This window comes from Vitis riparia, chromosome 13 (genome assembly GCF_004353265.1).
Source record: "Vitis riparia cultivar Riparia Gloire de Montpellier isolate 1030 chromosome 13, EGFV_Vit.rip_1.0, whole genome shotgun sequence".
In the NCBI taxonomy this organism is placed as follows: Eukaryota; Viridiplantae; Streptophyta; class Magnoliopsida; order Vitales; family Vitaceae; genus Vitis; species Vitis riparia.
The window spans coordinates 4,406,036-4,478,124 of NC_048443.1; the positions used below are offsets into that span (position 1 = coordinate 4,406,036).

A 72,089-nucleotide genomic window follows, 5' to 3' on the forward strand; every position below is an offset into this window, starting at 1 on the left:
CCCGAACCCACTAAAATTTATGTCTTTTCTCACTCATGTTAGCACCAATTTATTGGATTGTTTCGAAGTGCTAAAAGAAAAATTATATTTGCATCTACCAAACTTTCTATATATCCATTAGAATTATGATTTTTCAAGGATAAACTTTCTATATATCCATTAGGATTATAGGTTTTTTAAAGATAAAAGTACTTATATGTGAAAATATTGAAATTCTTTTACAAGTTAATTCAGATCCTTGTCCCACTTCTTCTTTCATTTCTTTTTTCTTAATCTTTTCATAACTCTAATATTTTTTTTTCTAAAAATTATAATTTTAGAATAATTAAAAAAATAATAATCATCTCCAATAATATTAGAAATGAAGATATACAATTTTTACCATTTTTTTTATAAATTTAAGAGCTTAAAAAATGAGAGAATCATAAAAAAGGATTTCGAATTTTAAGGATGGATGCTTTTTGAAGCTTTTAATATTAGACACTATATCTTCACATAACTCTTAAGGTGTCTAACAATACTATACATCCAAATATGTCTTAAACTTTTATGTAAAAAATAATTAAAAGCCCATTTGGTAATGCTTCTTAAAAGTGTTTCTAGTCCTAAAAATATTTAAAAGTATTTTTAAGGTAAAATATATATATAGGTATTTGACAATATTTTTTTTAAAAAAAAAAAAAAACTTTTAAAAGTTTAGAAAAATACTTGAAGCGGTTTTTAGAGAAGCACTTAGAAAGTGATTTTTTTAAAAATCACTTTAAAACATTATAAATATTCCTAAATACCCTCAGGTGTTTTCTAATACCCTCCAATTCCCTTTCACTTTTCTCTTCCTCCTTCCCTCTCCATCCGATGGAGACTCTGCAGTCAATGGCTTTTGTCACTCTCGTTCATCATCGTTGAACTCTGCTCCGAAGTACTCTCCGTTCTAGATGGGCAAGTTTTATAAAGTGAATAATGTGTACATTGCAAATATATATTGAAAATTAATGCTTTTAGGCATTCCTACCTCACAAAAGGAAAGAAACTCCCATATGCTTATAATGGACATTATGTGGGCATCATAAAAGGTATAATTTTAACCATATTTTGTAACCTAACTCTCCACTCCACATAGGAATACAACGGGGTAAGAATTAATATTTGACTCTTTTAATTTTAAACAAATACAATTTAAGAAAACTTTTGAATCTTAAGTAGCTATCACCCATCATTTTGTAATAAAAATTCATTATTTTTAATTTAATATATAATCAAATAGTTTGTTTCATTTTTTAGTTAAAAAAATTGTTATATTATGATTGATGTTTATTTATTTATCCATTTAAATATATATATTTTCCAAAATTTTCTTGTAATTATAAAAATGATTATTTTTAGTTTTTTTAACAATATAAATGTTTATACATTCTTTTACAATGAAAAGTTTTGGATTTATTATAATATTTACTTTTTGTAATTAAATTATATGTCCTTTTTGATAATTTATTAATACTAAAATATTTTTATACTTATGCAACATATTGTCAAAAACATTATTAAAATCATTTTTTCATAATCTCATAAGATAGTTTTTCATAGAAATATTATAGAGAAAACATTTTCAATAAAAACACTTCACCTAAAAGTACTATCAAACGGGTTCAAAAGTTTATTTGATAGTGTTTTTACTCAAAATTTTTTTACTAAAAATGTTATTTTTTCTAGAAGTTTTTTTTAAGAGAATCATTTATCAAATGTTTCTTTAAAAAACACTATCAATTATTTTTTAATACTATAAATGGCTTTTAAAAGTGTTTCTTAAATTTTATCAAAAATTTATTTTTCTTCAAAAATACTTTTTAGGTTGAAAGTGTTTGTCGAAAACACTATCAAATGGAGTCTAAGAATGCATCTGTGAGTGATTTTAGAAAACATTTTTAGTATTTTTAATACTTAAATGACAAAAAATTTCAAGAATTAGAAAGATTAAAAACGTTTCCTAAAATCACTACTAAACGGGCTCTAAATGCTAATTAACTTTTTTTCCTTTGTGTGTGTGTGTGTGTGTGTGTGTGTGTGTGTGTAGGATGATGTATATACGTAAGGACTTGATCACACAATACATACATCATAATTTGACCCCCATAGAAGAGGCACAATTAGGACGGTACGTGGACTTAGAAAATAAGAGAAATAAATAAGTAGTGAGGTTTGAACTTATAACCTTTGATAAAATAATATACTTTGATTGAAGAGAATTGAAATAGCATAGGATCACATGTTAACATTTAAGCATGCATTTAATAGCAAAAATTCATCCAATTACCTTGGTTCATGCCATGGGAAGCCATTTCTTCTCCCTCTGATATCCAATAAGCTGCTTTTCGGGTGCGTGATGGTCTGAGAATGAGGGATCAATGAGTTCTTCCCTTGCCTCCCAAAATTCAGTCCAAAGTGCAAGTGTGTGTGTGTTTGCCGGGAGTGCTCTCCAAAATGCACACACATCTCTCTCTCTCTCTCTCTCTCTCTCTCTCTCTCTCTCTCTCTATATATATATATATATATATATATATATATATATATATATATATATATATATTCATATATATATTACACATTACACACTTTATTTGGACGACTTGACTTAATGGACCAGTCAAGTGAATTAGGGTGAGCCCATAAAAAATCAAGCAACAATATGTGTCCAGTCCCATTATGGACCACAGTGCAAAAAATAAATTAACACTGATTTATGATATTATCAAATTGATTATGTAAGTCCACACATAAAAATTCCAACATTGATATCATATTAAATTTGTCAATTAAAGCTTTGTTAGGTACAAGGATTAAAATATCGAAAAATACAGAAATATTGATGGTTGAATTTGACGAAAATATCATATCAAAATTTGAATGAAAAATATCAATAGAATAGAAGTAAATCAAAACTTATAGAAATATCGATAAAACTACAAGAAATGATAAAACAATGAAAGTTATTTTTTAAAGACCATATTACCAATATTGAACTTTGGATAATGATATATAATACTTGAAAACATATTTAATATTAAATAAATTATTTATCTAGTTTATACATATTTAAAGACATAAAAGAAATTATGACATCTAACATTATTTTTATTTAAAAATATTTATCATTTTATTCATAAATTTATGCTTCATTTATATTTGATAATTATAATGAGATAGAAAAAAAATTATTAAAAGGATTTTTCAAATTTTATATTTTAAATAATCAATTTATTCAAATATAATTTAAAAACAAAATAATTAAAATTAGTTTATTTACTAAATTAAACTTATTATAATTTAATTTTAATTTTAGTTACCTTATTGGTAGTTGAAACAACATTATATATAGAATTTTGGGTCAAGTCAGCCTTTGATCCAAATAAAATATTAGCTTAATTTGAGCTTCTTTTGAAACTATTGTTCAAATTTGTAATTTTGGTTTTGTTTTTTTGTTTTTTGTTTTTTAATTTCCATGAAACTGTAATTTGAAAGTAAGGTTTCAATATAAATTTATGGACACAATTTTAATACTAAAACCATATTTTGAAACCTTATTTTCGAAATGTGATTTTAAATTTATACTGAAACCACAGTTTTAAAATGTAGTTTCAATTTTTTTTTATTTAATAAAAGATAAAGGATGAAAGAGAAAGAGGTCATTTTGAACAAAAGTTTCAAATGAGGGTCAAAATGCATATTTGTTTGGCCAATGGGGTTGTTTTTAACCCAAACTCTCATATATATAAACATACACAAGTTGTGTGTACTTTTTTCGCCACTTCTAGGCATTACTAATACAATCTATCATTTACTTATCTATACATATATAATCTATACATACTCAAGGATGAAAATATCAATAAATATAGATATATTGATACTTGAATCTTACAGATATATTGAAAATTATATCAATGGATATTTTGACAAAAAATATCAATGAACTGAAAATTGTTCAAAATTCATAAAAATGCTTGGAAAAAGTTCAAAAAAAATGATAAAATAAATAAGAATACACACGTTAAAGTTATTTTGTAAGTGTAATTGATATAGGTATGTATTATTATTATTTTTAATTAACTTATTTATTTATTATTGTTTTATTGCTTTCTATTTGTGTATATCAATTGGGGAATTGGTGGAACTCCTACATAAAAATCACTTTTCAAAAACCTTCTTTTGATCAACTTATTCAATTTATTGCACACTTGAAAATAAAATTTGATTTGACCTATTTATGATGTTTTAAATTTTTTTTTTAGTGATTGTATGATATTTTAGACATTTTGAATATGAATTTAGAACTTTGCTTGAATTAAAAAGCAATTCTAAAATAGAAGATATAAATGAGTCTTTTAGGGATTCTGTTTTCACCCGATTTTGGACATTCAAAATATTTTTGTAAAAATAAATTATTAGGTGACCTTGTAAATTTTATTTGATATTCTTACTTGATTCTAGACTTATTGAAATTGACTTTACACACATAAAATATTGAAAATAGTTTCCCTAATCAAAAGATATATTTTTTTTCCTTGTTGCATTCATTGTACTTCCCTAATTTTGAACAGAAGAGTTGTTTGATTGTTTTTAAATTGATTTGTGTGCCTTCTAATCACCTTGTCTTTATTTTTATTGTAAAGTAGACATTCTAAACATGTTGCGTGATTTTTTTTGTATGATTTGTGGCACTTCTATGTTAGTTAAAAAAAATCAGTTTATGCATACTATTGAATTTTGTCCTGGTCTAGACCTTTAGAGATGTTTTTGTAAACTGGAATCAATCAAAGCTTTACTAAATTTCTTGGCCTTTTGGTTGATAATCTAGACATATAGAAGAGGCCTCCAAATTTTTTTGTAATTAAAATCCACTTCTAGATATTTTTTTAGGATTTATTCTTTAAAGGTTCTTGTTGTGATTACATGTTGGGATTTTTATACAATGTTTAACTTACCTTTTAACTTGGAGTTAATTGATATGTCTTTACTTGATCTTGGCTTTGGTATTGTAATATAGACATAATGAGGATGTCATATGATTCCTCCCATGTTGAAATGATGTCTTGAGATATTTGTTTAGGATTTTTCAAGTGAGTGAAACTGCTCTACCCATTTACTGCATGTTTTTGTCTTAGTTACTTTGATACTTATGGCTACCTAAAGTATTAGTTTAAATTTAATAATGAGCTTATATGTATGTCTTAAGTGATAGATGATATTCCTTTGGAATCTTGCCGTTTTTTAGCTGTACAAATGTTATATATATTAGTGTTTTTTATCATAGTTATTTATTATCATGAATTGTTCTAACCCTATTTCATCACGTGTAAGCACACCGTAAGTTATGCATACTATCCATGTATGTCTCTCACGCCTTTTATCCCTATAATTATGCAAATATGCAAACTTTGAGTGTGCAAATTCAGATATATGTTGTTGGTTTGTATGCTTTGTTTGTTACTTGATTATTTGAACGGGATGAAATGCATGTTGTGTGCTATATTTGTTAAACTAACTTCAATATTTTTATGAAAGCACTTTGGGATGTGGCTCAGGTACGCCAATCCCTTCTTCCTACATGAGCGTTTCTTGTGGTATGATTGTTTGGTTATGAATATTATGTTGTTTACTCTTAAGCTTGATCACCTTTGCTTCCTTTGCACAATCAATCAATCAATTAATTGTCATACTTCCCTGAACCTAGCCAATAGAGACCTTTTTAGGGCTTAGAGGGGTGTTACCTTTTAAGGTATCTTTCCAATAGGTAACTTGATCCCTGGACCTAGACTTGAGTTTTTCAAATACACGTTTTTTCAAAAGTTTAAGGAGTCATTTTTTTTAGGGTTTTAGTTTCTTATTTTATTTTCCCTTAAATAAAATAACAAAATAAGTGGCGAATTCAGTTTTTTATAAATTACAATTTTTCACCCAACACAAACGAGTCTTGCCGATTGAGTGGGGACGCATGTGAAAAATATGGGTCCACAGTATGGTTAATGATGAAAATATCAGTTAATGTAGATATATCAATATTTGGATTTTAAGGATACAAAATATGAATTTTGGAAGTGCACACTTAGAATTAGGATAATAAATATTTGGTTTCATTCAATGAGAACAATTTATACATATTATATGGCAATAGTACTTTAGTACCAAAATGAATATCACCATGGTTTCATCGCATTATTAGACAAAGGGATCCCATTTTGTTGAAAGGATTGATAGTATTGATTGTGAGTTTGAAGATGTCATGCATAAATTTCTGATATTAATAATAATATGTATAACTTGAAAATATATTTAATATTAAAACTATAATCTATTTAATTCAAATCTATTTAATGATGTAAAATAAATTATGATACATGTATGTTTTTTTTAATATTTATATTATTTATATTTAATTATCATATAAATGATATAAAAAAAAAGACTTACTAAGAAAATTATAATGATGGTTGGTAATCAATTAAATTAAATTTAAAATAAAATAATTAGAATTAATTTGCATATTAAAATATTTTTTTAATATTAAAATTATAATCTATTTAATATAGTAATGTTTGTCTATATACAACAAAGTGCAAAGTTGGCCCAACGATTGCCAAGGGTTCAATTTGAACTTTTTAACTTGGGTTCGAGTTGGCCAAGTAAGATGGCAAGAGGAGCTTGAAAATATCGATAGAGCAAACCCCATTGAAACTTTAATCCTTGCTTAGATCATGATGGTCAATACTATATATTAAGCTAGGCTACAAAGTTACAATGCCATATTTGGCATTTCATCACATAATGAAACTTTATTGTTCCACATGAATTTGATTCATAAAATTTTCCATTTAAAAAAAGTTCAGGATCACTTTAGTCAATCATAAAGTCATAGATGTTCTTTATCAACCATGGGAACTCAGGTGGAGTCGTTGATTAAAAGTTTGACATTGCTTGCTTCTTGCTAAATGTTCTAAGAGACTCCCAACATAATCAGCCCAGGTTAAGGTCATGTAAATTGAGTTCAGATTGGGACTTTTGTTGTTCCACTTTCTAGTTGTGTAAGAATGGCCTAGTGTCCAAGCCGCCCAGAATAACTTCTTCAAGGGACTTCCATTTGTGGTACTTTCGAAGTTAAACGTAATCATTATTTAAATTATACCTAAAACACACTAGTGATTACTCAGAAAAATTATCATTCGATATTTGTGTATATATGTGTAGGCCAAAGGAAACCGCCAAATATAATTGTCATACAACATTAGGCATGGCTTAACTGCATACCAACCAAAGTTTTCTCCAGCAACACCCCGTGGCTGGCGATCCAGCCTGTTCCTAATTCTTTTTTTTTTTTTTTTTTTTTTTTTAAGGCTTTCAATGAGATTCTACAGGTAAAAACATTTCGCTATAAATAGACTTTTAATTTAGACCCCAAGATGAAAATCACCGGTTCAAGTAACCATTGAAGCTGATCATTAGAAGAAACTTGGTGACTACTCAACTTCAATAAGCTCCAATGGCTTCTAAGCGGTTTGTTGGCGCCATAGCATTCTTAGCATTTGTTCTTCCAACTGTGGCCATGGCAACAGAGTTTACTGTTGGAGATGACCAAGGATGGACCATCAATTTCGACTATGAAGCCTGGGCCAAGGACAAAGTATTTCAAGTTGGAGATGAACTATGTAATGTAGTTCAAGCCTTAAGCTAAGCTAGGAATTCATGTTCCTTTTATCACTTCCTTTGATTCAAGCTGCTAAAATTATTATGGTCGATTATTATACATGCAGTCTTCAAATACACGGCGGGACGACACAATGTCTTCAAAGTGAATGGTACGGCCTTCACGAACTGCACTATGCCACCAGCAAATGAAGCTCTTACCACTGGAATGATGTAATTACACTGGCCATCCCTGGAAGGAAGTGGTACATTTGTGGTGTAAACGACCATTGCGCCAACTATGGACAGAAGCTTGCCATCACTATATTGGAAGCGTCGGCATCTCCTGCACCGGCCCCCTCCATCCCCACAGCACCAGCATCCAGCTTTGCTCATGGGATCTCTGGGTCCAGGTAGCATCTTCAGATGGCAGCCATGGTTGCTGTTGCATTCCTAGCTGTTTGACCTGTTTTTACTCCAGAAGAACCTTAGATCACCTAGTCTTAAGAAATTTATTATGTTTTATGGTTTTTTTATTCAATTATTTTTGGTATGAGTGAAAGAAAATGGTATGTTGGAAATATGAAAGATGGAAGAGAGAAATGAAGATGAATCTATTGTGAAATGAATTTAGTCACAATCTCACATTTTATAATGCTATTATTCTATTCTAATTTCAAACTTCAAATATATATGCTTACTTGAGTTTCAAATTTTGTGTCTTTAACTTGAACTTGCCGGTATACAGTTCAAATTTGTGTCTTGAACTAGTAATCTTTAGAGCAGAATTACCAACCTAAACTAATACATTAGTATTACTAATTAGAATAAATTACAAAAACCACTCATGTAATTCACTCTTACCTTAATTTTGTCTCTGAATTTTTTTTTTCCAGGTAATGTCAACCTTAAAATATGCTCAAATGTCAAATAAGTTTTTCTATTAATTTTTTTTTAAATAATGGATGGAGAAACCCCTATGACAAGTAGTATACAAATTAAACATATCCAAACATATCATATACAAACTCACGTTAATGTTTATATGCTTGTCACATGGGTTTCTTCATCCATTTTTCTTTCTTTTTTTTTTTTTATGAAAAATATTAAGGAAAGAGCTTATTTGATATTTAAGCATAGTTTAAGAGTGATTTTCATTACAAAACAAAATTTAGGGGTTAAATTGAGAGATGGGTGAAAGTATAAGGCTGGTTTTATAATTTACTATAATAATTACTCAAGATTGCTATTTTATAAGACTTTATATCGTTGTGTTCTAAGTAATTGTGAGTGGTATTCAAGATTGCAAGTGCCTAGTTTTTCCTAATCTTTTGCAGTGTCTTGTATATTTGTGTGTAGGAATGAAGTCAGAGGGAAAGCGTGTGTTGAAAAGTATTGTTTAAAGCACAAAATGATCCACATATGAAGATTTACTCACCTCACTTGGCAAGTTTAGGCAGCAAATGGACCACATTCAACGTAGCAAACTCACCTAAACTACACCTAGGGTAGAGTAGGGGTGGGGTAAAGTACCCCAACACCTATTATGTTTCCTTAGAATTTCTCAAAACTTATATTTTTTTCTTCGAATAATTTTCAACAATAAATAAAATCATATAAATACAAGTCACATGCAAATGCTTCAATACTCTCCAACACAAATTTATAAAAACAAATTCTTTCTTCATATATTTCTAATTACTTGATATCTTTATCAAATTGAGCATAAAATTATTTAAGAATGTCCAAAAGATAATTACACCAATTTCAACTCATATTTCATCCATTCAACATACATGCTCCAATAATATATGATATCAATAATTGGAAATAAATCAAAAAGTAGAATGAGAGAATGAGAGACAATGACACCAGATTTTAGGTGGAAAATCTCTTAAGAAATAAAAGTCCATGGGTATACAAGTGATCGAAAATATCCACTATGAAGAACAAAAACTGAATAATACAAAGTTTTATTTAACTCAAGCCACCAATCATTTCCGAACCACTTAATTAATACCTTTCTATTTTAACTTCACACCTTCTTTCGAAGTACACTTGAAGTCCACACCAAACTCAATATTGATATCTTCTTGAATCCACACAAGAAGAAAATGAGTTTTTGGAAGTATTAAGTAGTATATTTGAATGTCCTATTTATTTATTCTCGATAAATAACAAGTATGAAGCCAAATTTCAATTCCTGAATTCTAATTTCATATCAGCCTAAAATTTTGAATTTTCATAGTTTATCATAGATTTGAACTTTATTAGCCAAAGGACATCTTTAAATCCACAAATTGGGTGGAAAATATGTTCTTCTTACCGTTCTCAAGCTATGATTATTTATTTATTTTAAATATTATTAAAATATGACCGTTTGCAAAATATTAAGACCTTTTCAATAAAAATTATCACTTGAAACCCATCTCTTAAAAAAAATGAATTTACTTTAAATTACTAAGCATGTGACCATTGATCTTGTATTTTTGTTCTACATAAAAAATAAAAAATAAAATCTTTTTTATACAAAACTCATAACATGGATTTCATCAGGCATAAAATTATTGTAGTTTTAGAAATGCTTTTTTTTTTTTTTACTTTTTTTTTTATCAGAGAACATATTTTAAAAAATAAAAACCACGGTACTTGTGCAGAATGATCTTTCAAGTTAAATGATTTACTGTGAAGCAAGCAAAGCAATGCACGACCAGAATTTCTAAGTGCCTGCCTGTGTCTTGTCTATCACTTTTTTTTATTGAAACATATGCTAATAAATTTGCATGTAGACATTACAAATATACTGGTGTTTGACTCTTGTTCTTAATTTCCTGATGTAGGTAGAGATGCCGAGGAGGCATACATTCAAACTACTCCACTAGTCTCAAATATGTATTGAAACAGCATTATCAAAATCCGATTTCCTTTTTTTTAAAAGAACAATAAAAAGTAAAGGATGAAAGAGAAAGAGAAAGAGATTATTTTGAACAAAAGTTTAAAAAGAAAAGCTAAAATGCAAATTAGTTTGGTGAAAAAGGTTGTTTATAACCCCAAAATGGTTGAAAAATTGGTGATGAAATCATTGGACTTTCTTGCCTTGTCGTATTTGTATTGAAGGAATTTGATACCCGATGTTTCAAGGCATTACATTGAAACTTTAATCCTTGGTTAGATCATGATGTCCAATACTATATACTAAGCTAGGGTACAAAGTTACAATGTCATATTTAGCATTTCATCACATAATGAAGCTTTAAAATATTGTTCCACATGAATTTGATTCATAAAATTTTCCATTTAAAAAAAGTCATAGATGCTCATTATCAACCATGGAAACTCAGGTGGGGTTGTTGATTAAAAGTTCAATATTGCTAGCTTGCTAAATGTTCTAAGAGACTCTTAATATAATCAGCCCAGGTTAAGGTCACGTAAATTGAGTTTGAATTGGGACTTTTGTTGTTTCACTTTCTAGTTGTGTAAGTATGGCCTAGTGTCCAAGCCGGCCAAAATAACTTCTTCAAAAGACTTCCATTTGTACTACTTTCAAAGTTAATCACTATTTAATTCATACCTAAAACACACTAGTGATTGCTCAAAGAAATTATGATTCAATATTTGTGTATATATGTCTAGGCCAAAGGAAACCATCAAAAGAAATATGTTTATATAATTGTCATACAACATTAGGCATGTGGTGTAAATGACCATTGCGCCAACTATGGACAGAAGCTTCTCATCACTGTATTGGAAGAGTCGGCGTCTCCTGCACCGGCCCCCTCCAATCCCACAACACCAGCACCCAACTCTGCTCATGGGATCTCTGGGTCCGGTTATCAGTTCTGATGGCAGCCATGGTTGCTCTTGCCTTCCTAGCTGTTTGATGATTTGTTTTTATTCCAGGAGTACCTTTGATCATCTAGTTTTCAAGAATTTTCTTCTGGTTTATGGTTTTTTTATTCAATTATTTTTTATATGATTGAAAGAAAATGGTATCTTCGAAATATGAAAGATGGAAAAGAGAAATGAGGATGAATACTTGTTGTGACAGTCTTACAATTTTATTTTTTTTGAATTTTATTGATGTTTTCATACCTTGCTGTTTTATTTTTATTTAATCAATATAATATAAAGTTAATGTCGCAGTATGAAGAAATAATGTGAGCCTATATATAGAAGCCTTTAGATTATTGAAGATGATGAGTTATACTTTCAAAGACCACTCAAAGAATGGGAGGATATTTTTAATTTGCTTTCCACTTATAGAGACTTATGCTTTGTTTGGATTATGAAAATAATTAGGAAAGAATTTTTTTTAAAAAAAAAAAAAAGAAGGAAATCTCACATTCTCTTATTAGGTTTAATGTAAGAAAATCAGAAGGAAAATCAAATTCAATAAAATTTATTTGGTTTCAAATCCTTCACTATCAGATGAACTTCCTCCCTTAGTTTGGTGTGATAACAAAAGTGCAGCTGCCCTAGCTGCCAATCCGATCTTCCATGCCCGCTCAAAACACATTGATATAGATCTTCATTTTATTCTTGATAAAGTTCTTCATAAAACCCTTAATACGTATATTCCGTCATCTGGTCAGGTCGCCGATATCTTCACCAAGCATCTTCCAAGCTTACAGTTCTCCACCTTTTATATCAAACTCTCCATTGTCCCATGCCCTATAACTGAACAACATAACATTACTAGGAGTAGTAACTGAACCTCAAGACTTGCAACAACAAGAACAGACTACCAGAAGCAGCAACCGCACCTCAAGACCTGCAACAATATGAACAGACTATTGTTAATGATTAGTTAGACTGTTATCAAGAACTGCTAAAGCAACAACTACAGTTAGAAGGATTTGTGTATATATATATATATATATATGTAGTAGGCTTCAGAACAAAGTAATCAATAATAAATATCCATATGATTGTTTTTTTTCTAAAACAAAAAAATCATTCCCTGGTAACTCGTAACCTACTATGAATAGTGGCAATGATTGTCGAGGGTGGCCCTAGAGGTGGAAGGAGGAGTCTCTCTTTGTTATCTTATTCTTCTTCTTGCAAATCCCTTTCTTATCCATGAACTCCTTTAAGTTCCCACTTTTTACAAACTCTTTTATATGTCGTTTTGGACTTCAATACTTGTCGGTCTGATTCCCTCGATCCTCATCGTAGTCGCAATACTTATGAGGGTTTGGATGGTCAAAATCCTTTCAGTCACTTAATCTCTTAGAGGATGTGTTAGTAGGACACTTTCTACAGCATATAGTTGGTTTGGAACGATTTTCTAGATGAAGGTTAATATTTTCTCTACATCGCTTCTTCTCTTCTCTTTCAATTTGAGAGACATCTTTCCTATTACTTCCCGACTAGTTACGAATTTGACCAAATGATGCTTCAATAAGGAGGGCACCATATGAGGTAGCTTTCTTTATCACTGAGACTTCAGGTCTTCTCTGGCATGGCCTGTTTCCTTGCTTTAGCAAATAATCCCTATATGGTTGTCCGTGTTGAATTAGAGAGTGAGTTAATGAGGTTTGAACCCTTTGGAAGTCCTTTGAAAGCCATCATCACTGCTTGCATGGTGCATCACCAAACTTGAGATATTTCAATGTTAAATCACTGCAAATATGCATGCCTGTATTAACTCTCCTACACCTTTTGCTTCCAACCCCTTTTCCTATCAAATAGAGTGAATATAGTATGCTATAAACACAACTTCCAAAGCTCAAGATTAATTCGAACAAGCGTTGATGGAACCAAAATAATGTTGGTACCTTCAGACATAAGGGAAAGACTTTGCATAATAAGTGGTTATGTACCATCATTTGGCATAAATGCATTAGATACTTGTGGGGATCACTAGTATTGCTAAACATGTTGAACTTCGAGAGAACAAACTCATTGTCGTAGCCTCCTCATGGAGAATGTAATGAGTAAATGGTGTTAAGACAATCTCTCACAAGACATGAAGACGATGAGCTCTACATTACTTTCTTGTGCCAATAGTGGAGTCTTATTTGGTCCACCCCAATTGCCTATTAAGGCCTTCCTCTAAGACAACAAGGTCATGCTTTTTAGTATGCCATGTGTCACTTGATTTGAACGACCCACATGTATATAGCTATGCTTCTACTAAAGATGGTATAGTTGCTAATACATCAGGCTGACATACAAACGTGATAGGAAAATCCTTAAAAGCTTTTGCATTACATGCCTCCTTAAATTTCTTTTAAATTTTTTAGGACGTTGAAACTAATTAAAGTAGTATTGCTTCCAATTTTGCATTTGACGTGCCGTTACATAATTAATTTCCATTCAAATTTTCTGTAACATGCGTGATCTAACCATGACATGTTTTTAAGAATAAAACGCATATCTGAGTCATGGATCATAAAGTGGTAGAGATTGCTTCATGAACAACTTAGATTAATTAAAAGGTCGTACAAATTGGGTTTGGTTTGGCATTTTTGTGGTCCCACTTTTTCTATTTGCCTTTTTCCAGCCTAGTCTCCAAGCCGGCAAGAGTCACCCTCTTAAGGGAGTTCCATTTGTACTTCTAAAGTTAACAATTAGCCATTGTTTAATAATTTATGCCAAAATCATGACTCCAGTTCAAAAAAATTATCGTTCTTTATTTGATAGTATGTTTGGACAAAGGAAATCGCTTAAAGAAGAAAATTCTTTGTTTTGTAACTATTGTCCAACATTAGCCATGGCATAACTTCGTTCTAACCAGAGTTTCACCTGGCAACACGCTGTGGCCTGCGGACCCAGCCCGTTTCTCATGGTTGTTGAGGCTTTCGATGAAACTCCGAGCTAAAAAAGTTGCTATAAATAGACCCTTTAGACCCTTAAATGGACATCAGTGCAAGTCGGAGAAACACATTGAAGCTGGTATAAAGAAACTTTACCACTAATCAACTTCAATCAGCTCTAATGGCTTCTAAACATTTAGCTGCCCTTGCAATCTTCGCAATTGTTCTTCCTGCTGTGGCCATGGCAACTGAGTTTACTGTTGGAGATGATCAAGGTTGGACCATTAATTTCGACTATGTAGCCTGGGCCAAGGACAAAGTCTTTCATGTTGGCGATAAACTAGGTAATGTAGCTCAAACTCTCACTTTCTTTTCCCTTTATGACTTCTTTTAATTCAAGCCTTTAAAGATATTGTCGTCAATTCTCATACATGCAGTCTTCAAATACACGGACTGGCCACCCCTGGAAGGAAGTGGTATATTTGTGATGTGAACGACCATTGTGCCAACTATGGACAGAAGCTTGCCATCACAGTGCTGGAAGCGTGGGTGTCTCCTGCATCAGCCCCCTCCACCCCCGCAGCGCCAGCCCCCTCCACCCCCGCAGCGCCAGCCCCCTCCACCCCCGCAGCACCAGCACCCAGTTCTGCTTATGGGATCTCGGTGTCTGGGTATCAGCTGCTGATGGCAGCCATGGTTGCTGTTGCTTTCCTAGTCGTTTGATCTGCTTTTTCTCCGGGAGCACCTTTGATCATCTAGTTTTCAAGAGATTTCTTTGTTTCATTGTTCTTTTATTCAATTATTTTTTGGACTGAAAAATGCGATGTGAGATGAAGTTTGAGTGGAAATGAAACATTCAATTTTTTTTGTTTCTATCATTCTAATTTAATTCTTTGATTTTTCTTTTCATTCTTTTTATCTAATTTAATTCTTTGACTTTTCACACTATCTTTCTAATAATTTATAAGGCATACTTATTTGTTTGCGATTTTTTTCCTTCATATTTACTGCAAAGAGCATCAGAATTGGACGTGTGTCTGCACTTCTTTACTGAACTTTCGAAAATAATGAAGCTTAACATGGACTGAGTTTGGATCAGTACATACTTTCCTTATGTTCCCTTTGAAATATTAAATGGTACAAACTTTTGCATGTTGGTCACAAAACATAGTGCAGGTTGCTGTGTATGCCCATTTGAGTCTCAACATTCTGCGCGCATCTCCTTATCTTCTTTTAATGCTAGAACCACTCCACAAATTCTGTCAAACATCCATCAATTGGGTAACAGAATCATCTTTGTGCATTGTCATTTTTGAGTGTGATCTGCTACCTTCTTTCTGTCACTTGTTTCCAGATTGATGCCACTTGTATGTGATTGAAGGAGACTTGAACGAGCATGACAGAATTGTTGGTGAACTGTGTGCACGAGACAATGAGGGACCATCTGAATTTGATTGATTTAGGTCTCAAAAATAAGCATGCAAGAAGGTATGACATGGTAGTGGCACTTAAATTTTTTTGCTAATTCTTGGTTTTACACTACCAAGTTGTAATTGAAACGATGAGCATTTCATTCTTATTTTACCATCTGGTTTGTATGGGAGAGATTGATGCTCATCACTTAGAGAGAAAGGATTTGGTGAAAATGACAACACTAACTTAAGTTTCTTATTGAGTTTGATATATATAACTATTACTTATTAATTTTGATATATATAGCTATTACAAGAAGGATTAGTTAGTTACTTATAGTCTAAGTTGGCATAACAAACTCTTAACAAACTTCCTAATAGGTAATAAGCTTAATTTAACCGTATCACTAATATACCCCTCACAAGCTAAACGATGGTACTAAGTGAAAGCTTGTTACACAGAAAAAGAAAACGAGAAATAGACGAAGGCTCAGAAAAGACATTAGTTGTTTGCTCTTTATATGGAATATAACAAACATCCACTTCATTATTGAGCACTTTCTCAAGCACGAATGAAATATCAATCTCGATATGCTTAGTTTTGGCATGAAAAATAGGATTTGAAGTAACACAATAACACCAATGTTATCACACCACCACATGAGGGTTTTTCAAGAGAAAGACCCAACTCATGAAATAGAGATTGAATCCAAATCAATTTTGTAGTGGTAGAAGATGAAGCACAATATAGGAACAAATACTTTTTTTTATTGAAGAATTGATTGACACACTTTGACAACTAGATTGAGAAACACTAGGCTCTTGTAGTAGAGAAAGCAAGGCCTTAAACATAGAAGATGACTTGGACTATGAAGATTGTGATTGTGTGAGATCAAGTTCATAGAGACCATTCCTAAGAGCTCGTTCCACCATAATTTTCTTTGAAGCTTTGTCCTTGCTTAGACAATAGTCATAACAGAATTCAATTAAAACATTATTATATTTTGTAAATTGAGAAATACTGAAAAGATTTTTGGTTGTGTGGAACATGTAAGATGTTATTAAGGAGAAGAGGTTTAGAAGAATTTTTGTAAGGTAAAAAGGAATTTCCAAAGAAATAGCAAGTTTAGAACCATTACCAACCATAAGCTTCTCATTGCCCATATAATCTACCTTGATAGTCAGATTGTTCATATCGATAGTGATGTGGTTTGTTGTGCTACTATCGACATACCACTCGCGATCTGCAAAGTTAGAGGTGAAAGCAATATTTGCCTGATAACTAGTCAAATCAACACTTGAAAAGCTAATATCAAACCTTTTGTAGCATTTAACAACAACATGACCAATCTTGCCACAAAGTTGACAGATTGGCTTGTTGCCATGACTAAAACCACCATTGTCAAGGCCATGACGACCACGGAAATGAGAGTTACCACCATGATTGGCATTACTCAATACAACAAGAAAAGATCTGCGATAAGCAACATTAATAGAGGGAGAATTTTGCAAATCAGTTGGCAAAAAGACCAATTAATGTTGAATCATCATTTCATGAGTCTATATGACAAATTGAACCTCTTGAAGAGTGAGAGCATCATTTCTTGAAGTAAGATTAATAATGATTGACTCATATTCAGGATAAAATCCAATAAGAATATAAAGAATAAGATCTTTATCAATAATGACCTGACCAATAGAGTTAAGATTATTAGTCAAACCTCACATCTTAAGAATATACTCCTCTACACTAAGAGCTCATTTCTTCAATGTCTATAGCATCATACAAAGCTACATCACTTTGGCCTTCAATTGAGACCAAAAAAGTTATTCACGTGTGGACCAAACTTCAATAGTAGTAGCACAATGATTGACATGATTGAGCATTGATTCGCTCATCAATAAAAGAATCTAGCTTATAAGAAACTGATCATGTCTCATTCAAATTAGAAAATCAAGATTTTAAACCCTAGTTAGTGGAGAACTATGACTGTTACAAGGAACTTTGACAAATTGAGGTAGAATTAGAACAAATCCAAACAAAAAGCCTTCAAATCCTTAAGCTCGTATAGTTGAAAGCACTTGAGCTCGCCATTAGTAGCACTTTTATCCAACCAAAAAGAAAAAACATTGAAATTTGAAACAAAAGAGGCAAAAGGCAAATTAGGAGCACCAAAGGAAGTAGAAGAGGTCAAAGACATGTTTCTAGAGAAAAATTTCGAGAAAAAAATGGAAGAATTTAGAAAGAGAAAGAAGAGAGAGAGAGAGAGAGAGAGAGAGAGAGAGAGAAGAATTCTCAAATGCAAACTTGCTTTGATACCAACTTAGAGAGAGAAAGGATTTGGTGAGAATGACGACACTCACTTAAGTCTATTATTGATTATGATATATATAGCTATTACAAGAGGGTTCAGTTAATTACTTACAATCTGAGTTGACATAACAAACTCTTAACAAACTTCCTAACAAATACAAGCTTAATTTAATTATATCACTAATATCATCAAATGTGTTTGTACATGTTTACAAGAATGGAAAAGATTGTTAAAATATTGACTAAAGAAATGCAAGTTGTATTCTTATTAGGCCACTCTTCTAATCAAGCTCACCAAGAAATCCTTATAGTTTCCAAGAGCTACATCTTCAATCTTCTGGGTTAGAGGAACTTTATATTGCTTATCAAATTCTTCTATGATTTCCTTCATATCAACATTGCTCCATGTCACTATTACTCAAGTTAGGGCTTCTTTGGTATTCTCGTCTGCATCATCTTTGAATGCATCATTTAAGACCTAAAAGAATTGAAACAATCAATCCAATACATGATTCTACAAACAAATATAAGATCATTTCTACGATATTGTTCGTGATGAATTAATCTTACCTTATTGAAATATGCTTGGGGATTGCATAGGCACTAAAATGTCTCCTTCAAACTCATTAGAGTGTCATGATCCTAAACAGATTAATGAAAATCATACTAAATTGGTAATTTAAGATGATAAGAAAAGTAAATCAAATAAACCCTTCATGTGATTTTTCATTGTTTTTCCTACTTAATTTGTTCACTTTTTTATAAAAAGAAAAAAGAAATAAAATATGAAAATATTAAATTGTTTTCCTTTGCTACATTTCTTTTCTTTTTTTTTATAATTTGATTGGTATGTTATACTCCTTCCCCAAAGATTTAGACTTAGTAACTAGAGCTCTCTTGGTAAAAAATCTAGGCTCTTACTCACCATGGTTTTTAAAATAGATGACATAATTAAGAAAAATCTACTATATAAAAAACACCTAATAATTCTCTTCTAACTAATATGGAATATCATATTACAATTTCAATTTTATTATTATATATCTACTAAGGGGTTTACTTATCATTGTCATTCATTCAAACAACTAAGGTACCTTCCTTTTTTTTTCTTTATTTAAAATTTATTTTAATTACAACTGTTGTTGAATTAAAGTTCAAAGAAGAAAATTTAAGGTATATTACACATTTATTATAATATCATTCTCGTTCCTTACCTCATCTATATTTTTGCCATAAATCTCCTTATAGTACTTGACCACTGCCTTGAGATGGAGCTTGCTCCTTGTTGTTAGAATCCTTACTATCCCATCATCTTCAATTGGGTTCTTCTGATCAACATTCTTAATCGTAATTGCAAGTGTCGTGGCCTCTGATCTAGTAGTCCCCTCATTAACTCGTGACCCTTCATATCTATACAAACTCACAAGGGCTACTAGGAGCTATCAATGTAGGAAAACAAATTTTCGTTATACCATAATTTACATTAATTATGGAAGTATTTAACCTTCATTAAATATCTTTAAAATCAAAGATGTCAAACAGGGCCTTAATCTATCATAAACAAGTTAGATTTGTGTTCTTTTGCCCTTGTACTAATTCAAATTGGGTCAAACATATGATGAGGCTTGAGAGGGAAGAACTTTGGTATTAGCCAACTATATTGTCATGCGTTTGAGGCTTAATTTTTAGGTTATCAACAAAAGAGCCATGCATATTATGGCACAATGATTGGGCCACATTGTTTCGGCTAGCCCAATCTTGAAACATATGAGCTGACCTGGTTTGAGCACAAAGTGGGCCTTGTCATCTTATAAAAAGCAATCCCATGCATCAAACCATAATAAATGTTTTTAATTTTATAAAAATATTATAATATGTTTTTAATCATATAAATAAAACCATTAAGAGGAGTGTTTGAAAATTTTAATATTCTACAAGAAGTAATAAAACTATCATGAAATAGATTCTCAAAAAGATTATAAAGTATAATGATTGTGTGATAAAATTATTATTTTTCATATAAAAACTGTGCTTATGCTTTGAATATCATTCATTTGACGTGATAACCTGACTAAAGTGGCACTAACCTTGCGTTTGATACCTTCAAGTCGGGAAGCAACATCCTCGATCGATTGGTCGAAGAGGGATTGATAAGCTTTCCTAGCTCCAAGCAGCTCTTCTGATGATCTTGTGCATGCAATCTCAATAAGCAAGCCATATGCTTGAGGACCCTTGGTAATAGCCTCATGCACCAAACGGGCATCCCTTTCCCAAGGATGCATGATCCATTGCACCACAATATCCTGACCATAAAAAAATTCAAAAGGGTCATAAAATAGCAAAAAATTCAACCATTCATAACTAACATATTATCACATCCTAATATATGTGCCTTGGCAAAATATAATACAACACTCTTGGGAAAATACTAAGATATTAAATTAATGCCTCTGAAACTTCAAATTTTGGTTCTAGTAATATACGATGAAATTTAGATCATTGAATAAAGGTACAAATATATATATATATATATATATATATATATATATATATATATAAGAATTATGGTATAAAAATAAATTAAATTAAGGCATAAAGGAATAAAATTAAGGTATAAACAAATGAGACCAAAGTATAATGGGATAGAAGCAATATACAGAGTAATGAGATCCCCAAATGTGATACAAATGAATAAGCTTGGAATACAAAACAATGGGACTTGAATTACATATGCGACACCATTTGATTGGTGGTGCCTTCTGAATAAGTTCCACAAAAAGTATATTTGGATATCATACTAAAATGTGTCATCGTGCCAATTAAAAACACTTAAAAAAAAAAAGTTGATCTGAAAAATAAGTCAATCTGATTGATCCATGAGTATAGATTAGGCATGAAACTATGATATGAAAGGGTAAGTGTTAGCAAACAATAACAAGTCTATGAAAAGAAAATTTTATTTCATTTTATTTTTCATTATTTGAAGTAATGGTACTATATCATCTATATATATATATATATATATTTTTGGAATTTTCTCATATTATGTATTGCAATTTTTTTTATAGAAAAGTATTTATAGGCTATATCTAGTACCAAAATACATTAAAACTAGGTTAAAAAGAGAACATTTTTCAACCATTTTCCATGTGATATCCATAATTGTACATGACTCTCAGCTAGCATTTCTATTACTAGAGGAAGAACATGAGTACCTTAAATCGTAGAAATTCTTTCGTTAAGCATGCAATATGGTGATCATCCCACCTCTCAAAAAGACGTTCATCCTCCAAGAAGAATTTAGGAGTTCTCTTTCTAAAGGATTCCAAGTGCTCCGAATGCCACTTTCCTAGGATCGATACCATTGAATCCTCATCAACTCCAAATCCTAAAAAATGCAAATTAAGGTTGCTTCAAATAGATGGACTACATATAATTCCTGCAAAGCCTGTATAAAATAAAGCAAATAGAAAATAACAAAAGCCTAAAAAATTGAATTTCACAATTTAAGACTATTATACCATAATTTAGAGTGCGATAGGTTGTGATTTTAAGAAGTATTTTTAATATTTCTAACATTTGAAATTTTCTATCTTTCGAGTATTAAAAATGGTAGAAACACTTCCTAAAATCACTATCAGATACATTCTTAAAGTTCGTTTAATTGTAATTCTAAAAAATGTTTATAACATTTCTAACGTTTGAAATTTTTTAATAAACAAAATTAAATGAAAAAAATGATAAGAAAAATATAAGGGGCAAACCTGAGAAAGCCTTGGTGAGAGCTTTAAAGTCATTTGGAGGATCCATTTTGGTTGTTTTTCTTTTCCCGAGTCACGCAATAAGATGAAAGGCTTCTCACTCATACATGAATATGAGATGATGATTTAGTAAGTGATCCATCCAAGGGGATGGATGCAGTAGAATAAAATGTACACAAAAAAAGGAATGACTTGTGGGAAGAGGAAAGGCATCTGTCCTCAAAGGACTGCATGTCAATATATGGAGTCCTTTCACTGATTATAAGATTCCGATTATACTGTTTGAATTTTGCTTTTAAGACTTGATTTTCTGATCAAGACTTTGACCTAGGTTTGGGTGATTGTAGTTCATGGAATAATGATTTTGAACAATTTGAATATGTTTTGATCTAATAATAATGAATTTATATTTGGGCTTGGGCTTGGGCTGAGCTCCAATATCTCTTGTGGCGCATGGGAATTGAATACTTGTACTGGTACAGTGTTGGTCAAAGCTGCTTTAGAATTTTGTCGTGAAAAGATTCATGGAAACTTAGGCACTCATGCCGGTGCTTAATGTTCATGTAATCAATCAGAAATAAGTCTAAAAGTTATTAATTTAAGATATCCTAGGTAATACCGTGATCAAGAATATAAGCTTTCAATTAATACAAGGATAAGCCCACAACTAGAAAGAAATAGGAACAAATCTCATCACTATAGTCCTTCCTTAAGCATGAAGAAAGAATAAGACGGAGATTGCAAGAGAATGATGAAGTTTAAAACCCTAGAAAGAGGACCGGTGGAAACTCTTCTGTTCTATTGCCCTGTAATCTACTTTTACTCGAACTGATATATTAGGCCAAAGACAGGGCCAGCTGTAGCCCATGATAATGGGCACAAAAAAACTAAGCTAAGACCCTGATAGGTTGGACCTTAGGGTTACCACAAGCCCAATACCAAAACCCATGCATCAACTTAGGCTAAGGTGATGAAAATTGAGTTGGGCTTGGCACAACAGCACTTTGTCGTTGTGCATGTCCACCTAGCCACAAAGCCGGCCCTAAGATTCACTTTTCCAGGGAACTTCAATTTGTGCTTTTAAAGCTAAACATTGACCATTCAATGCTCGAGTGTGTATGTCTGGACCGAAGAAAACGGCCAAGAGAATTATGGGTTTACAATTGTCATACAATAATATTAATTACTCGTGGAATAATTGCGTACTAACCAAAGCTTTTTCCGCGGCAACGCTTTGTGGCCTGCAGACCCATCCCGTTCTTCATGTTTTAGACGCTTTCAACAATATTCTGATCTAAACATTAACTATAAATAGACCCTTTAGAGCCTAGGATGAACATCAACAATCCAAGTACTCCTCAACTTTAATCAGCTGCAATGGCGTCTAAACTGTTGAATATTGCCCTTGCAGTCTTCGCAATTGTTCTTCCCGCTGTGGCCATGGCAACTGAGTTTACTGTTGGGGATGATCAAGGATAGACCATTAATTTCGACTACGAAGCTTGGGCCAAGGACAAAGTATTTCGGGTTGGCGAAAAACTAGGTAATGTAGCTTTAGCCTTAAACTGTCACTTTATTTTCCTTTTGTAGTTTCCTTTGATTCAAGCTGCTAAAAGTCCTGTTGTCAATTCTCATACATGCAGTCTTCAAATACACGGCGGGACGGCACAATGTCTTCAAAGTGAATGGTACCGTCTTCACGAACTGCACTATACCACCACCAAATGAAGCTCTTACTACTGGAAATGATGTGATTACACTGGCCACCCCTGGAAGGAAGTGGTACATTTGCGGTGTAAACGACCATTGTGCCAACTATGGACAGAAGCTTGCCATCACTGTGCTGGAAGAGTGGGCGTCTCCTGCACCGGCCCCCTCCCCCTCCACCACCACAGCACCAGCACCCAGTTCTGCTTATGGGATCTCGGTGTCTGGGCATTAGCTTCTGATGGCAACCACGGCTGTTGTTGCTTTCCTTCTTGTTTAATCTGTTCTTAGAGGATTGCCTTCGATCATCTAGTTAATTTCATTTGGTCTAATGGTTTTTGTTTAAATTATTTTTCATACGTAAAGAAAATGATAGGATGAAGTTGTGAGAGATGGAAGAAATAAATGAAGATCAATCTGTACGAGATGAATTTAATTTGAGTGAGAGTAAGACGTTTTCTTTTTCTTCTATATATTATTTTTTATTATCTTTATTTAATTGTCTATATATTCTTTTTCTTTTACTTAAGAGGAAAAAAAAATATTTTTTTGGCATGAATTTGTCAATCTATTAATTCATTTATGAAGTTGTCTCCATTTATTTATTAGAGCCTATTGAATTTTGGGCTTAGCAAGTTCCCTCAATTCATAGTCTATCAACTTTTGTTTTAGAGTCATTAGCCATCGTGAAGGATTGCTATATGTTTTTATTTCTTATTTAATTTGTTTGTCCTTAAATTAAATAAAATAAATGAGGGCTACAAATCAAAACAATGAGAATCAATTTTTCAAATTAATAAATAAATAACCGCTTTCATATAAATAAAATTGATCAAAATGAGAGAGCTAGCGCTCAATGCCACTACGGGATAGGGTCCACATGCAATAAGCCCTTTGATATCTTGTATTTTTACCTCCTCAATAATCAAAACAAGGTCAACCAACTGTCCTTGCGTGTGGCTCACAGGCTTGGACTACGAGCTATCGTCAATGGAAGCCAATTGCAAGCATTGATAGGTCATGCTAGAAGTCAAAACTGGCTAGCATCTAGCACGAAGCTTATGATTGGATAAGGAACAAAAGACTCCCAAAGCATGAGGGGTCCCCATAAGACCCTATAATATCCAGAATCATCTGGGTTGTATCGATAAGAGCCTAATGAAGACACGGTTGACAAATTTGGCAGCTGCTCTTTAGAACTAGATATGATGAGAAGAGGGATAGAATGTGTATTTGTAGAACATGGCAAAAACCCAAGCTGATTTGGTACGGTTGATAAGGGAGCTGTAGAAAGTGAACATGTTAATATCAAACCGTATAAGTAAAGTGAATTTGTTTTTAATAGGTTCAGTATAAGCCAAAATGAACATGTTAATATATACCAGTTGATATTAACATATTACTTTTAGTTAAATAGAAAAAAAATATTTTGATTTTTTCTATTCAACCAAAAAACAAACACCACCTAAGACAAAAAATGAAAAAGAAAAACTCTCCAATAAATTTGATGGAAGGACATTTGATAGAAAAATTGAAAAAAGATGCATGAAAGAATATGAAATTATATTGGAAAACAACTAGAAAATTCACAAATAAACACTCTTCAATTTTCAAGCAGCCGCTCTAGTGATCCAAATGCTTGAGCTACGCATTGGGTTCTTAAAAAAGTGTCCAAAAACACCATGCACCACTAAGAAACATATTATAACACATACATGAATGACCAATACTCAAATTGCAAGCTTTCATCTCACTAATACTCAAGAAATTATGGTAATCATAAAAATCATGGGCAATTCATAAACAATTGATCTCAATCATGTAACCACTTCACTAAATTATCCAAACAGTTAGATTAATTGTGAACCTGAAGTCAGAGCATTTCAAGAGTGAAAGGGATATGATAATTATAAAATCAAATAACTAAAACTATTGCCTAAGTACCCAACTTGCTATTTAACTAAAATGATTCATTTAACTAGCTCAAGTCCTCCGTTTAAATCATGTCGGATCCATTACATTATACTAACTCATTCGATTGGATTCTAGTTTGACCAATTTTTTTATAACATAACAATTCATTGATCATTCAAGCACAACAACAATATTGCTTCTACGACATAACATAGGTTTTTTTTCGTCTTTTTTAAATTATAGTACTTAATGTTGAGTTATGATCCTTAATTGTCGAAAACCACCTTTCAAACATAAGATATTATCCTATTCCATGCAGGGGTCTATTCCACTTAAGGGTACTTCATACTATTACAAATGATGGCTTTGACTCTTAGTTTAAAAATGCAATTTACTACACGGTCAATGTAACATTTTCACTTTAAGAAATTTTAATTTTTGAACTAAACCAAACATGAGTTTTCAAAATACAAAATGAACGGGCATGATTTTCATAATTTACTTGAATAGTAACTTCATACAAAAGTTAAACTTAAGAAGATTTCATAGACAAGGATACAACACTCAACCTTATGTGTTTGGCATTATATCAAATTCCTTCTTTACTTTGTTACTAAATTTTGATAAAGAATTCAAGTGATTGAAGGGATAGAAAATAGAAAAACACACTTTTAAATGAAAATTAACAATTTTGACACCACTCAAACCTTTTAGAAAAACAATAATTAGAGAATCAATCAAATGATAAACATGAAGTTGATCCTAGGATCCTAAATAAACTCTCCTCTTAAATGAATAATCCTAGACCTAAAATTATGACATCACTCCTAAGAAAAACCGAAACACGATCCCTAAATTCAAAACCTATGCTCATCGAAGACAACTATGCACATGACCTAAAAAGAAAAGACCTTGTAGCACTAGGGACATAGGGCCTTGAATGTGGGGATAAAGATAGCTTAAGAAAAGAATAAAACTATAGTCCAAATAAATATCTATACATGGAAGATCTTAATTTGTAACTTGAATTATAATCTCTAATGTTGGTAACTTCCTTCTTCAAAGAAACTACTAGAGTTTTTTATTATTCCAGTCTCCAAATTCTAAGTGTAAATGGACACCAGAAAAAACTTGATTAGGAGAAAATAAAAGAGAGATGAAGAAGCTCAAACCTTTGGAGAAAATATTGTTGGAATCGTCAATGAACCTACTATTTATAAGTAGCCCTATTAGTGAAAGATAAGGATTCCAAACTAAATGGATAATAATCTTCATTCTATTTTTTTTTAACTAATTTAATTCAAAAACAAATTTTGAGTTTCATGGAATCGTATCTATTTATTCATCCTCCTTTTATTTAACCCATATGTTGACGATGAATTCAAAAAAAAAAAATTGAATTCTAACATCTCCCACTCATAAGCATTGGCTAAAATCTGTCTTTTTTTTCTCTTAATCTTGCATCAAGTCACTTTTCTTCATATAGAAAAAGAAATGTGTTGCATGATGAGAAGCTATAAAGTAGGAGTGTTTATAATAAGTGTCCATCTCATTAGCGCAACACATCATTCGAAATAAAATATCTCATTTATAGCCCAGACTTGTTAATCATACTAGTTCAAGCACCTTTAAAAAAAAAACCCCTCAATGAGTCATCTCTCAATTAGAAATGTTTAACCTCAACTCATATACATATTTGTACTCATAATTATATCGAACACAAAGTTGATATATGAGTTACAAATAGTGGTGTGTTATTAGCAATCTTCCCCAACCACTTATGTCAATTCATTTAGGTTTGACTATTTTCCTAACATATTCCATTCGACCGTATCATTTATGACCTTTGGATTACATGTTAAAGTAGTGACATTTTGCCCTTGCTTCATGACATAGTCCTAGGTTAAAAGAGTATAGAGTAAACTTTATAGTAACTAGTCTATAAGAGTTCACACAATGTTGGAGCAGGGATCCATCTAACAACTCTCTCTTATAGTTTTAGATAGCACATATAGTATTATGATACGTATGTCAAGATGGAGCTCCCACAAGAGTGGGTGTGTCACTCTCTAATGTCATAGGAATCTTAGCCTAGTCATCTCCCTAAGTGCCTAACTTGAGTTTCTTAGCACAATCGTTTATCAAGCACCTACCTAAGGTCTCACATTTGGCTTTGTTCATGCTATATGAATTTGTGGAATAACTTCACATTTGACTTTTATCTATCAACTTAGGTAGGAGTCCAAAAATTAAATACATATTGAGAAAATAAAGGCTAATCTTAATAAGGAAAACACCCAAAAGGGGTGTAAATTGGGTTTTAAAAATTCTTTTTCAATCACAATAAATTCAAACAAAAGAAGCACAAATATAGAGAGATAAAGTTAGAGAAAGCAAACTCAGATTTTATAGTGGTTCGACACCCCTTGCGTACGTTCACTCTCCTCAAACTCCTAACGGAGTGAGGTATCCACTATACTTGAAGCTTCAACTAAGCTTCACATATCCTAACTATATGCTAGAGTAGCTATGTTATCACTAAAAATAGTGATAGGCTCTTTGGCTAAATCCATGACTTTTAGGTTTTGGAATAATCTCCCCAACCAAACAGCCTCCTATACGGTCACTAAACAAGTGACATATTATGACTCCATGGTGGATAAATCAATGTAGGATTGTTTCTTACTACGCCAAGTAATAGTAGTGTCATTGAGTAAGAAAGCATATCTTATAGTGGATTTGTGCTCATCTCTATCACTAGTCCAATCTGCATTACAGTATCTTCTTAATCTCCAAGTCCCCATCTTGATAGTAGAGGACAAAATCTCTAGTCCCTTTGAGGTAACGAAAAATCTTCTTAGTTGCCCGCCATTGAACAGGGCCTATGTTACTTTGGTAATGACTAACCAATCCAACTACAAAACATATGTCAAGTCGAGTACACAACATAGCATATATCAAGCTTCCAATTGCACTCGCATAAAGAACTTTTGCCAGTTATTTCCTTTCCTAATCATTCTTAGGGCACTGATCAAGACTTGAGGTGTAACTTTTCTCGATAGGTGTGTCAATAGGTTTGCAATTTTGCATCCAAAACTGGTCTAGAATTTTCTTAATATAAGTCTCTTGAAACAAACCAAGAAGTCTTCTTGAGTGATCCTTTATGATCTTAACTCCAAGCACAAAATTTGCCTTCCACATGTCCTCAATATCCAAAGTAGAGGGCAACCACCTTTTGGTGGCAATAATTATGTACATGCCATTTCAAGCTAATAGAATGCCATGTCCATGTCTATGTTATATTTCTTAGTTAATATAACATATTGGTTAGGGAAATTTTTTTCCACTTGCTATTCAATCAATTTTGTCAATTTTCCTATCAAAAGGTCAATCTAATATTTCAGCCAATCTTGTCATATATTTACTTAAAAATTCCCCAACCAATATGTTATATTAACTAAGAAATTTAATACTAAGCATAAAAATTGATGTTTTTTCTTTAGGTTTTTTTTTCCTTTTATTTTTATTTTTATTTTTTTTGTTAAAAGTGATATTTCATTTAACTTGGAAGATCATTTAAGGACCCACATATCTATCTAATCTAAAGCAAAATGTGTACTTAAATTTTAGGTGTAACATGATTCTCACAATTTGTTGCTTCTTTTTCATAATTATAGATTTGTAACTTTATTTCTTTTTTTTTTTTATCATTATGCCAATATGTCATTCTTATGTGAATCAACGTAATCCATTATAATCATATTAGATCTACTTTATTAACTTTAGGAGAGAGAGAGGCACAAGTCATTTTCTATGAACATAGGAGCACATATCTTTTCTTCATGCCATTGAATCAAAGTCTTTGTCAAAGTTATATGGTTGCTTCACAAAAAAAGAAAACTGGGTAAGGATGCAAAATATATATATCATATTAGGGCACATGAAGCTTTTTTAAACTCTAGAAGGCATATCTATATAACAAAATCCTAACAAGTTGGGTATGACAAAGGAATCTTTTTTTTTTACCACAAATTTATTATAAAAAAAAATGGCTTGAGTGCTTAAGAGCTTATCAAGGGCAGTTGAGCACCTTGGGTTCTTGAGCACTCCATGAAATGTTTTCACAACTTGGCAGTGTTTTAGCCCACTTTTTCCATAAAACCATCCTATGCCTTTTTATTTACCATTAAGCTTACTAACCACTTTCATTTCATACTCAACTGTATACAGCATACATAAATTGATGAACTCAATCTTCAATGACCAATATAGTCTCAGTGAAGTATGTAGAGTGGATCTGGTAATGTTTGGAAACAAAATTTTAAATTTGAATTAAACTAGATAATTTAGCTCACCAACACTCCTCATCTTTCTCCATTGCATTTTCTTCTCCATGAATTTACTTACCTGCAACACCTAAATCAATTGAATCACGGGAAAAAGAAACTACTTTAGTCACTCATTTTTGGTGATTTTCACCATTGGTAGGGTAGCCTCTGTTTTAAGATTAAGCATCCATTGGTTACCTTTCCAAAATTTGGTTTCATGGATTTCCATTAAGTATGTATTGTTTTAACATATTTCATGCATGTAACTGTTGTATTTGAGCTCAAGCTACACTTGTCAGCTCATGGTTTGTTGTAGGGCTACTACTTGAACCTTGAGCAGGGATGGTTCCTTGAGGAACCAAATAGGTAGGTACCTCTTTGGTAATGAAGGTTTGAATTTTTGGAATTGATAAAGGTTTTGCCTTGGAGATGTTGGAAACCATTGGTTGTTAGTACCAATAAAGGTGGGTTCCTGCTCTTTGATTAATGGTGGCAAAGGTGAGGGTGAAAGCCTTAAAGGAGAGGACATTGGGATTCTAAAACAGGTGAAAGCTAACTTAAGAAGATCCCATGTGGATGTGATAGGAGGCATAGACATGTCTTTTGGCATCAGATCCAAAGTACTTATTTATATTATCATGATGTACCATGGATTAAACTTTGGTGTGTGACAAGTTAATTATTACTTGAGCTCTATTCTATGTTATTCTCAAGCTCTCCCATTTGATGTTCAATGTGATGAGATGTAAAATTGTCTATTTTTATATCTAGTGGTTTATGCACATGAACGTGATTATTTCTTCTTCTTAATCATATTTTGAAGTGTGGAATCATGGTAGGATCTTGAGTATAGATTAAGTCATGTTCTCGAATTTTTGGGTGTGACATAACCCATAATAAGAAAAATTTTTGCCTAATCTTTATAAAATAATAATAATAATAATAATTTAACCACCGAAACATTTACCCACCTAAAAATCAAATTATCAAAAGATCAATTTAATATTCTAGCTAATTTGATTATATGTTATCATGTATTTACTAAAAATTGCCTAACCAATATGTTATATTAACTAAGAAATATAAATAATAAGCATAAAAATTGTGATTTTTTCTTTAGTTTTTTTCTTCTTTTTGTTTTGTTTTTTTTTTTTCTAATATTGAAAGTGATGTTTCATTTAACTTGAAAGATCATTTAAGGACCCACATATCTTATCTAAAGCAAAATATGCAGTTAAAGTTGAAGTGTAGATGACTCTCATAATTTGTTGCTTCTTTTTCATATTTACAAATTAGTAACTTTATTTTTTTCTTTGATCATTATGCCAATATGTCATTCTTATGTGAATCCTCAGCGTCATCCATTGTAATTGTATTAGATCTACTTTATTCATTTTAGTAGAGACAGAGACAGAGATAGAGACAAAGACAAAGAGAGGCACAAGTGGGTATCCTTTTTCATGAACATAGAAGCACATTTCTTTTCTTCACCATTGAATTGAAGTCTTTGTCAAAGTTATATAGTTGCTTCACAAGGAAGAAAAATGGCTAAGGATACATAATATGTAACTCAAAAGATTTCTTTCCTCCTAGCCAAGAAACAAAGAGTAGTTAGCCTATTGACTTTGGAATGAGAATATTTTTTAAAAAAAATCAACCTTCTCTTACTATTTAAGAAAAGTAAGGGTAAGTTAGTTACATAGGAATGGGAATAAGAACAGGGATAAAGAAAAATTAAAATACTATGTAGAATAAAGGAATTAAAATTCTAACTAGAATGGATTTTAGTTTCAATGAGAACAAGTATTTTATTCCTATACTCTTATTTCTATAGGAATCCAAATACAGTAGTAAATAGAAAATAAAATGAATTTTCATTCTTAATTTCTATTTCAATGTTCCAAAAATACTCTAAACCTCTAGTCCCTTAAATGGAATCTACAATAGTTTCATTAATGTTTTGATAATGAAATTATTTAATTTTGAAGGTTGTTCTACTTTTTTATGTCAAAAAAATGATTACATGTAAACAATACACTTGCATTTTTCTCGAATCTTTTTTTTTTAAAAAAAAAAGAGTGGTGCAAAGACACTTCTGTCAAATACTTTCTTTCACCTTTCGATGGAAATGTTTCTCGAAGAAATTATAAAATAAAATATGGTTTCTATAATATGAGAAGAATTCTAAACTTTGGAACCTCTTATCACTTCTAATTAACTAAGCTAGATAATGTGCCCTTCTCCAAGAGCAAGTTTGGCATAAATATAGATTTCTTGAACATGTTAAAAGTCTTAAAATTTGGAACCTCTTTTGAATATTCCTTCGTAAGGAGCTCCTTTAATAAACAAATAATTCAAAATTTTGAAACCTCTTTAAAGATTCTTTGTTGGAGTATATATCTCATTGTTATCTTATGCATATATTTTCTATTTTTTAATAATTATAAAAAAAAATTTATCCTTCTAATTTGAGAATTCTATATATAAATATTGTCTATTCTAAACTTTAACTTTCATGAATGCATTTAGAGAAGTCAACATTTATGAGTGTCAAAATTTCTCTTGCTATTTCATAATCTAAATTAGCAATACATAGTATTTCCATTGTTGTTGGAGAATAAAATTCCTTTATTGTCTATTCTAAATTTTTTTAAGAATCACTTGAAATGATTCTTAAATTAGTACTATCGATAAATGCTTCTTCTAAAAAATCGATATTACTAAAAATACTATAAAAATTACTGTTTTTTAATTTACATAAACACTAAATAATTCTCTATAAAAATAAGTGTAGTAGCTAGAAGTACTATTATAAAAAATGCTATAGACCAAAAGCCTCCTTGTCAAATTCACTTCAAAGGAGCCCTAATATTTTTAACATTTTTCATAAGCTAAAACACCCTCAAGTCTGGCTCAAATTCAAATTAAAAAGCTTCAAGTCTTAAAAGTGGATAAAACTTCAAAAATAACTTAAGAATCCCATAAGTGAATGCAAGTACACTATGATGACCACATACAATTAAGACCTTTCCCCCCTCCCACAAGTCATTCCATCTTTTAGTCTCATGGTCCTGCTTACCCTACATACCCCTTTAGCTTACTTATAAAATTAATGCCATGATGGAGGTAAAGAAGGACACCATTCTTGTTGCCTCCGTCAAAAGAAGGAAAAAACAAACAAACAAAGAAGGGAAAACAATTATGTCTTCGTCAGATGCTCTTGCAAAGTCTTTCTCTGTTTCTCACTCTGGTAATTTCTCCTTCTCTCTTAACTTTGTTTTTTTCTAAATCACAAACAATTGCCTTCTTTTACAATATACTTTCTACTCATTCATCTATTATTTTCTTAATAATTCTAGTGAAAATTTGTGACAGTAAGGATGATTACATATATATGATCTCATGTCCCATATGAAACTTTTTTCTTTTTTCTTTTTTTTTTTTTTTTTTTTTTTTTTGCAATTTACACTATAGGTTTTTTCTCCCCACTGGTTAATGAATACAGTCTACAAATTAATATAACAATTTTGAATTTAGATACAATATCAGATCTGGAGAGCAAATGTTACATAATTCCCATATTCAAACATTTTTCAGTTTGTTTGTTTGTTCTTTCATTGTTGATATTTATTAGAAGGTTGAAATAATCTTGATTTACATTTCCAGGAATATTTGGAGTTGACGAGAAATCAATGCTGGAGATCTTAGTAAAATGGCAACCAGAACAGTTGTCAACTTTTAGGAATGAAACTTCTCGCATCTTTTTGAAGGATGAACGCTTTCCGTTTGAGAAATGTGAAGAATTTCTTCTTAAATTTCTAAAAAGGGAATTTAAGCGTTTTAAGGTATCTATATATCAAATACAAAATTAGATATTTATGTTAATATAAAATTAAAGATATTTATATATCATTTATCATTAAAAAAAATTTAATTCTTATAAGAAAACAAAAATTACAATGGAAGTACAAAAGACAGGGAGACTAAAGATGACTTAAGATTGGTTTTTGCAATAATATGATTAGTTTTTTTAACATTTTTGTGGTCAGGATGCTGTGGTGCAATGGACCATGCATCCTTGGGAAAGAGATGCTCGCATGGCAAGGAAGGCTTTGAAAAGAGGCAGACAAGCATATGGCCTACTCATTGAACTTGCATGCACTCGATCATCAGACGAGCTCTTGGGAGCTAGGAGAGCATACCAGTCCCTCTACAGCGAATCCATCGAGGAAGACGTTGCTTCCCGAGTTGACGGCATCGAACGCCAGGTTAGTACAAGTATATGATCATATTTTTAGTTGTTATATTTGAAAAAAAAAAATGACTAGGATTAGTGAGATATTATGCAATTTTTTATAAAGTGAAGAGCATTTCTGTTTATAAATTTCTTGAAGCATTTTGACCAATTATTTCTTAAGAAAAATGGCATTCATATTCCTTTCTAACATATATTTTTTCCATAAATGATGGTTGGGCTTAAGGATATGCAATTGCAAATAATCTTTTGAGCCTACTCTTGTACTATTGGAGTTTGGAACTTTTTTTTGGGTTTAAGCCACCTATTTTGAGTCTTAAAACCCCATTAGTTGGACTCTTAGAAATTCCTATAATTGTGTCTTTTCTCAATAAAGGAGTTTTATGTGGTGCAGTCTTGGTTAGGTTAGTATGACTGGTAATATATATAGTCATCTTAAGGAACCAATCGAGAATTAATGTGATCTTCATATTTAGAAAGTAACTTGGTCATATTTGAAAGGTAACTAAGAGTCTATTGGATAGTGCTTCTAAAAAGCACTTTTAGAATATATATATATATATATATATATATATATAGATATATATATATATATATATAAATCATTTGTGAAGAAAAATCAACTGTTTGGAAAAATTTAGAATATACTTTTCAAAAATTAAAAAATCACCTAAAAATACTTTTAAACAAAACACTTCTATTAAAAGTATTTCAAATAGAAACACTGCCACTTAAAGTGCATTTAGTGGTGTTTTTACTCAAAGTATTTTTAATTAAAGTGTTTTTAGACGAATCATCTATCAAGTGTTTCTTAAAAAAAAAAGACATTATATGTGATTTTTCAAATCTTTAAAAATATTTCCTAATTTTTTCAAACATCAAAATTTTTTTCCAAAAACACTTTTTACATTAAAAACACTTCTTAAAATTATTGTCAAATAGACTCTTAAAGCCCATTTGACAGTGATTTTAGGAAGTGTTTCCAAACTTTTTAATACTTTAAAATTTGTATCATTTAAGTGTTAGAAATGCTATAAACGTCTTCTAAAATCACTATCAAACGCACTCTTAGTCTAATTATTTGTTAGTATCATCAAATATCAAATCAATAGTTGAGATTTCATTTTAGTTTGGTCCAACCCTTTCCATAGTTTTTTCCATCCTGCATCTTTGATTTTGGAGAACTTTAATCAAACACATTCTCTCTAATGATAACTAAAACCTTATAGCCACATAAAGAAACCATGCAACAAATATTATTATCAACACGAAATAATGTAATGAAAAATTGCTTCTTGTATCAACAGCTTTTGGTAGCACTTGTAAGTTCATACAGATATGATGGATCAAAAACTAATGACCGGGCAATTAAATTGGACACTCAAAAACTCGAAAAAGCCATTAGTATTGGTGACAAGAAGCAGCTAATCAAAGATGAAGAGATCGTAAGGATTCTAACAACAAGAAGCAAGATTCATCTCATGGCTGTCATCAAATGTTACCAGGAGACTTTTAACAAGAACATTATAGAGGTATAACATAATTATGATATTCTATTTGTTAATTCTTAGAGCCTATTTGAAATATTAGAATATGAAATGGGGATGAGAAATATATTCCATTTTTCATTCGTTATTATATTTGGATAATTTCAAAAATAGAAATAAGAAGTAAAAAAATAAATTATTACCAAAAATATTTTGATTTCCCTTTTTTTTAAGATAATACATGTGATCCAACATTCATATCATATTTTAATTCCTGCATATCAAAGGCACTTTTTATTCTTTACTTATATATTAATAAATGAATAAAGTGAAATAAAAGAAAAAAAAAAGTGAAAGTTAATTAGCATTAGACTTAAAGTTAGTATTTGTTACCTTCTTTGTTATCCTATGTTCTTTTTTTCTCTTTCTTATATGTCCCTATTGTCCCATTTTCTCTACTATTATCACTTTTTTCTCTTTCTTATATGTCCCTATTGTCTCATTTCCTCTACTATTATCACTTTTTTACTTGGAAAAAATTAAAGAAAAATTGTGTAATATTTGAAACACTAGAATAGAAAATGGGAATGAAAAATAAATAAAAAATAAAAAATAAAATAAAAACCATTCCATTTCCTATTCATTTCTAAGTCCAAATTACTTATTAAATTATAGGAATGAAAGTAAAATTTCAGTCTTGTGGATGCAAAATTCTATCTTGTTCAAATTTTGGTTTTCCTCTTTTACATGATGTTATGATTTATCTTTATTTTTATTCTTATTTTCAGATACCAAATACATTTTAAGAAGTAATTAGATTGAAATATATATACTTTGCTAATAGTTTAACATGTACAATCATGAACATACAAATTATACGGAAAAACATATTATTTCAAATCATGGAACATTATTTGTGTAGTTTTTTTCCTCTATTTTTATTATTTTTTGTTTTATAAATTCTCTTTTTAAAAAAATAAATAAATAAGTAGGACAACAATTCTCATTCTCGTGTTACTTGGAACAATTCTTTTCATTCTAATATTTATTAGAAGTCATTTTTCCTCGAATTAGCTTTCATAAATATTCATTTTAATATAATTCCTCCGTAATTTATTTAGGATCTTGATGAGGAATCAAGTTTGAAGGACACAATTTATTGCTTGTGTGCTCCTCCACAGTATTTCAGTAAGGTGAGATAAATTCACTACACACATTACAAAAATGATCTTTTTATTTTTGTTTGTTAAAGCATTTCTTGAACTTTTTTTTTTCTTTTTAATCTTAGATTTTAGATTCAGCAATGAAAGCTAATGCAAACAAGAATGAAAGAGAAGCCCTAACTCGAGTTATTGTAACCCGAGCCAATGTTGATATGAAGGACATTGCTGAGGAATATGATAGGCAATATAAAACTCCTCTAACCAAGAAGATTGAAGATGTAGCTCTTGGAAATTATAAAGATTTCTTGGTCACATTGGTCCAAAGAGCTCTGCCTCAAGGAAGTGATTAAAAATGCCTCTCTTGATGGACTTGTTCTTTTTCTTTGAATCGAACTCTACTAATGCTTTATTTTCCTATGTTTGCAAGAGCAATGTGTAATAATAAAAAGTGTGGTGTTCCTATGAAGTGAAACTTTAATAAATCATTAATTCTAGTATGATTGAGTTCCAAAGCATGCCTTTTAATTGATTGAAGCATGGTTATATAATAATATTCTATTTGGATTAAGGATAGTGTGTGACAATATCATTTAATTTCAAAAAACCTATCTTCATAGCATTTTTTTTTCTTTTTTAAAAAAAATGGCCTTTTGGGCATTAGGTTAATTGGCCAACTTCTTCTCCAAACCAAATCATAAACGCTGAACCCTAATTTAAGTTTGGATTGTACGTTAATCAATCTAATTAAGTGATATTTTAAATCAACTCAAGCTCTAAGGTTGATGTTGATCCAACTAATTCAACCTTAATCATGTCGATCGATGCATTAACAAGCATGCATAAAAAAATTAAAAAGAAAACTTACTTATTCCATCCTTGTAATGCCACTACAACAAATATGAGGTTTTGTCACAAACTAATTTGTGATTAAAAATTAGTATCTTGTGATAGAAGATTTTTTTTCCACAAATTTTTTTTTTTTTTTTTTTTTTGGCGAGTTTGTTGCTCTAAGTCTATGAGCAACTATTTTTAGCCATAAAATTTAATTAATCAGAAAATGGCTTTTTGATCACCTTCAAGTCTCATAACAATTACACAAAGTAAGTATAACTAAATCAAATTTTCTCTTTTGTTATGCAATACTCAAATAACACAATTGGATTGGGTGCTCTTGAAATCATTAGAATTTTACTAGTAATCAAGAAATACAATCTAGTTTCTACAAGTACTGGCTATGGAAATTTCACCTTTGCAAAGTATTTTTTAGTGTTTTTGTTGCACCAAATGGTTGCATGCAATGTAGGTATCAAGTGCCTATAGATTGGAAGTCCCTGATGAAGTTCCTGAAAATAGGCAAAGAGTCATTGATGAATTGCATGCACATTTTACTCATTAACAATGTGTAGAAAGGACTAGTTGGAATGTTGCGCACAAGTACTACTTCCATAAATCTAATTAAAGATCTATTACTTCCTTGAAGTTGCTTCAATTCAAAAACCCTACTAGAAATTCTAACTCAGCTACAAAAAAATAAAATAAAATTGTGGTTCAGTTAAAGAAGATGGAGTAATTTCCATCATCCGCACCTTAGTGATAGAAGCGCTATGTTCATCTTTGTAGAGGTTGGAAGTTGTGATAAGCAATGTGTTGCTTCTTGTACTCATCAATATCCAAATTATTTCTTCATGATAGCATAAACTATCCATGGAAAGCATTGTGAGGAATATAAAGGCTATGTTGGAAAGTATGGTTTCCATTCTTTAGAATAAAAAACACTTAAAAACATGTTTGACAAATGGTGACTTAAAAAACAATGTTGTTTTATGTCTTCTCAAAACTGTGTTTTCAGAGAACATATTTAAAGATAAAAAACACTTAGAAGACATATGGAGAGCACATCATTCTCACTTATTCTTTAGCAATGCTCCTTCTCTACTTAAGACTCATCTCTACAAGCACAACTCCATTGGCATTAGCAACATCTAGTTACACCTTGTCCATAAATTGTTTGATGATTTTTCTAGACCTAAAAACAATAGGGGAAACTTTATGATAAAGTAATACAAGTATTTATGTTTTTGTGAGTGTTTAGTTAGGTTGATAATTTTGGACAAATTTCCTAAGTGTCTTTTAACTCAATCTTTCCAAATCCTTCTTTGGACTACTTGCCTAATGAAGATCAAAATGTTGAATTTGCTAAGGGACCAAAAGATGTAGTTGAGGTTGTAGATGGATGAAATGAATCAACCAAGTTTTTCAAATTAGTTATTCTAGATCTATTTATTTCTTAAAAAAGTTGAGGAGGTCAGGACAACTTTTCTTATCTAAGTGTTTAAACGCCTTGTTTCAATATCGATTTAGATTTTGGTCAGGTCGATTCAGGTTGCTTTTTTCTTTATGTTTTCTTAACCATTGGATCAAGGGTTTCGTTCCATTTAAAACCTAAAATTGATTCCTATTTTGGGAGGAGATACCTACAGCCGTTCTCCTTCCCTCTTGAGCTTCCCTATGCTTATCTAATTAAGCGTGTTTAGTTGTTAAGAAAATTCTCTTTTTGATTTTGATTTCCAAATTGTTTTCCATCATATTTTCTTTAAAAAAGGGTTGATTCTTCTATTCCATTCATCTTTCAATTTCCTATTTATTTAGGTTTTGGCTGAAAACTCATTTTCTTCTTCTATTCTATTCATCTTTCAATTACTATTTATTTAGGTTTTGGATGAAAACTCATTTTCTTCTTGATTGAACTTCAAGAAGAAGTCGAGGTCAAGCTTGGCGAGGAATTCAAGAATGTTCCAAAAGATGAAGGCATGCAGCTGAAGTGAGAAGGTGTTGGTTAAGCAATCCATGAAAGATTAGCAAACTTGAGTTAAGTAAAACCTTCTACGCATTGGTTACTCTTGATAGTGGAATTTTTTTATCATTGGTAGATTCATAGTTTTTTTAATATCTAAGGATATTTTCCACATAAAATCTTGTGTCATTGTCTCTTTTGCTCTCATTCTACTATTTGATTCCTTTCCAATGTTAGATATCATTTGTTACTTAAGCATGTATGTTGAAAGGATGAAATATGAGCTGAAATGGGTGTAATTACCTTTTGGATATTCTTGAATAATTTTTTGTTCATATTGTTAATAATATCAAGAGGTAATTGGAAATGTATTAGGAAGATAATTGTTCTTATGAATTAATGTAATTAAGGAGTGTTAAAGCATTTGCATGTGACTTGTATTTATAAAATGTTTGGAGGGTATTATTGCATTCATTCTTGCTTGTGATATTCTTTATCCTTTGTTGAATAGCTGTTAAAAGAAAGGAATATAAATAAATAGTTGTTAAAAGAAAGGAATATAAATTGTGACGATTCAAAGGGAATGATAATATATGTTAAGGGATCAAGGGACTTGGGAGGGACGAATAAGTGATTTTATACAAATTCAAAAGGTATTTATAAAATCACCTATTCACCCCCACCCCCACCCCTTCTCTCTAGGTGTAGTTCATCATTAAGATTCACCTTCGATTTTTAATTCAGCAAAGAAGTCGTGAAATAGACAAAATGGACTAATGTTGATAAAATAAAATAATATTTTTCTTTGTGCATTCCATGTTCTCCTTCCAACTCCCTTTCTATAAAATATTTTGAGTATTTTTTCCATCCAATAAAAGAAAGTAGAAAATCAAACACATGTTTCATCTTTTTTTTTCTATGATTTATTAATGTCATTAATGACCTTTCTCTTGATAATTCCTCATTAAATAATTGTATGGGGACATAATAATATTTTAAGTTAAATTTTTACAATAATGTGTAGAAGAAAAGGTTTTAGAAAATTGATTATGAGAGGGTGTTTAAGAGTGATTTTGAAAATTTAAAAAAAATTAGATATTTAATAAAATTTTAAAATCACTTTATTTAATGGAAAAAAATGAATGATTTTGGAAATTTTATTAAAATTAGGCATTTGATAAAATTTTAAAAATTACTTTAAAATTTTTTAAGAATCTATTGAAATGATTCTTAAACTAGTCCTATTGGTAAATGCTTCTTCTAAAAAATTGATATTACTAGGGATACTATCAAAATTACTGCATTTTTATTTACATAGACACTAAATAATTCTCTATAAAAATAGTTGTAGTAGCTAAAACCACTCTCAAGTCTGACTCAAAATCAAATTGAAAATATTCAAGTCTTAAAAATGGATAAAATTTCAAAAATAACTTAAGCAAGTACACTATGATGTTGACATGCAATTAAGACATTTCCCCTCTCCCACAAGTCATTCCATTTTTTAGTCTTCTTACTTACCCTAAATACCCCTTAGCTTACTTATAAATTAATGCCATGATGGAGGTAAAGAAGGCCACCATTCTTGTTGCCTCCATCAAAAGAAGGAAAAAGAAAACAAACGAAGAAGGGAGAAAAATTATGTCTTTGCCAAATGAGAGCCGCACTCTCGCAAAGGCTTTCTCTGGTTCTTTCTCCTTCTCCCTTTACTTTATTTTTTCTAAATCACACAAACTGCATTCTTTTACATTCAAATTGTTTACTCTAGTTGTACTTATTGTGGCATGTTATTTTCTTAATAATTCTAGTGAAAATTTGTGACAATATGGATGATTTCATATGATCTCATGTCCCATATGATTTCAAATTGTTTCTTTGTTCTTTCATTATTAATATTGATTAGAAGGTTGAAATAATCTTGATTTACATTTCTAGGAATACTTGGAGTTGATGAGAAATCAATGATGGAGATCTTAGTAAAATGGCATCCAGAAGACTTGACAACTTTTAGGAATGAAAGTTCTTCAATCTTTCTTAAGGATAAATACTTTTTGTTTGAGAGATGGCAAGATTATCATATTGCATTTCTAGTAAAGGAATTTCTGCGTTTTCAGGTATCTATATGTCCAATATAAAATTTGGTATTTATGCAAAACATAGAATTAAAGATATTTATATATTATTTTATCATAAAAAAAATTAAATCTCATGAGAAAACAAAAATTACAAGCGAATTACAAAAGACAGGGAGACAAGTGATGACTTAAATATTGGTTATTGCAATAATATGATTAGTTTTTTAACATTTTTGTGGTCAGGATGTTGTGGTGCAATGGACCATGCATCCTTGGGAAAGAGATGCTCGCATGGCAAGGAAGGCTTTGGACGGACGCCCTCAAGCATATGGCTTACTCATTGAACTTGCATGCACCAGATCATCAGACGAGCTCTTGGGAGCTAGGAAAGCATACCAGTCCCTCTACGGTGAATCCATCGAGGAAGACATTGCTTCCCGAGTTGAAGGCATCGAACGCCAGGTTAGTACTACTTTTAGTAACGTTTTTTTTCTTTTTTTTTCTTTTTTGCATCAAACTATATTTGAAGTGTATCAGCATTTTTTTTAGTTGTTTTATTTGAAAATAAAAATTGACTTAGATTAGTGAGATATTATGCAATTTTTAATCAAGTAAAGAGCATTTCTATCTTATTAATTTATTGAAGCATTTTGACTAATTATTTCTTAAAAAGATGGCATTCGTCTTTCTTTCTAACGTATATTTTCTCCATAAATGATGGTTGGGCTTAAGGACATGCAATTGCAAATGATCTTTTGAGCCTACTCTTCTACAATTGGAGTTTCAAACTTTTTTTTTTGTCCCCATTAGTTGGACTCCTAGAAAGTCCTATAATTGTGTCTTTTCTCAATAATGGAGTTTTATATGGTGCAATGTTCATTAGGATACTATGAGAGGTAATATATATAGTAATGTTAATGAACCAATCAAGAATTACTACGGTCATAATTATGTAAGATGATCATATTTAGAAAGCAATTTGGTCATATTTGAAAGGTAATTTATGAGTCCCATTGATAGTATTTCTAGAAAGCACTTTTAGTATAAAAAAGAAAAAAGAAATCTGTTTTTGAAGAAAAATCAACTGTTTGGAAAAATGTAGAAAACACTTTAAAAAAAAAATTTAAATCATTTATCAAGTGTTTCTCCAAAAAATACTATAAGTGACTTTTCAATACAACAAGTGAGTTTTCATATTTTTAGAAGTGTTTCATAAATTTTACCAAACATCTAATTTTTTTCAAAAACACTTTTTAGGCTAAAAACACTTCAAGAAGAAACACTATCAAATACACTCTTAAAGTGCGTTTGGCAACTTAAAGTATTTTTAATGGAAGTGTTTTCTTTAGAAATATTTTTAAAAAAAAAAAATCATCTATCAAGTGTTTCTCCAAAAAATACTATAAGTGACTTTTCAATACTACAAGTGATTTTTCATATTTTTAGAAGCGGTTCCTAAATTTTACTAAACATCTAATTTTTTTCAAAAACACTTTTTAAGTTAAAAGCACTTTCTAGAACTATTGTCAAACATACTTTTAGAGTGCGTTTGATAGTAATTTTAGAAAATGTTTCTAGCCTTTCTAACACTTGAATGATATAAATTTTTAAGCGTTAAAAATATTATAAACACTTCTTAAAATCATTGTCAAACGGGCTCTTAGTTTAATTATCTATCAATATCATCAAATATCAACTCAATAGTTGAGATTTCATTTTAGTTTGGTCCAACACTTCAAAAACTCCATCCAATAATCTGTACAACCCCTAAGCCCAATCATAATAAATTGGACTTCAAGCTTTATCATATTTTGGATCCAATTTGAAGTTCATTTATGGGCCAAAAAGCATAAGGTGGTGTTTGTTTTTTTACTTAATTTTAAATAGAAATTAAAACTAAATGGTGCTTAATATTATTAAGTATTAGGTATTTTGTTTTTTTAATATTTTATTTCTATTAAGCATTAAAAAGTAAAGAAAAACAACATGGTACTTTATCCATTTAGAAAAAGCCAAATATTTTGATTTTTTCTACTCAACCAAATATTTTAGTTTTTTCTATTCAACCAAAATTTTATAATAAGTCATGAAAAGTAGAAAAACAAACAACTTAAAGTCCAAAAGCAAATTGCTTTCATTAAAAAGCTAAAAAGACAAACACCTTGAAAGTCTTGTTCTTAACTGAACCTAGCCCATTGTATGTCGCAATTTGAAACTTGAAAGCCCATTTTGCCCACCAACCAAACATAGTTCTTTTCCTCCCACATCTTTGATTTTGGAGAGCTTTAATCAAACACATTCTATCTAATGATAACTAAAAACTCATAACCACATAAAGAAACCATGCAACAAATATTATTATCAACATAAAATAATGTAATGAAAAATTGCTTCTTGTATCAACAGCTTTTGGTAGCACTTGTAAGTACGTACAGATATGAAGGATCAAGAATTAATGATGTTGCAGTTAGATCAGAGGCTATAAAACTTGGTATAACCATTAATAGACATGCTGATAAGAAGAAGCTATTCAAAGATGAAGAGATTGTAAGGATTCTAGCAACAAGAAGCAAGCCTCATCTCAAGGCCGTCTTCAAATGTTACAAGGAGACTTTTAACAAGAACATTGAAGAGGTATAACATAATCATGATATTATATTTGTTAATTCTTAGGGCCTGATTGAAACATTAGAATATGAAATAGGAATAGGAAATCTATTCTATTTTCCAATCATTATTATATTTGAATTATTTCAAAAATGGAAATGAGAAGTAAAAAAAAATGTGTTTCCATACATTTATATGAAAAAACCACCGGATGGGAACTCAAGTTTATAAAATACAAATTTCAAGTAGTTATCTAAAAATAATTAGCATTCCATGCACTTTTTGCTCAAATTACAATTTTGATCATTCAAATACTATATTTTAATGATGTAGATACTACCTTTGACTGGATGAGTGCATAAAACTTGAATTATTTTTACAAAGTTCCTATTTTGTAATTATTTTTACGCAAGTATATGAAAATACACTTTTTCCTTATTTTTACATGAGTGAATGTGTGAAAACACAATTTTTCTTAAATATATATATTATTATAAAAAAAATGATTTTTTTTTTTACATAATACATGTCATCCAACATTCCTATCATATTTTAATTCCTGCATATCAAAGGCACTTTTTATTATTTACTTAAACATTAATAAATGAATAAAGTTAAAAGAAAAAAAAAATGAAGGTTAATTAGTATTTAACTTAAAAGTTACTATTTGTTATCCTTCTTTGTTATTTTATGTTCTTTTTTTCTCTTTCTTTGTTCCTTTTTCCTCTTTCTTTGTTCCTTTTTCCTCTTTCTTGTATTTCCTTCTCTTCCCTTTTCCTCTACTATTATCACTTTTTCACTTCAAAACAGTTAAAAAAGAATTATGTAATATTTGAAACACTAGAATAGAAAATGGGTATAGGAATAAAAAGAACCTATTCCATTTCCTATTTATTTCTAAGTCCAAATTACTTATTAAATATAAGAATGAAATTAAAATTTCAATCTTGTGGATAAAAATTCTTTTTTTTGTTTTTTGGATTTTAATTTTTCTCTTTTACGTGATGTTATGATTTATCTTTATTTTTATTTTATTTTCACATACCAAATACATTCTAAGAAGTAATTAAATTGAAATATATACCTTGCTAAGAGTTAAACATGTAAAATTATGAACATACAAATTATAAGGAAAAACATATTGTTTTGAATCATGGAACATTATTTGTGTGGTCCACTCATATGCCTTTTTTTTACTCTATTTTTATTCTTATTCATTATATTGTTTTTAAACTCTAGTCTTTTTTATAAATTCTTTAAAAAAAAAAAAAAACAATTTTCATTCCTGTGTTACTTTGAACAATTCTTTTCATTTTAATATTTATTAGAACTCATTTTTCCTTGAATTAGCTTTCAAAAATATTCATTTTAATATAATTCCTCATTGTTTAGGATCTTGATGAGACAAGTTTGAAGGACACAATTTATTGTTTGTATGCTCCTCCGATGTATTTCAGTAAGGTGAGATAAATTCACTATAACACATTAAAAAATGATTTTTTTTTTTTTGTTGAAGTATTTCTTGGACTTTTTTTTTTTTTTTAATCTTAGATTTTAGATTCGGCAATGAAAGCTAATGCAAACGATGATGAAAAAGAAGCCCTAACTCGAGTTATTGTAACCCGAGCCAATGTTGATATAAAGGAAATTGCTGAGGAATATAATAAGCAATATGGAACTCCTCTAACCAAGAAGATTGAAGATGTAGCTCTTGGAAATTATAAAGATTTCTTGGTCACATTGGTCCAAAGAGCTAGTTAATGGAAGCGATTAAAAATGCCTCTCTTGATGAACTTGTTCTTTTTCTTTGAATCAAACTCTACTTATGCTTTATTTTCCTATGTTTGTAAGAGAAATGTGTAATAATAAGTGTGGTGTTACTATGAAGTAAAACTTTAATAAATCATTAATTCTAGTATGATTGAGTTCCAAAGCATGTCTTTTAATTGATTAAGGATAGTATGTGACAATATCATTATATTATAAAGCATGGTTATATATTAATATTCTATTTGGATTAAGGATAGTGTGTGACAGTATCATTTAATTTCAAAAAAAACTATCTTCATAGCATAATGGCCTTTAAGGCATTAGGTTAATTGGTCGACTTTTTCTGGGAACCAAATCATAAACTTTTAACCCTACTTTAAGTTTAGGTTGTACATTAATCAATCTAATTGAGTGATATCTCAAATCAACTCAACCTCTAAAGTTGATGTCAATCCAACTAATCTAGCCTTAATTGCTTCAATTCATACATTAAAAAGCATGCAAAAAAAAATAAAAAGAAAACCTATTTATACCATCCTTGTAATGTTTGAAGTGTCTTGACTACCACATCATCAAGAGAGACATTGTTCCTCTTGTAGAATATCTCTTTGATCACCTTCTAGTCCTTCTCAAGTCTCATAGCAATCACACAAAGTATATCTTGATCAAATTTGCTCTTTTTGTTGTGAAATATGTAAATAACATAATTCGATTGGGTTCTTGAAATCATTAGTTTCTACTAGTACTAGCTATCGAAATTTCACATTTGCAAAGTATTTTTTAGGGTTTTTGATGCAACAAAAGGTTTCATGCAATGCAGGCATCAAGTGCCTATGGATTGGAACTACCTCAAGTTTCCATGAAAATAGATAGACTCAAATATGAATTGCATGCATTTTTTTACTCATTAACAATATGTAGAAAGGACTAGTTGGAATGTTGCACACAAGTACTACTTTTGTAAATCTAATTAAAGATCTACTAATGCTTCCTTGAAGTTGATTCAATGCAAAAACCCTACTAGAAATTCAAACTCAACTACCAAAAAAATTGTGCTTCAGTTAAAGAAGATGAAGTGATTGCTATCATTTGTACCTTAGTGATGGAAATGTCATGTTCATCTTTGTAGAGGTTAAAAGTTGTAATAAGCGATGTGCTGCTTCTTGTACTCATCAATATACAAATTATTTCTTCATGATAGCATAAACTATCCATGGAGAGCATTGTGAGGAATATAAAGCCTTTGTTGGGAATTGTGGTTTCCGTTCGTTAGAATAAAAAAAAAACACTTAAAAGACATATGGAGAGTACATTGTTCTCACTTGTTCTTATTTGACGATTTTGCAAAGACCCAAAAACAATAAGGGAAACTTTATGATAAAGTAATACAAGTATTTATGTTTTTATGAGTGTTTAGCTAGATTAGTAATTCCAGACAAATTTCCTAAGTATTTAACTCAGTTTTTTCAAATCCTTCCTCAGACTACTAGCCTAATGAAGATCAAGATATTGAATTTACTAAGGGACCAAGGTATATAGTTGAGGTTGTAGATGGATGAGATGGAATCAACCAAAGTTTTTCAAAGTGTTTCTTCTAGAACTATTTGTTTCTAAAAAGAGTTGAGGAAGCCAAGACAACTATTTTTGTCTAGGTGTTTAAATGTCATGTTCCAAGATTGATCCAGGTTTTGGTCAAATCAATTCAGGTTTTTTTTTTTTCTTAACCATTGGATCAAGGGCTTCATTCCATTTAAAACCTAAAATTGCTTCCTATTTTGGGGAATAGATACCTGCAACCATTCTCCTTCTCTCTTGACCTCTCTCTATCCTTATCTAGTTAAGGGTGTTTGGTTGTCAAGAAATTTTCCTTTTTCATCTTGATTTCCAAACTATATTCCAATATATTTCCTTAAAAAAATGGGTTGATTCTTCTATTCCATTCATCTTTCAATTTCCTATCTATTTAGGTTTTGGGTGAAAACTCATTTTCTTCTTGATTGAACTTCAAGAAGAGATCAAGATCAAACTTGGTGAGGACTCCAAGTATATTATGGAAGATGAAGGCATGCAGCTAAAGTGAGAAGGTGTTGGTTATGTAGTCGGTGAAGGATTAGCAAGCTTAAGTTAAGTAAATCCTTGTACAAATTGGTTGTTCATCATAGAGGAATTCTTTATCGTTGGTAGGTTCATAGTTTTGATCTCTAAGGAGATTTTTCATGTAAAATTTGGTGTTATTATCTCTCCTACTTTCATTCTACTCTTTGATTTATTTCTAGTGTTAGATATTATTTGTTACTTGAGCATGTGTGTTGAAATGATAAAATATGAGCTAAAATTGGTGTATTACCTTTTGGATATTCTTCAATAAAATTTGTGTTCATATTGTTAATGATATCAAAGGGTAATTCAAAATGTATTAAGTAAATAATTATTCTTATGAATTAATGTAATTGGGGAGTGTTGAAGCATTTGCACGTGACTTGCATCTATAAATTATTAGGAGAGTATTGTTGCATTCATGCTTGCTTGTGATTTTTATCCTTTGTTGAATGGTTGTGGGAAGAAAGGAAGGACCTTTTGAATTTGTATAAAATCACCTATTCACCTAACCCACCCACTCCCCACATCCCACCTCTCAGCCCCTAAGTGTAGTTCTTCATTGGGATAGTTTTTAGTTTAGCAAAGAAGTTGTGGAATAGGAGAAATGGGCAAATAGATATTGAAAAATTTTAACTAGCGCTAATGAAATAAGACAATAATTTTCTTTGAGCATTCTATGTTCTCCTTCTTCTAACTCATTTTCTATAAAATATTTTAAGTATTTCTTCCATCCAATAAAAGAAAGGAGAAAAGTAAACACATTTTTCATTTTTTATTTTGATTTATTAGTATCACTAATGACCTTTCTTTTGATAATTCATCATTAAATAATTGTATGTGGACATAATAATATTTTAAGTTAAATTTTTACAATATTGTATAGAAGAAAAGGTTTTAGAAAAATAAATATGAAAGGGTGTTACCCTGTTTTAAAATATCATAAGTGATTTGTATGATTATTTGAAGATTTAAGAGTAATATAAGTAGACTTTTGTTAAAATAAATAAATTTTATCCCCACTCTTTACCATGTTGATAAAAAAGTTTGCAACCAAGGATGACAATAAAATGAGTTTGGGATAGGTCACTTTTGTCTTGACTGTAGGTCAATTATTTACACTTATTCTTATAACCATCCAAAAAAAAAACACTTTAAGTGGGTATGGGAATTTCTCATACCCTCCCTTCCCTATTTGATATTTTTTTATTTTTCAATGGCTTATTTTCTAAAAAAAATAAATATATTAATGATAAATATAATTTACAAATAAATAAATATTATAAAATTTTATTTTTTGAAAATTAATTTTTTATTTTATATGTATAAAAAAGAAAAATAAAAATAAATTAAATTACATAACTCTTATTCAATTATATTCATAATCAGGGTGGGATGGGCTAAGACAATAGTTGAACTTGCCCTAAACCTTACCTAAGTGCTCGCATTTCGGCTCATGCACTTCCACTCGATGGCGAACTCGATTTTTATTTTGAAAATGATTTTTATTTTTTTAGAAAATGACTTGGAATTGCCACTTATTTTTGTTTTATTTTTAAAGGGTAAACAAAATAAGAAAGAAAACCCTAAGTGTGACTCCTTATTTTTGGAAAAGGTGGTCTACGAAAAACCGAATCAGGTTCGAGGGTCAGATTACTTATCGGGAAGGTATAGTAAAAACCAAAGCACCTCTCTAAGTCCCTAAAGTTAGGTTTCTACTAATAAAATGAAGCAATCATGGCAATTGATGAGTAAATCAATAAATACCCAGAATGATCGTGCACATATGGGAACTAGAATATGCATAGAGAATGACCAGAGTGAAAGTGGGTACATACCTAGGCAATGAGCCACCACGCACTATCAAGAGAGGAGGTTAGTGCACAATTAAGAAATAATCTCATGCATATCATAGAGTAAAATAAATCAATCATGTATGATAATCGAATCAATCAATCATAAAATCCCATATGTTGGGCCCCATTGTGGACCCGCATTTTTCACGTGCGTCCCCACTGGATAGGCGAGACTCGCTTTTTATTTGTGAAAAATTAATTTTAGAAAAGTTGGAGTCGCCACCTATTTTATTTTTATTTTAAAGGGAAAATAAAACAAGAAAGAAAAACCCTAAAATGTGACTCCATAATTTTTGGAAAAGGCATATCTTTGAAAAACCCGAGTCTAGGTCCGGGGATCAAGTTACTTATTGGGAAGGTACCTCTAGGAAGTAGCACCCCTCTAAGCCCTTTTAAGGTCTCTACTGACTAAGTTGAGGGAAACGTGGCAATTAAATGGTTGATCATGGATACCTAAGTAAGCAAGGTGATTTCAAAAATAGCATGCCAAACAAGATCAAATCACGATAAAGGAGAGTTAGGATGCGTACCTGAACCACTTCTTAAGCACTATCAAAAGGACATCAAAGATTACTTTGAAAATGTGATATAACATTTGTTTTATCTAAGCAAATCAAGCATGTATCTGAACACCTAAGAATCACATCATGTATGGATCTAATCACCAATAGCATACGTGCCCACATAATTCTCGAAAATAAGTGAGGAAGAGCATACCTGGGTAGCAAGCTAGTACTCCTTTATGGGAAACAAAATTAGTCAAATAACATATCCAAAATAATCTCATATATACCACAAAATGAAGCACAATCAATCAAATATCAAACAAAAAATATTTGAGGAAATATCATGAATGTTGGGCCCCCCTCCAAAGCCTTAATTAATTTTGCATGAGTTGATTCTATAAATTCCATTATTTGGAATCATGAATTTTGTTCATGCTTGTTGAAAAATCGAGAAAAACCATGAAAATTAGTTGAAAATGATGAAAACACATGCCGGAAGGGAAAATGGCAGCAAATAGTATGTTAAAAATGGATTTTAGTGACTAGAAGGGCTCTAAAGATGGATTTTTCAAAGCTGGAAATGCTTGGTCGTAAAAGAATTCAAAGATTCAATTTAAAACATTAAATTTCCAATCAAAGAAGCAAAGAGAGGATGAGGTGTGTGTAGCAAGATAGCCATGCTGGAAGTAGAGTCCGGGAGTATGAAGGTGCTAGTGATTGAGTTGTTGATACTTGAATGAAAAGACCTCTATAGATTGCTGATATGACTGGAGGAGAACTAACAGTATTCATTTTAGTGTCCATGCTCACTGGGTTTGGGGTGTATAATTTCATCAGCAAAGACATTCCAACCCGACTCTGGCTTTTCAAGATCACAATTTGCATTGCTAGCAGGAAATTGTAGTGAAGCAATTAAGGCTTGATTCTAGATCTGATTCCCTTACTGCCACTCATTCTGGAATTTCAAGTATTTGCTCAGAAATTCATCTGATTAGTCTATTTTCTCACAGTTCACTTCTAGATTCTTCTATAGTTTGGTTCCTGTGTTTTCCCGCTCATCATGAGCTCTATATTTTACCCCTTCAACAGTCTTAACCAGTTATCTGCAGCCTGCATGAGGGAGCTCACTGGTTGATGCTCACTTCCGGGAACTTGATAAGAGAAGCTGAGAAGCAGAAAACTTCAATTACGCCAGAGAAGAATATGAAGCCAATTATAGAGAAGATATTCTGGTGCCAGTATAGTACAGTAACCGGGGATCTTAGGCAGGTGGTGATTGACATTGCAATTATGACTGCCAAGTCGGATGCATTATCTAAGTAGTTCATATCTCTGAAACCAAAAACAATAGTCTAACATGATGGTATTACAATCCAGCCCCAAATATTGATCCAAAAGTAGTGACTTAGAAGACATTGGTGCCGTTTCGAGTATATGGAACGTTCCCAAAAGCGAACTATATCCACAGGTTAGGGTACCGAAACCTGAGCTAGATGGTGCTATCAGCTTAGAAGAAGCCTTCTGTGGCTATTTGAATTCAAATTCCGGTGTCTCGCAGTATCATGACACGACTACGGCTGGAATTGATTCTGCAACTCAAAAAAAAGAGTTGAAACCGATCAAAACTTGTGAATTCAGAATCTCGTTATGGCATTCCCTTCCAACCTCAACCCTTACTTGACTGCTTAGATCAGATGTCAGCTAAAGTTGACCGAAGGCATCACTCTTTATCAAGATTTGGTGCTGCTGACTTCATGGCTTCTGTTGACGACGATGTGGAACGAGCTGTTGTTGAAACTGATGAGGTTGCTGCTGAAATTGTTGTTGTTATCTCTTTGAAAAGGTCCCTTTTCGGAATAACATGTATTTTGAGTCCACTTGCAAACTGACCTCTACGAGCCTGTGACTTTGGCAGCTTAAATCTCAAGTGGTTCATACAATTTCTCACTCCCACTATTGATTTTTTTCTATTTTCCGTACTCCTTGCATAGAGCTTCTTAATGTTCCGGAGCCTATTCAGGACTTATTTCAAACACAAACAGAAACAGAGAATCAGGTCCTTCAATTGATACCTATGTTTAGAAGCTGCAACTGGGCATCTCAAAATCATCTAGATATAGATCACAACCCTCACTAGACACCTTAGCAATTTATTGGGTTGTCTTGGAGCTCCTTATTGATACTTAAAACATGGCTAGAAATAGTCTTTCCTGCTCCACAGCACTTCGGGAATCCTTGAAGTTCATTAGGTTCACATGAAGTGTCAAGTAGAAATAGCTGAGCCTTAATATGGCGCAATATAGTTAACCAGGTCCATTCATTTTCTACTCTATACACATAAACAGTTACCCATTGTCCAGTTGAAATCTTGAATTCTGCATCTAGAAGCTTGTTCTTAACTTTAATGGAACCTGTAACCACCTCTGGTTTGATTGGACAGTTCTCATTGGTGATTTTTTACCATTATTTGCTGATTTATTGGCTTTTGCAACAATTCTTGCAGACACTGTTTGCCCAATCCTGAAGTTACTAAAGGGATTCTCAATAACATTTTCATCACATACCTCTATTATATGAATCTTCCCATGGAAGCCGATTCCAAATTTCAACCTTAACTCAAGAGGCTTTATTTCAGTGATCTCTACTTGAACCAGAGATCCCTCATTATATCTAGAATTCTCTTTGGCTCTTTTCGAACTGGAAATCTCTGTAGCCTCACTAACAGATTTAAGAACCAAAAGCAAACTTTCAACTATTGAAGGGCTTGGAAGTGTCATAACTGTAGCAATGACACTTTACCTATGAGGAAATTGTTTCGGAGCAAACTTTTGTGTGTTGTGGTCAGATACAGAGGCATATCCTTAGAAACTAGGCCTCATTGAAGTGCGAGCATAACATCTGCTAGTGGAGTATGCAGGCCTATGTCAACTACACAACCCTCCTGTACCATGCTGCTGATTTATGAGAAATTCAATAATTAAACTGCAATCTCTTCAAACATAGGAGCTGAATAGACACCAGGCTCAATGAAGGGAAACTTGATTTGAATCAAAATGAATGGGATTGAAACCCAAATCAAATGGAACTTGAATGAATTTGATGCAAATGTAAACATGCAAGTAGGAAGGACAAGCTGCTGGCACAATTTATAGTTTTCAAGACGACCTGAGGAAATCTTAAACATCCCATTTTATACTTCTGTCTGCAGTTCCCTGCTGTTCGCTTTGAGAAAAAAATATGTCCTGCAACATCCGAACTGCTTCAAGGTCCTTAACTTTATTATCGTCCTTCTCCCAAATTCCATCATCAATTCGATCAGAAGATGATGTATGACTTCTGCCATAGCCAATCGCCTTGGTGTGAGAAGATTTGAAACCTCTGGATCCAGTTGATCCTGCAGATTCAGCAGGCTCCGTTTGAGCTAGATTAACAAGAACATCAAGCCGCCTGGACAACGTTGGCGAAAGATTTTGAAGCGAGTTGTCTCCTCTTTTCTCAGTGAGGTATTGTGTTCTAGTATCATTAAATGTATGAGAACCAGCTGAAACAAGACTTTGCTCAGAAGAGGAAATGGAATGGGTAGACTGAATACCCTGATAGTTTGGCATGGTAGAAAGTAGTGTAAATTCAACAAGGAACTGATAACCATGGGCATTATGTATACCCCTCTTTAGCTTGATACCACCAGCCTCAGGTCTATATGACAATCGGTCCAGTACCATCAATCTCTCCGTCTTTTCCAAGGTTAGAAGCTGACTATCAAGATAATTATATGATGAATTCAGGTATTCCAAACCCAACAGTCCAGAAAATCCTGTAGGTATCTCTTGATGTAGCAAATTTCTGGATAAATCAATTCCTATTGTTGAAGATAGATCAAAATTGAAGCTTAGTTCATTACTAACAGTAATAGTCACGAAGCTTTGATCTATAAATATAGACTTCAAGGTTCTCATTGGATTAATAGATTTCTCTGTTGAAAATGCTGAACTTTCATGGTAATTTCAAGTACCAGGTCATATGCCACTGTTTCGGCTACAGAGCTGCATTTAAGGTTACTTTCATCCAAACTTGTTGAATGATTTACGTAGAGTTGTATTTCTCCCAACAAGTTCGTGCTCTGACTCATGATAAATAGACCACCAAGTCATTTGTCACCTGATTCTTCAATAATAATAGCCACCTGGGCAAGGGCAAGACCGAAATGATTCCCCTTGGAGTTTGTCATATCTCCAATTCCATAGCGGTTTGAAGTGTCTGCAGATCTTCAAGAAGATGCTGAATGATAGCAGATGTTATCGTGTCATATCTAAGAAAGAAGCAGCTTCTTGGAATACGGAAAAGAGCAGCCATACCTCCATTTTCAGGGAACTCCAAGGCTAGAGGATGTGCTTTTATTAGGCAAGCACACAGTTGTAGACCAGCCTGCATGACCACTACAGTAACTTGCTGTTCCAACAATTCACAAGCAACTAATAATACCCCACAACTCTCTTCGATTGTCGAATAACCAATAGATTTGCCTAATATTTCCTCAAGAGTGGAATCAGGTTCTTCCTCATGGGCATCAGAAGCTAACTCGTTTTCTGCATCTGGTGGAATGGACAAAGAAACATGCTCTCTAGTCGAGTCAGGTACGGATCCTACTGCATTTCCCTCCATAGTTTCAGAAGAAAATCTTAGAACGGGACTGCAACAAGTTATTCGAGGTAAGCAGTAGGGCACATGCATTTTGGGACTAGAACCTCATTCCCTAATTTATTTCTAGCCTTGAAGCTCATCAAAAATATCAATTGCAGCAGAAACAATACCATTTAGACTTTTCTCAACTGGTCCATTTTGAATGGTTCCTATCAAACCTTGCTCTCTTTGTTCTGCCTCCTTCTCTGTTCCGCCTCAAAGATTTCAACTGTACGATGGTGTGATACATTTGATTCTCAGCTGAAGAAAAAGAACAAAATATGCTTATGATGACATTTATTTATCATGAACCAGCTGATGATCTCTTTAATGTCAAAGGACGACTTAATAAATTTCGGTCGTTGTAGGTAAGAAGTCTTCTTTGCCATCTTCCTCTGTCTTAGGGCATTGTTTAAGGATTTCCAGCATAAGCTTACTGGATTCTTTAGCATAAGGTTGCACAGCAGAACTTCTATCACCATCAGGCCCCTTCTCATAGTGTTGGTTTACAGTAGCAAAGGCTGTATCTTCTATTTCCTTAGCATACTCCTCAACTGCTTCTCTCAACAGAAGACCATACTTTCTGGAGAGAATGGATAGAGTAATAAGATTCTTGGTCATTCATTGCACAAGCATCAGCCAGGTATTCTGGCTAGGGGGCCATAGTTTGATTGACGTCTTGTGTTATTGAAAATTTTGGGCAATGGAGTCCATGTCAAAGGAACCTATGTTTTTGGGAAAACCTCTTTCTGGGAGATTTTGGGTAATTTTGAGAAGGTTATGGAAAATTAAGGGGGAAAATTAAAGGGAAATTTCTGAAACCAAGGAGCATGGAAACTGATCCTTTTGGGACAGCATGTCAAATGCCCTCCTTGCTAAGACTAGAGCATCATATTTTGAGTGCATATTTACAAATGCACCACTCACAAGTACCTTTTTTCTAAATCATGCTCAAAGAGCATACCCATGAACTTCTTTCCCTTTTTCTAAGAAATGAAGAGTAGAACATGCACTTGGAGCTGCAGTTAAAGTCATTTGGTCTGGTCTGATTTCTTCTAATAGTATCTCTCTGAATAGCTGAACAGCTTGTTCTGCATAGTCATGCTCTGAAAACCCAGAGATCAGGGAGGCCCATAAAACGTTGCCTTTGTCAGGCATTTGCTCATAAACTGTGCAAGATTCCTTTAAATTACAGCACTTTGAGTACACTGTGGAAAGAAAACTGCCCACAGAAATATCAGTAAACAAGCCAAATTTTAAGAATGCAGCAATGGATCCGTGTCCCCAAACTTAGACTGTCTATTATGCTCAAGACACTAGAACTACAAAACTTATCAGGTCTCAGACCCTCCTGAAGCATCCTCTGAAATAATTCAACTGCCTCCTCAATTCTCCCACTTTGAGCAAAGGCGGATATCATAACAGCCCAAGTGGCATAGATTCTTTGTATTTTCCATCTCTCCAAACACCCTTTCAGATAAGTTAACCACTCCTATTTTCGAATACATGTTGATCAATCCTTCTGAACAAAACCAGAAATGGTGGTAGTCTAAGAAATTATATTACATATTGGCATTCACAAAAGTTCCTCCACAGCTTGATCCATATCCCTGAATTTGGCATACAAATCAATGATGGCAGTCCCCACAAAAACATCTTCTCCTGCACCACATTTAATTACTCGTCCTTGAATCCCTCTTCCAAACTTAAGTTCCTCAAGTGCAGCACAAGTTGTTAAAATTCTTGAAGACGTAAAACAATTTGGCATAAAAAAAATATGCAACACATTCGGCAGAAAAGATCCAAAGCAACCCAATTTTCCTTATTTTTTAACAGCCCCAGAAATGATAGCATTCCGGCAAACCACGTTCTCACATAAAACGTCTTGAAACACCTTCAAAGCTACAAAGCTTCGTAAACAAGTTAATCATTCCAGCCTTAACATACCCATTTGAGAAGAACCCATTTTTCAATGCGAGTGAATATACCAATTCACCATACAAAGGAGACCTTAAGGCAGTACAAGCCGAAAGAACACTCTCATAGGTGAACTGGTTGGGATCAAATCCTGAAATCGCAATATCCCGAGAAATAACATTTGGGTGAGGAGTTTTATCAGACAACCTGGGTACATGAACCAAGGAATTGAATACCAATCTATTAAAGAATTGACTATACAAAGTCGGTGATCCCTCTCCATATAATGGTAAGATCAGTAGAGAATGGCAACAAGGTTTCTTCCATGAGGATCGTCAGTTGCAGTGTGAACTTCCCATTTTCTAACAGAAACAAAAAAAATCAAACTTCCAGAATTTCTCCCATTTTTCCAAGGTCGGCGGTGCGTGATGGGTCCAAATTCCAATGATGCGTGTTCCAGATTTCTGCAGTTCACTGGAAGAACCTTGGCTGCAATCACTCCTTTCCCACTTCTCTCTTTTGTTAATACTTCCGTCATTCCTCAACATACCCCAAACGCAATGATAAAGATTCGGAAAACATGTAGGAAAAGGGATAGAGAAGAAATAAAATGAAATAAAAAAAACCAAGTAATCCGTAGAAGGAAAGAGCAGAATATGTTGATAAGTAAGCATAAATAACCCCCACTTCAAGTATTAATCCATGGGTTAAGAGCGGAGGGAACTATGCAGAATAGGATTTAAACGAAAACCGAGCGTGATAACATTCAAGCATGGAGTTCTATATTGCCAAAGACATCAATGACATATAAAATAATCAAAATCGAAACAGGGTGAAGTAGTAAACGACCAATCCCAGCAGAACAACTTGTGGCCCTTTCCGTCCACACCAAACAACAAGACATTGAATATTTCTAAATGACCAAAATGGAGAAATCAAATATGGGTCAGAACACCCAGAGTAACCAGAAGCATACCTGGACAAAGTCGGCTGCAATTGCTCCTTTCCTACCCTTGTGCGCTTTTCTGCCCTTGATAATCAAAGAATCCTCTCCTTCTCTCTTTCTTCTCTCACATATATATACCAGCCTTCCAAAAGAACCCCCCAAATTTGTTGGAGGAAAATCCCCTCATTCCTTCTTTTTTGTCTCTCTTTCTTATTTTCTTCCCTTTTATGACCGATTCCCCATGGAAATAATATATGTGCTATCCTTTTAAAAAACAAATCTCCTCTTTTTCAAAATTTTGTTGGTTCTCCTTCCAAATAGGTGGCGGCCAGTTTCCTCATGCCCAAAAGACCAAGAAATATGATTTAAAAAACTTGTAATAAGATAAAATAAAATAAAATAAAATAAATAAAGAAATTCAAATAAGCCACACAAGTCATGTAGGCCATGCAATCATGCAAGTCATATAAAAAGTGGGTTTAAAAAGTGCTAAAGTGGACCTAAGTGAACTAAGCCCAATGAAGTGTCTAAGTGGGTCTAAGGCATTTAGGCAAGTGTCTAAGTCTAAATTAGAGCTGCCGAGGTCATAATAAGGGGTTAGGCAATCCCTCAATCAGAGTCTCCGAGGTGGTTCAAGAAAGGTAAGTAATGTGAGTAGATATGGGCCACCAAGAAGCTACTGTAAAGTATTGAATAACTATCTAATAAGACATGTGCTAGGAGGACAAAATTGAGGGTCTACACCCACCAAAGCCCATTTTATTTGGCATGAATCAATTTCAATAACTCCATTATTCGGAATTACGAAATTTGATTCTTGCTTATTTTAAAACATTTTAAAAATCAAAGAAGTTATGAAAATTGGATGCCAAAAAGAAAAATGGCAACAAAATTTATTGGAAAATGGATTTTTGAGGCCTACTAAAAAAAACTAAGGATGAAGATTTGAAAAGTTAAAATTATTTGGAAATCGAGAAATCGAAAAACTATTTGAAAACTGGCAATTTGGAAATTATTTTAAAATGGAAGATGATGAAATAAAAAGAGAGGAAATGTGGCCAAAAAAACGGCCATGCATTTTATCAGAGGCATGAACAACCTTGACTCTTGGGAAACATCCAAACGACTGACACTAGTTGATTACAGAGAACGTTCTGCTGATGATTGCTTAACTTCCCACAACTGAGGCAAAAATCGTTATTATATGCACAAGCCACCTCATAATTTCTGGAACTGAAACATAAAAAAAATGATCGGGTAACTAGTGTCACAATGTATCAATAAGTAAGCAGCTTGACCCATATATGCCAATATCAGAGCAGGATAAACCAATAAAGCGAAGGTAATCTAAATTGCAGTGTATGACAAGTGTACAAGATCATAAAACATTGCCTCTGAGCCTGTTACGCACAATAAAATTCCACCCAATTCCATCGCATTACTTGCTTCTTCAACACTTCTCATCTCCATGAGTGCAAACTTCTTTTCATGATCAATGTACACATTGACAACTGCATCACCTGGACTAGATGAATTTCCTCCAATTGCTGTCATAACTTGGCTAAAAAATGTCACAATAGTCTGCTCATTAGCTATGGGAGGAAGGCCACCAACGTATACTCGACATGCATGTCTTGTAGCCTTCTGCGTCATAGCTTGGACAAGATGAGTGGAAGAGCACCCAATTGTGTTGCCCCAAAAGGAAACATGTTTTAAATCATTTCCAGCGCCGTCTGAGGAACACTTGGCAGTTCTCTTACGATAGCGGCACTGGCAGCAATGCAGCGATAGGTGGTGCTATGTCAAAACCATTGGTTCTGCATGTAGACATTCCACATAATATGGAGAAGGAGCTTTCGGTAGTGCTTTTTAATGAGAGCATCATCAGCCTCTTGTTGTGTTCCATTCTCTACGTTGGCACTTAATTTCTTAGGCTTTCTTAATAATATCATGTCATTGAACTTCACTTCTTTCTTTTCGGAACTTTCTCGGTCAAGAACAAACCAACTATTTGAGATAACGCTGAATATGTACACGAGATCCAGAAAATGTTAAGGCCCGTCATTAAGCTTTCAAAATCCGGTGATGAAAGGGGTGTCAATTGTGGCTGTAGAAAACAATGGAGGAGAAGATTGAGTTACACCAAATATACCAGTTGAAACGCCACTACCCATTTCTATCTATGCTGGAGAACGCCATTCGTGCTATGCAAATGGAGGAAGGGAAAAGGTAGTAAAGAGAATAGGTGATGGGTACGGTATGGGTGTAGATGGAAAAGGATATGAATAAGAGAGGGGCACAACGCCTAAAGTGGCCATGCAAGACCATGCACAGGAGGGAGGAAGTAGTTTTAATGGGTATGTGTATAATGGAACTGCATGAGGGAGGGTATGGAGAGTAATATGGTCATGCATGGCCATGCAAGTGTGAGGAAGAATGAGTTTGAGGGGTTTCAAAGGAAAAATAGGTATGGGGTGTGGTCGTTAGTGGGGTTATGGGTGTTAAGAAAGATCTAGGAAGAGAAATGGGCTTAGTGGTGTGGTTAGATGGAGGAATAAATTAAAGGAATGAATGGAAGAATGGAAAATAAATGAAAGAGATGGTGATGGTGCTGAATTGAAGAGAGAAAGTGGGCGGTTGGATAGGAGCAGCTTAACAGCAATGAGAGAGTAGCAGGGGACTTCCAAAGGTTGTAGAGGAGGATGGCTCATCACCAACAGGGATTTTACCATACTGTAGTGCTGCCTGATACGTTCCCAAGTGGTGTCTCAACTGGTTCATGTCCTCTCAATGGTCCTTAACAGTGGTGCCATTTGATTCGTGTCCAACTGGTGTTCCTTGATTGTGGTCCTTAGAAGGGAGTAATCAACAAAATTTATAACCTATTACACCATGTACTAGGATAGCCTTAGCTAGCATAGCATAGTGGCTCTAGGGTCGTTCACTGGGATGGGTTTTCACTCCACAATTGATACCAATCCAAAGCTGAATTGGTGCCTTTTCATTTCAAGGTTAGCTCTAAAAGAAAACATAATCTTTGGTTTGAAAAGGGTTGATTTTAAGCTAACCAAAAATAGTAACTGATTTTAATTACAAAGAAAAGTGTTTCTTGGAGTTTAGATCACTAGACTCAGGTTCCTTATACAAAGAGAGAGTTCCGGTCACTTGTATCTTTTCCTCGCATTAGAGAATTAACATATAGTTAATTCTCTAACCGGTGTGGTACAGATGCTTCCCTTTAATGGATTCAAACACTAATTCCCTCTCACTGATGCATCTTGCAATGGCTCATGCCTCTCACCTAGCATTTGCCATTCAAGGTGATCCTTAACCTTGGATTACCCATCAAAAGCTCGCAAGAGATAACTAATGGATGTCTCCTTAGAGTCCAAAAGCTTACCAAGTGTTGGCTATTCTAGAAAATCCTACCTTCAAACCACCTCCCAAAGGCTCGCAAGAGATAAACTAGAGTATCGCAATGGACGGAGACCACTTGCCTTATCAAGTGTTGGCCCAGGTGATTTTAAGGCGTTTTAAGTTAACTAAAAAGATAAAAACCATCAACGGGTCACACTTTCTCTTCATTAAAAACTAAAACAACAAAACTTCCAATTTATGCATGTGGAAACTTACCCAGTTTTCTTCACTCCAAGAGACAAAGAGCCTAGCTGCTCATCCTCTGAGGAAAAATCCTCAGAGTTTGATTGGCTAGAAAGAAAACTAACGAGAAAACAAAAATATGAAGGAAAAACAGAGCAAGTGCTCTGTAAAATATATTTCTTCCTTTCGCCGATTACATGATGATCTTCATGTGTAAAGGAAATTACAAACTATATATAAGAGGTTATTCACCCTTTGTTCTTACTTAAAGACTAAGGAATCCTATGATAGGTGGGTTACAAGGAGAGTTTGGGGATTTAGACATCAAATATCTAAAGCAAAAAATCTCAAAATGTCGGTCGCAAATATCGGGAAGCTTTAGGAGAAATTCCATTGCACTGTGCAAAATGGCTGCGAAATTTTCATAGCAAAAGGACAACATTTTTGCAGCCGTGCAAAAATTTCCTTCAGCTTGGAGTGATCTGCTTGCAATGGTTGTAACTCCTTCATTTCAACTCCGAATCGTGCACCGTTTAAAGCATTGGATTTTTTACTTCCTGAGCTTCGAAACGACATATAACATGCATAAATTGAACTCCAACAAGTGCTCCAAAAGTGGCTGACATGACTGTCATCAAGAATGCTTCATGTTAGATTTCTCTTTGCTTCCCCTCCTTGCATTCCGGATTTGCTTATGGCAAAGGACTTCAAAGCTTCGGTTCTTCATGTTTCTGAGCTTTCCATTGCTTTGCCATGGATTCTAAAGAACTCTCCTCAATCTTGGATTGCTTTGGTGATCAAAAAGCTATCAAAACACCAAAACTTAACACAATTTGATTAGAATTGATTGCAAAGGTCCTTAATATGTTAATTGGGTTAAAAGGTAATAACTACTACTCAAAAGTGTTTAAAAGAGTTAATTATAAGCTATAAAATAGCACTTTTTGAGTAGCAATCACTGCCTGATTGTTAATTATCCCTGGAGCAGTACTCAATCACATCTGGGTAAGTAACACACAACCAATCTGGAACTCGATGGCGCTGAGATGGGGTACCAGAAGAGAAATGGCCACATATCCCATGGAAGACATGGAAGGGTGTCGATCTTAAATGTCTAGGCCTCAAAAACAACCATTTACATTATTTAAATAAATCTCAGGAGCTCAAGCAGGCATAGACTTTTCAAATGTAACAGAACTAGGTCCACGAGATCCTCATGCTTCACCAAAATCTTCACATCAGGGCCTCAATCTGTATTCCCATTGAACTTAATAAGAGACCCCCACCGTCCCGTCACATTTAACGACAGGCTTGACATCTAGGTTCTTAAGAAAGAGGCACAAGCCTCACCACTATCTCATTATTGCCAATGGGTGGATTAGACGAGGCGGGCTCAAGAACAAAAGAATCTTTGGATTTGTAAAGGAAGCTGTAGTACAAAGGATCGATTCTAGGAATGAGATTCAGGCAAACGGCATAGATATGCATTATAAGGACCTGAAACTTTCACTCATCAAATTGGTAATTCTCATATTAACAAAACAGACCAGACTCCTTTGCAATAGCTTTGATTAACATGGTTTTTCCGGTGTAAATGAAGATCCATACATCATTCATTGGTCAGAGCTTAGACTAGCAAGATACACCCCTGCATCTGATGACCCAACTAATATGATCTCATCAATTGAAGACACCAACGCTTTCCCGATTCCAACAAACCCTTAACTTTTACTCTACTGCCTAAAATAGATGCTCATGCACCTCACTAAACCATCTGGATTTATTAACTAGACCCTCTGAACAAGGTTCTTTGAAGCTAACTGTAACCTCTAAAAGAAATACCAGTGGCCCCAGAATATGGCTTCAGTGTAGTAACTCTCATTCCTTCTCTAGACTTACGCATCTCAAAATGAACTCCCAATTTTTAAAATAGCAATATGTGGTAGCAGAAAGAATAGAGGTGAAAACGAATGGAAAATCTCAAGAATGTCACATGCTGGAATAACCAGATGACAAGCAATGTCAAGCCTCATTTCAAGTGTTAATCCATGGGCTACGAACATGGGAGTGAGAGAGAAGATTTAAATCAATCCATGCGAACCCATGTGCATGATAACCTCAAACGGAGCCCAAGAGAATAAGATATTAGCAAGGCAAACATTTCCAAACAGTGGATGAAAGTTCAACAAACAGAAAAACACATAAAAAAAAAAAAACAATATGATAGGAAAATATGAACTAAAAATAAACCATACCTGCACCTGGTAAAATTCCTCTCTAGTAGAAATGAATAGGAAAACTCCTGAGCTCCTCTTCTTCTTTTCTTCTCTGGTTTCCTCAGAGTCATTTATTCTTTGGTTCTCTCTTTCTCAGTTCTCATTCTAAAAAAATGCTCTGTAACCTCTCTATCCAACTTGCTCCTCCAGCTAAAACCTCTCTCTAAGCTCTTAAAAACTCACCTCTCTGCAACTCCTCACCTCATTCCCTCACCTCAAACCTCTCTATTCCTGTAACCAAAAACCCAGCATCCCTTCCCGTAGTAGCTTCCCCCTCAAGCTAAAAATCTCTCAAAACCAACAACGAAATCCCTCCTCCTCCTTGGCAACTGGCTACACTTCATAACAGAATACGCTCCCTTCTGAACGCCCCCTTTCCAAGTGTCCAATTCTGATTGATCCTCAAAAAGCACCATCTGATTCCATAGCAGCCAACTCAAAGACGACATATGGCTCATTGAGAGCCCTCCACCTGCAAAGAAAAATGTAACGTGTAGAAATACAAGAGAAAAAGCCCCAAATGGGGGTCTACAAATAAAAATTCTTTAGTCATATTTGTGGTTATCTCACACTGGACACTCATGTGACTCTAGAGTTTCTATCGTATATCAAAATTTTTATTGTCACCATAGGATTGCTTATCGCACCTTGTCATGTATTAGGTGTGTTGTATCATGCATTGGTCATTGTTCGTTGTATCCCGTGTCGTTGCATGAGTCGTGTTTGAGTCGTTTTGTTTGATTCTTTTGTAGGAGTCTATTTGTAGTCCCAATCTTGGTTCAATGCCCTGGGTTGAGTGGGAGAAAGGTTGATTCGTATTGTTGAGCTACTATAAACGAATTCACGGTCAGTTTCGATTGGTTAGCTTATCACTTCTATGGTTTCGATTAAGGAGGCATTGACCAATTTGAGTTAGAGGATGGATATTCAGCAGAGTAGGCATGTAGTGCTTGAGGACACGCCATCTGATTTAGTGCCATCACCTATTCCACTTGTTCAAATGCTAGTTGCACAGACTTTGCATACTATTTCACATGATCAGGTTGCTGCCATTCCACCCATTGTCACACCAGTTACCATTACTGAGGATCCTCATTCTCGTATGGACAAACTCGAGCGGAGGATTAGACAGATGAGAGATCCTGATGAGATGATTTCGTGGGATGACACTGACGATGTGCCAATGGCCACTTTGCCGGTCAGTTTCAGGATGCCTGATATAGAGAGATATACAGGTGTTGGATGTCCTTGTATTCATCTCAGACTTTATAGCACAGTTATGAGAGCTCTTGGTCTAGATGAGGCACAGTTGCTCAGTTTGTTCCCATTGTCATTGAGCGACATAACACAGAGATGGTACGCTTCATTAGAGTCATCTCGTCGGAGAACTTGGGAGGACTTAGCACAGGATTTTCTGAGACAGTATTCATTCAGTGGTGATACGAGCGTTACACATAGAGAGCTTGAGTTTCTTACACAGGGATTAGATGAGTCTGTTTCTTCTTTTATCTCCCACTGGAGGGAGAAGGCTGCATAAATGATTGAGCGACCTACCAAGAGAGATCAGATGAGCATGTTTTTGAGGAGTTTGCATCCTAGGTTTTCTCGGCATCTGACATGAGTCCCACTCCAAGATTTCAGATCATTGGTTCAAGCTTTGTTCGATGTAGATGATGGCATATCTAGAGAATTATGGTCAGATATTACTCATTACCCAAATACTAAGGGGAAGGGAGTTGTTGGATCATCTGAGAGCTATGGAGGCGTATGTTCTGTGGGCTTTCAGCATCAACGACCTGGTTATCATCCCTATGCGAAATCACTGCAGATACCCAAGAGTGATTTCGCACCTTTATAACATCATCATCCTCAGTCAGTTCAGCAATACCCTTCTGTGCATCCTCATACTGTCACAGTATGTACTTCATTTCAGTTTCAACGTCCATAGACTAGTATCCCACGACATGAGCAGTCTCGTCCCCATCGATGACATCAGAGAACTTATTCTGATTTGAGGATGCCTTTGGATAGAGCTTTTGAGCGACTCAGAGCTACTGGTTTTTTAATACCATTGGCCCTTAGGCCACCCCCAAGTACCTTACCTCCGCGTTTTCGTGCTTACAAGTTCTATGCATTTCACCAGATGGTAGGCCACCGAACTGATTATTGTGCTTCTCTACGTCATACCATACAGGATCTTATTGACAGTGGTACGGTTAGCTTTCCCGTATCGACCACAGATACTGATCTTAGTCCAGATATGATTGTTGATTCCTTTCCAACCTATTCCACACATGCAGTTCCTCCTCATTTGGGTTTATACCATCATGTTTTGGACACCCAGGGCATTGATATTCACAGGACACTTTGATATTGCAGACCTTGTTGGTGTATTTTGGGACTACATTTTTAGTTGGTCGTTTGAGTTTTTGTTCTCTTTTATTTTATATTATATTTGAGTCTTGTTTTATAGTTAGTGATTCGAGTTCTGATTCATGCCTAATTGGTGTCTCAGCTGGTTCGTGTCCAGCTGGTGCTCCTTGATGGCGAGAGTAATCAACAATATTTATAACCTATAACACCATGAACTAGGGTAGCAAATACAAAGCTACTATAGCATAGTGGCTCTAGGATCGTTCCACTGGGAAGGGTACTCAAGTTGAAAATGATACCAATTCAAAGTGAATTGGTGCTGTTTCATTTCAAAATTAGCTTAAGGAATAAAACACAAACTTTGGTTGAAAAATGTTTGACCTTAGATTAACTACACAGCAAGTGATGAAAATTACTTAAGAAGAAAAACATTCCTTGGAGATTCAGGTTTATAGGGGAGGTTCCTCATGCAAAAGCATAGCTCCAGTCAGTTGGTTCAATTCCTCATATTAGAGAATTAACATAAAGTCAATTCTCTAACAGGTGCTGCACAAATGCATCCCTCAATTGGATTTTAGCTTTAATTCTCTCACTGATGCAACTTGCAATGGGTCGAGCCTCTCACTAGCCTTTACCATTCAAGGAGATCTTTAACCTTGGACTTCCCTTCACAAGCTCGCAAGAGATAACTAATGGATGTCTCCTTAGAGTCCAAAAGCTTACCAAGTGTTGGCAATTCTAGAAAATCCTACCTTTAAGTCACCTACCAGAGGCTCGCAAGGGGTAAACTAGTGCATCTCCATGGTTAGAGATCACTTGTCTTACCAAGTGTTGGCCCAGGTGACTCCAAGGCGTTTTAAGTTAACTAAAAACATTAGAAACCATTCACGGGACACACTTACTCTTCATTCATAGCTGAAACCACAAAGCTTCTGATTCTTGCACTTGGAACCTTTCCCGGCAACCTTAACTCCAAGGAACTAGAAAGTTTAGTTACTCATTCTCTGGGGAAAACTCCTCAGAGAGTGCATAACTTAGTAAAATAAGTAAAAACACAATCAAAGAGAGAAGGTAAAGCAGAGCTCAAGCTCTGTGTATTACTTTGAAACTTTTATAAAAGGTTCCACACCCTCAGAACAGGCTCCTCGGGCTCTCTTTATACCAAAATCACATAATCAACTATTACATCGATATTTTAGCCAAATTCCTAACTTAAAAACTAAGGAATCCTCTCATTGGTGACTTACAAGGAGAATTTGGGCATTTAGGCAACAAAAATCTAATGAAAAATATCTCCAAGTGTCGGTTACAAATATCGGGAAGCACTAAGGACCACTTCGCAGGTGAAAAGTGAGGTCTGCGAAATTTCGCAGGTACACAAGAAGAGCTGCGAAATTTCTTTGCAGCAAAAGGCTGATTCAACACCTTTGCGAAGTTGGCTTCCATCTTGTGGTGCTTGGCTTCCATCGCAGCGTGAAACTTCAGGGGAAATCCATGGTACTGTACAAAAAGGCTGCGAAATCATTCCGCAACAAAATGGTGATTTCGCAGCACTTTTCTGAAGCCTTCCTTCAGCTTGGAGCAGTCATCTTCCAAAGGCTGTAACTTCCTCATTTCAGCTCCAAATTGCACACGGTTTGAAGCATTGGATTGTTGACTTCCTAAGATTTCAAATGACATATTGTATGCATAAATTGGACTTCGGGAAGTGCTCCAAAAGTGGCTGCAGTGACTGTCATCAAGAATGCTTCATGGCTGGATTCTCTTTGCTTCCCCTTTACATTTCCACTTTGCTTATGGCAACAGTGCTTCAAAGCTTTGATTCTTCATGCCTCTAAGCTTCCCATTGCTTGCCAAGGATTCCATATAACTCTCCTCAATCTCATAATGCTTTGGTGATCAAAATACTAACAAAAACACCAAAACTTACACAATTTGATTAGAATTGATTGAAAGGGGCCTTAACATGCTAATTGGGTTAAAAGGCACTAACTACTACTCAAAAGTGTTTAAAAAGATTAATTACAAGCTATCAAATAGCACTTTTTGAGTAGTAATCAAGTTCTTATCCTTTGTTTCGAGAGTATACCTTATTGTCTTATTATTTTCCATGATGTACTCTCATTTCACTTAGTGACATTGTTTCTTTCTTGGGTATGTGTTTTTGTCTTCTTTTTATTATTATTATTGTTTCATATCATGCATTTTATGTGTTGTTATCTTGAATAGCATGGTGTGTTGCTTTGTTTTAGTCTCTTGCATGTGTTTGTTTTAGAGTCTTAGACAGTTTTAGTGTCGTGACTGGTCCCCGAGCAGAGATTGATGGCATGATGGTTATGATACAGAGTACATCGAGATTAGACTTCTTCAGCTGAGGTTTATCATGTCGGACCAGATCACACCCATTACTCTTACTACTCTTTATGAGATGATGATGGATTTGACACGGAGGGTTGAGAGGATTGAGCTTATTTTGTTAGAGTATCCATTGTCATCGAGAGGAGCTCCAGGAGTAGCGATGCCTTCATTGCCACATTTGACTTCACCGATATCTGTTACTTTGGGTGCCTCGCATCCACGACCTCGCCCACATTCAGTGCTCCAGCAACATTCCTCGTCCATTTCATTGGCTATGTTGACACGACCTCCATCCCGGCTTCAGGGCCCTCCGATCATTACAGTTCCTTAGAAGCGACTTCACCCTCGTCGACGATGTCGGAGACACTTTTCAGATTTAAGCATACCCCTGAGTAGAGTTTTTGAGACGTTCCAGGCCATGGGATTTTTGGCCCCTTTGGCTCCTAGGGCACTTCCAGATCCTATGCCTTCACAGTTTCTACTTGATTTATATTGTATGTACCATTAGTCAGCATGACATCACACTGATTGTTGCACTGCTCTACAACATGCCATATAGGACATTGTTGATTCTGGGACATTTGGGCATCCTCAGTCCGATATGTTTTCTATACCTACCTCAACTCAAGCCATGCATGCAGACACTCCTTCACTAGCAATCCCTGATCTTATTGACTTGGGCGATTGACTCATGATTAGCTTACCTTGGTACGATGGCTCTCAGATTTTGTTCCCTCTGTGGCCAGAGACGTGATGACAGAACCAGTCACTGTTTTTGTTTTTATTTGTTTATTCTTGTTTTACTTTTGACTTTTAGAGACTATAACTCGATTCTTGAGTATTGTCTTTGTTATCCTTCTTTTGCATGATGTATTCATCGGTTATCCCATTGGATGTTTTTTTTTCCTTTATGGACATATGCTTGTGTTTTGTGATATGATGTGTTGTACTTTTGACTTGAGGCATCTCTTCACTTGCACATTGTGGTCTTGAGGCTTGACCTGTCACGGAGGATATTGAGCCCATTAGCCTAGGATCAAAGATTTGACCTAGGGAGTTTGAGACTGTGACACATCTTCTTATGATCAGAGTAGTACCTTGCTCACTTCCCACACCTTGACTTTGTTTTGACCTACATCCATCCATTATGAGCTTTGCACAGCATCACCCTTTAGACCATTAAATGACCTTTCCATCCTCGGTTTTTCTAGCTTTGCGCATCCCCTCTCTGATCCGACTAGGTAGAGTGTGAAGTGTTTGAGCCCATGGTTGTTCTTGCATGGCGAGGGATAGCTTATGATCTTTGGGCGGCTTACGATATGAGGATTGGTCGATTGCTTGATGAGACTGTCACTTATTTTTCCGTGAGTATAGAGATTGATCTTGTATGATGAGATTTGGCTTGTGAGGGGCAGTCATACTTGATGAGACCACCGTTTACTTTGCTTTGAGATGATCATCTTTGAGATTATTATGGAGCATTTGGAGTACGGTTGGTGTATGATTTTAAAGGGTTGACGTGGTTATATCATATGGACATCGATCTTTAGTATTGATCATTTGAGGGCTTGAAAGCACAATGTTTGAGACCGTGGTCGCAGAATAGGTGGCCTTCATTTCGGTTAGCTCACACCCTATTGCCTTTATTGACATCTAGACCATTGCTAGCCCTTTGAGCCTCGCATGAGCATCATAGCCTTTTCTTTCTTATAGCCTTGCTCACCTTCTGCACCGGGATAGGGGCCCTTCAGTGTATGCACGCATTGTTTAGGAGTTTCATGAGCCTTGGACCTAGGGGTACATTTTTCTCATCATCTTTTTCTATCATTGCATCATTGCATTTCATCACATCTCGTGGGTTGTGTTCTTCATCATTTTCTTTATTTTATCTATCGTTTGTTCCGCTTCATCTTCTTCCACCCCGAGTGGTGATCCTCCTCAATTCATTGCATGGAGGGTAGTCATGTCATCTCCACTATCTATCCTGCAGACATTGATACAGAGATCCTCGGTTTGAGTAGGTCATCTCATCAAAGAGAGTTTATGCTACATTAGCATTTGAGGGCATGTTTATCCTTTTCTTTTACCTCATCTTTGGAGCTTCCTTGTTTGCGTTCAAAGCATACCCATTTGTATACATGTAAAAAAATAAAAAATAAATAAAAATAAAAAATAAAAAATAAAAAAGGAAAAGAAAAATAAAAAGGACATGTGTGTAGTATTCTCTATCATTGAGTATGTGTTTATTGATGTTTGAGAACCACTTGATTGAGTATGTTTATTGATGGGAGTTCATATGTAAGCTTTCCGAGACCCTCCATTCTTTATATTCACTTTGTCGTACACTTTGAGAGTGGGATGAGTGACCTTCTCTTAGGAGTTTGGGTCATTGCCCTTTCCATCATTACGTCCTTTGGTGACATGACTTCATTCCACTTTTGATTTGAGCGAATCATTACTCCACTTCATGTTATTTGCTTCACTATCATCCTCGTTTTTTATTTCGATTCATTCTCTTTGTTTCACCTCTTATTTTTTTCTTACAGCGGCCCATTTCAGGTTTGGTACTTTCTTTGCGTCATTGTTACACATCTCATTACCAGTTCGATTTTCTTTATTGCTTCCTCATTGATATTATATCCGCATTAGGCACCTTCAGGTCCATGGCTCTCGAGATTTTCTATACATGATGCATTTTATACATGAGGGCATGGGTTTTGATCATTGGGTATTTGAGCCTAGTTTTCCTTCATTTCTATCACCCTATCACCCTAGCTTTCATTATGTCCTGAGTCTTAAGACCACCCTGAGGCCATGACATCACACATTGTGTTTGATAGCTCTTATGTGAGGGATACTCAGGATTGGTTCGAGAGCATTCTGATTAATTAGACCAGGAGTTATGGTATGATCCCTACACTGGGGCATAGCCATCTCAGAGAGTGTTTTTTTTATCGGGTATGCAGTCTTTATGCTTGATGCATCGTATTAGGGCACACCTTCATTGGTCGGAGGTTGAGTTTTAGATGACCATTATGCCAAGGCATCCTCTTCTCAGTCGATGATGGTTTTTGAGGCATAGTTGTTCCTATGAGGTGATTAGATTCCTTTCACATTGGAGTACAAGATATGATTGGGTGATTTCTTTGATGTGATCACAAGAGCATAACCTTCTCATCAATGTTGACAGGTTTTTGAGATGATTGGATCAAGACACAGACACTTATGAGAGCCTACAGCGGAGTTTAGTCATTTCAGAGTTTGCCCTATATTGGAGCATAACCTTTTCATTGGCGATTGATCTTAGAGATATCAGCTTACATTGGGGCATGATCATGTCTAAGTGCATTTTTGTTTAGGCATACCACCTTGCTTGATCTTTTTCACATTGAGACATGCTCTTTCTTTAGAGGAGGACAAATACTCTCTTCATGTTACCACGATGACTTTGAGGAGCAGAA

General features: G+C 33.4%; 3 protein-coding genes and 2 pseudogenes across 4 annotated transcripts; 4 read left to right on the forward strand and 1 right to left on the reverse strand.

Annotated features, from left to right (window-relative positions):
* The first annotated feature begins 7,531 nt into the window (after positions 1–7,531).
* On the forward strand, positions 7,532–8,091 carry LOC117927950 (annotated as a pseudogene).
* Positions 8,092–14,562: 6,471 nt separating this feature from the next.
* Positions 14,563–23,866, forward strand: LOC117929246 (stellacyanin-like). The gene is made up of 2 exons (XM_034849517.1): positions 14,563–14,776; positions 23,563–23,866. Exons 1-2 carry the CDS (start codon positions 14,614–14,616, stop codon positions 23,859–23,861), a joined length of 462 nt encoding a protein of 153 aa, XP_034705408.1. The 5' UTR covers positions 14,563–14,613; the 3' UTR covers positions 23,862–23,866.
* Positions 18,309–22,010, reverse strand: LOC117929245 (annotated as a pseudogene).
* A 9,166-nt stretch (positions 23,867–33,032) lies between the features above and the next one.
* Positions 33,033–37,262, forward strand: LOC117929202 (annexin D4-like). 2 transcript variants are annotated; one of them, XM_034849475.1, is made up of 6 exons: positions 33,033–33,118; positions 33,535–33,713; positions 33,918–34,136; positions 35,431–35,655; positions 36,732–36,803; positions 36,899–37,262. In XM_034849475.1, exons 1-6 carry the CDS (start codon positions 33,070–33,072, stop codon positions 37,121–37,123), a joined length of 969 nt encoding a protein of 322 aa, XP_034705366.1. In that variant the 5' UTR covers positions 33,033–33,069; the 3' UTR covers positions 37,124–37,262. The 2 variants fall into 2 exon arrangements, with proteins under 2 accessions (XP_034705366.1, XP_034705367.1); XM_034849476.1 differs by lacking the exon at positions 35,431–35,655.
* A 3,907-nt stretch (positions 37,263–41,169) lies between these two features.
* LOC117929278 (annexin D4-like) lies at positions 41,170–46,152 on the forward strand. The gene is made up of 6 exons (XM_034849549.1): positions 41,170–41,254; positions 41,503–41,681; positions 41,886–42,104; positions 44,049–44,276; positions 45,642–45,710; positions 45,801–46,152. The coding sequence occupies exons 1-6, from the start codon at positions 41,209–41,211 to the stop codon at positions 46,008–46,010; spliced, it is 951 nt and encodes a 316-aa protein (XP_034705440.1). The 5' UTR covers positions 41,170–41,208; the 3' UTR covers positions 46,011–46,152.
* The last annotated feature ends 25,937 nt before the right edge of the window (positions 46,153–72,089 follow it).

Excerpts from the sequence above, each read along its gene's own strand:
- LOC117929278 (XM_034849549.1), top strand. The coding sequence starts at position 41,209 with ATGTCTTTGCCAAATGAGAGCCGCACTCTCGCAAAGGCTTTCTCTG. Across the intron at positions 41,255-41,502 it reads TCTCGCAAAGGCTTTCTCTG|GAATACTTGGAGTTGATGAG; the intron begins GTTCTTTCTCCT and ends TTACATTTCTAG. Across the intron at positions 45,711-45,800 it reads CTCCGATGTATTTCAGTAAG|ATTTTAGATTCGGCAATGAA; the intron begins GTGAGATAAATT and ends TTTTAATCTTAG.
- LOC117929246 (XM_034849517.1), top strand. The coding sequence starts at position 14,614 with ATGGCTTCTAAACATTTAGCTGCCCTTGCAATCTTCGCAATTGTTCTT. Across the intron at positions 14,777-23,562 it reads TCATGTTGGCGATAAACTAG|TCTTCAAATACACGGCGGGA; the intron begins GTAATGTAGCTC and ends TCATACATGCAG.
- LOC117929202 (XM_034849475.1), top strand. The coding sequence starts at position 33,070 with ATGTCTTCGTCAGATGCTCTTGCAAAGTCTTTCTCTGTTTCTCACTCT. Across the intron at positions 33,714-33,917 it reads GGGAATTTAAGCGTTTTAAG|GATGCTGTGGTGCAATGGAC; the intron begins GTATCTATATAT and ends TTTTGTGGTCAG. Across the intron at positions 36,804-36,898 it reads CTCCACAGTATTTCAGTAAG|ATTTTAGATTCAGCAATGAA; the intron begins GTGAGATAAATT and ends TTTTAATCTTAG.